Genomic DNA, 72,089 nt, shown 5'->3' with positions numbered 1-72,089 from the left:
TAAAAGGTTCCTGGAAAAGCACTGATTCAACTGAAAAAAATTAACAGTGAAATCTCCCTGTGAGAATCTCACAGTCCTCTTGCGTCTTCAGAACCTGAATGCTATCCAGATCATAGTATTTAAGAGAGAGGAAAAAAAACCATTTTAAAGTGCGACCGTTATAATGTGGGTCATTGTGGATATAATGCACTGAAGCTGAGATCCAAAACACCTCTTGTACACATACCAGTGCAGGAACATGTGAGTGCTGGTTTTGTTATCCAGCTCTTTCACACCTTCTATAGGACTAGATTCTTTCCCATTTGGTATGTAGGGGGCTGCCTTATAGCAAGTCAGACCATTAACTAATAAATAGGCTGACCATACGTCCTGTTTTGAACGGGACAGTCCCATTTTTTAACATTTCCAGACCATCCCGTCGTTTTAATATAAATGTCCATTTTGTCCTGTTTTCTTAAAAACCTTACTAAAAAATTTGAAAGTTCCCACGAAACTGTCAGAATGCAGTCTGACTTTGAATGGAAGGAGGGGGAGCTCAGCAGAAATGGCGGGAAAAAAGCTGCAGAGCTCAATCCAGCGGGAAACCTAAAAAGAAAAAAACAGGATCAGCTGATAGGCGGTGATCAAAGGATGAGCTGATTGGCTCCTGCCTTGAAATGGCAGGAAGAAAAGAATGTAAAAGCACAGCCAGAGGAGGAATGGCTTGTTGGGGACAACCATTCACTAGACTCTCCAGCCCAGCCTTGCCTCTCACAAATGAAGGTATCTGAAGATTCCCAGCCCGAGAAAACCGGAGAAGTTCCTGCCTGCCGATCCAGCCCATCACCCAGCCCTGCCCTGTTTTGCCATCTTAATGTCCTGTATTTAACCCCGTCTCATTTTGCCATCCCAATGTCCCATTTTTGTCTCAAGGAAATATGGTCAGCCTACTAATAGAGAATGATTAGCAGCTGCAGGAAGGCATTTTCTGGTCCTGCCTTGAGACTGATCCTGAATCTACTGCATGGCATGCCAGTGCTCTGTTACTGAGCTACAGATTTCCATGTGTTTTCCCAGTTTCTCCATTTCTTTTCCTCATCAGTGTATTGGCTTGGTTTGCATATTCCCCTCCCCACTTTTTTTTCTCACTCTCCTTCTGTCCTTATAATTGAAGTTATATCATTTAATTAACATCGTTGTAAGCAAAGATACTTTCCATTTGTTAATTATTGCAATGCAAAAAGTATTTTTTAAAAAACACAATTAGTAAATCTGAGTTCCTATTGCACATGACTTAGTAATCAAAATTGTAAGTTTATCATATCATCTAACTCTAAGTCAATTGCCATTTGGATTTCTGAAAACCAGAGTTTTTAAGTTTAACACTTCAGTGAATTTTGTATTTATTTGTTTAATTTGTACACCATCAGTTTCATCTGAATCATGTTGGTTTACAGTTAATGCCCACAATACAGTTAATGCTACAAACAATATCCACAATAAATATAGAATCCATATTACAGGATTACATGATAGATACTCCACATCCTGTGGATCACAATGACAATAACAGGAAGAGATTTTATTATTTATTTATTTATTATTCACATTTCCATTACCACCCATCTTCCCCCAAAGTGAAATATTTAACTCCTGAGGGCCTTTTGGAATTATTCTGTTTTTAATGCTTTCTGGATGAATGTCCCAAAGAAGGTTAATCTAATATCCAAAGGAACGTAGTTTCACAGTGCTGGTGCTGTAACTGAAAAACTGTCCTATAGCTTTCAGCTTCCTACCTCCCCGCAATGACTCATGGAAATGTGAGATTATCAGCAGCTTTTCCTGTGATATATGCACAGGATGAGTTGAGTCTTGCCAGAGAAGGTAGTCCTGAAGATACCTTAGTGCAAGCCCTTAGTCCTACCAAAGGACTTGATAGGTCAAAACCCAGCACTTTGAGTTGTACTCAGAAGCCTACTAGTAACATGTGCTGAGCCTTGATTACTGGTGTAATAGGCTTTTAGAGGTTAATCCCTGCCAGTATCTGAGCTGATGCACTCTATACCAGTTGTAGTTTCCAAAGTGGTCTTCAAAGGCCATTGCAATAGCCTATATGAAGTGATAATGGTATTACTGTTGCAAGATCTTTGTGCTTCAGGTAGGGGCACAACTGCTGCACCAGCTGAAGATAGGCAGTCACATGACCAGTAATAGATGGTATATCAATTTCATTAACAAAACTTTGGGGCCTAGTGTGCGATGCAAACACGCCTTTGCTGTCTACTGCTACTTGCATCTTTTTGCTGCTTTAATAAATTTTTGCATATTGTTTTGAGAAAAGGTTGTCCTGAAAGGCTGCACATTCATTCCTGTAATGTATTAATAAATACATCAGTCAATAAATGCATTCAACAACCACAAGATTGGTGAGGTTGAAAGATGGGTTCATACAATTGGATTAACCTATAATATGATTGGTTTTATTTTGGCTTAGCAGTTATTGCCATCCCAGTTATTATGGTTTGTAAGTTATGTTTTACAGCTTACTGTGTAGTGTTAACCTAGCTAGTTGTTGTTTATTCAAGAAACAATAGTTAAGAAAACATGCTTAGGGCAATGTGAGAACTTAGCCAATTACTGGCCCAAGATCATATATGGCCAAACAGGCACTCCAATGTTGAACTATGAGTTTCTCTGTGTGAAAGGTGAAAGGTCCCCTGTGCAAGCACCAAGTCATGTCTGACTCTTTGGGGGACGCTGCTTTCGCGAAGTTTTCTTGGCAGACTATAGTGGGGTGGTTTGCCATTGCCTTCCCCAGTTTCTCTACATTCCTCAAAATTAGTTTATCTTACAATAAACATTACTAATATCACTTTTACGTTCACCACTATCCCTGAATCCAATTTACAGTTCAACTGTTTTTACTGTTTTTGGATTTTGTAAGCCGTCCAGAGTCTGCTGGGGTGGGTGACTACAGCAAATTTAAATGAATAATAAACAATATTTCATTTAGGATGAAGCATTTCCATTTTCTGTAGTGGGAAATTGAACTAGATTCAGGGCACATCCAATGGTGTTGAGTAGATAATGTAGATAATAATGTCATTCATAATTTAATATGTAGCATTACAGAAGATAATTTTAATAAAAATAATGCTAATGCACTTGACCTCCATTAATGGTATATAAAAGAGATGTCTTACAACTTCAGTTTTACAATAATATTTAAAAGGACTAAAAATTAAAAGCAATATTATCAAATATTAACTTATTTCTTTTACAATAATTAATTGATAATCTAATACCTAAAACAGTATCTATTCTATAGTTTGTTTAAGAAAAACTATACTTTATATTTTCAAAATAAAATAAAATTTGTAAATCAAGCTTATTTTTATTGAAACCATAATAAAATGGTTACATCTTTCTTGCTCTATGACAGACCATAGATTAGGGGGCTGTCTTGACCCTTGCAGAACCCATTATGAGTTGCACAAGTGGGCCACAATACACATAGGCTGAATTCACACATAGCACTAAGCCCTGTCTGTTTTAACAATGGCTATTGATTAATTCATAATAGTCAAATTCACTTATTTTAGCCATAAACCAAGGTTTATAAACCACAATCTTTTCATGCATATAACTAAGCCAAAACCAAATAAATCATATTATGGCTTAGGGTGGTGTTTGAACGCAAACAATATAAAGTTAAATTGAAAATAGGGAAGGGGGATATTGTTGCATGCTTTTTTCAGAGCAGTACAAAGTTCATAGAACTTTCTGCCAGTTTGGGGGAAGGAGGGTTATAGCATTAATATAATTGGAGAATTAGATGATCCATTCAGTTATCTCTAAATGTAAGTCTCTGGTGGTGGTGGATTTTTTTCAACAATACTGTAGACTGATGAAGTATGGTAAGACTGTAGCTGCAAGTGAAAATACAGCTTTATCTTTACAGTAACCTTACTGTTCTTTCCCTGGCCTTCTTCCTGAAATTCACATTGAGTACTTGACATTTCAGGTTCTCTTTCATATACATGTGTTGAGCATGCAGATTGCTAACAGTACAAGTTTCAGCAAGATTGGGATCAGAATCAGGGTGGGGTTGTGAAGCATTTTCACTGGAGGTTGACTTTAGGGACAGGGTTACTTACACATTATGGGCTCTTCAGTGTAAAAGCACTAAAGTGTTTTTCTCCTAGAAAGCAACATTGTGTAAAACTCTTGCTGCCTCCTTCTCTGGAGGTGGAGGGCAGAAGAAGCAGATCTTCTATTGTCTACAGCAGTCTATAGCAGATCCATTGTCTTCCATTCCCTACACAGTCTACAGCAGATCTTCCATTGTCTACACTCTACCACAGTGTTTCTCAACCTTGGCAACTTGAAGATGTGTGGACTTTAACTCCCAGAATTCCCCAGCCAGCAAGGGGAACTCTCTCACTTCTCCTACTCTCTTCTCCTGCTTTAATAGACAGGAATGATGGCTTAAGGAGAGGTAAAAGGTAGGGGAAGCAGATCTTGGTGCCAGAGAACTGCCACCAGAAAGACTCACTTCTCCTCTTCTCTTCCCACTCCCTGCTTCTCTAATTTTGAATGGCAAGAGGAGCAGAGAGAAGAGCAGCTCCTTTGGTGTCAGTGCTTTCATCCAATGACATGATCTCTAGGTGGGACCAGAGAACAGACAGCTGAAGACCTTTCCTCCCCCCTCCCTCCTTTCCTCTAACAAAGCTGTCACTCTGTGTATGAGGATTAGGCCTGGCAACACCTAATCCACAGGTACAGGTGAATTTTGGACATTGTTCCAGCAGCCTTCCTCTTAAACTGACCAGTCACCTCTCCAATTTTTCCCTGGGTTAACTCCACGTCTCCCCCAATTCACTTACCGTCATCCCTGTTCTCTACCATGCAATAACAATGGGAACTACTGTTTTTCTTTCTTGTTTTAGCAGGAAGGTTTCACAATGAAGCAGCCACTGACCTGCAAGTGCCCATCTTTTACATACATCTTTTACTTCCTTAACTGCTCTTTTGATCCACTGGGATCCTAGAGATATTCTGGGGAATAAAGATTGCAGGGGACTAGAGGCTAATGTTTCACATGGAAGTCATTCTCAGCACTCCCTCTTGCCAAATTCATTTAAGTATAAAATAAATAACAGGCAAATAATAAATAAATAATAGGCAAAACACAGATAAATAGATACATTGATCATCAGACTTCTTTCTAGCAGCCACTGTATCTTTGACTACTGTTTGGCTTAAACATAAAGCCGCCTTCTAGCTGAGCTCAGCTCTTAGCAACTGGACACATTCACCTAGTTTGTTTTCCTGACAGCAGTACAGAAGTGCTTTACTAGAGCTATCTTCTCAAATGTTTTTTTTTTTTCTTACCAGTGTAGCCTACAGCCCTCGACTTCCCAAATGGCCTGTCATCCAAGTGTTAACCAGGGCCAAACCTGTTTAGCTTTCTGGATTGCCCAAGATCATCTAGGTGCTGCGTACCATGACTTAAAACAAAATTGAAGCCATCTGGCATCATTCCAAATAGTTTGAGGACTACAGATTTGTATTGTTAATCAGTTTGCTTTTTGTTTGTTGTAAGCACCATTTTAATAGTGTTAGGATGGAACTAAATAACCTGGGAAAACAGTCAGCAAAAGTGTCTCTAAAGAACCAGATTAAGTTAGAATTTGGCAAAATGTACATTTTAGTACCATTTTTTAAAAATAGAATTTCAGCAGCCAGAACAAGTTTGGAAGCTATATAGTTAATAGAATGCAACCTACACAACACAGAATTGACACAAGAAACCCCGCAAGTTTTCTGTTTTACCGAGTTGCTAGGCAACATCTATGTTTAGCTCTAATTAGGCCTTCATCCTGAGTGATCCCAAGGATACCAAAAGGCATAACATCCAGTGTGATTTTTGCTTCATCAGCAAATATCCAAAGATGCCTCACTTGGTGTCCAGCAGGCTCTCTACCTTACCTGGCTTTTAAAGATCATAGAAACTTTAAAATCATAGAAACAAGGGCATTGTGGGAGAGGGTCAAAAAAGGTGAGGTGGCAACAATAACTGGGCAATTAAATCAGCTATACAATAGCATTGTTTATATAGTGTTTTTCCCCCTGCAAATCAACCACAGCAGTTGTAAGATGCATGAAATTTAATGTTTTTCATGTCTGTTCCATTGGTGGCAAGGTAAGGTGACATAAAGCATCTGGGAGCAGCTGGACTCGTTTTGGCTGTTTCAGGATGATGCAGGGATGGCACTCCTGGCCAGTTCCCAGGCAGCCTCTCCTGCCCCCTTCTGTGTGTGCTGTCACCATAGTGGGGATACCGAACAGGTTGCAGTGGGAGTTTTTGCTTCCATGTTACTTTTCTGCTCTCTCTGAAAGGCTGATGTGGGATCACCACCATGTAAAGCAGACTTGTGCAGTTCCTTAAGAGGGCTATAGCTGTACTCACTTGCTTAACTGTGCCCCAGGTGCTGTTTCAGAGAGAGAGGAGATTTTGCACAAAGCTAAAATTACGGAACAATGAAATGACTAATGGTCCCCTTCCTGACTTTGAAACTAGAGGAAGTTGATGTTTATGTCTTTGCACATTTGTAGACCTGTGCATAAGCTTCAGCAACTTAGTTCCTATGTGATCATGGACACTGCCTAGTGCTTAGTCTTTACTGGTCAAGGAAAAGGAGATAAATTCTCAAAGATGTTAGACTTCAGATGTCAAACCCTGCCCCATTCCATATCACTGTCATCACTGCTAGATATTTTTCCACTCACTGGTGATGCTTAAGAGAGACAAAGGCAGTGGAGTCAGTGGGTTAAACCAATATTTTTGCTTAACACATCCTACTGATGCATAATCAGGCCAACACCATTTGATGATAAGCCTGAAGAGAGGCAAAAGAGACAAAGGTGAAAGCCTAACCATGTGTGTATTTATTCTACATAATTGTGTCATGTGAGGTCTGGACACTCAGTGTTCATCTTTTAAAATCATTTTCCATTTTATTTAATATTTCCCACTCTTTTTACAAGGTTTGCATAGGTGGTTTCCATGGCACTTCTCTTCTATACTCATAACAACCCTGAACTTCCAAGATTAAATTGAAAAGGTCATCTTCAAACACTGCACCCAAGCAGATGTTTGAACTATCCAGGAAGCTGTATCTGCATGTGCAGGCAACGCTTAATGAAAATAGAATAGAAGGCAGAGGGACTGCTAAGGAAGGTTCACTTGGCTACACCACACGGGAATGCAGTACTCTGCAAAACTCGGTAGTCTGCATAATCCATTCCACAAGTGTAGTAGAATAGAAAAGCTGCAGAATAAGAGTAATTATGCAAATTTTATGTTTTTTATTGGTCACACAGCCAATATTTTCTTTCTTATAAGAATTTTATTAATTTTCCAAATATAATTAAAATATAGAATATAGAACAGATAGAGTACAGGTCAAAAGAAAAAAGAAAAACTATAAGTGCAGAACGGAGAGAGGGAGAGCAGAAACAGAAAGTGACTTTCGACCTTCTCCAACACAGATATGAATACATTTACAAGTATAATCTCTTACCATTAGTTAAACCTTAGTAACATTATTTCTATCAAATCAAGCCATTTAATCATTAAAACACGGCCAATATTTTCCTGATAACTAATTGCAATATATAGGCTCAAAATTATGACTTTCTTGACATAGGATGAGCTGCACAAACACATAGTGCTCAGATTCTGGTTCCTTGATTGTTGGATGTTACAGTTATAGCCAAGGATAACCAAACAGCAAAAGCCAGGATGTTACCTGCACAAGTGCATATGATTAATGTCCACACTGACATTTGTGTTCTTGATATGCATGGCTTGAATTGTTGCCCTGTTCTCCTGGCGGAATATCTCAAATGAACCAAGGGCATTTTTTGAAGCACTTCACCGATAATAGTTACCTTGTGCCTTGCAATATAAAAATGAGATACACATATCTGGAATAAATCAAAAAACATTAAGCCCTCCATTCTGGAGAGTGTCCTAGTCATGTACTCATGCACCATTTATTTATTCTATGTAGAAATATATTTTAGATGACTGTTCCCCAGCTATGGAATTCTCTCTCTCCGGTAGTTCTCAGATAATCTAAAAACCTGTTTTCATCTCAGAAAATTATGTGAAGCAATAATAAGTAAGAACTGTAGCATATTTTACATTTTTTGGTTTATAACATAGTTGTAATATTTATATTGTTTTAGAATCATTGAATTAGGATCAGGGGAGACCCAAGTTCAAGTTCAGTTTCTCTCATGGTGGCTTACTGGGAGATTTGCAGTCAGTCACAACTTTTTACCAGACAGGGAGCTGTGCCCTCCATTACTAAAATAAATAAATGTGCTTTAACTGCACCCTCTAGTGTCCAGTTTCTTACCACAGTAAACAGATTTCCTGCTACTGCAGAAGATTGGATTTAGAATTTCTCTACAGCAGCCTTTCTCAACCTTTGACCCTAGAGGAACCCTTGAAATATTTTTCAGGCCTCAGGGAACCCCTGCACGTTCAGGCTCAAATATAGTCCAGAAGTTACAAAATTATATTCATTTCATGAGTAGGCCTGTATACATGCTTCAACTAAAAATAAAAAATGAAACCTCTTTAATGTGAAGTTGCCCAAATTTGAAATAATTTATGATCTCTTAGGGACCTCTCGCAGAACCCTGGTTGAGAAATCCTGCTCTACACTAATCCTAAATCTAATCTTCTGAGGTGGCAGAAAATCTTTTTTGGGTACGAAATCGAGTAGATTGGTCTGAAGTATTGATTCAGCACTGATGCCAGAAACACAGCACCCCATTTTAGTATAGCATGTAGAGTGAAGTTAGAGACATCCCCCCCAACATTAAACAAAACACCTTTGCACTAACATCACAAACCAAATATTTCACAACCAAAACTAGAGAAAAGAAAACCAAAGAAATAAGAAAATAGGGCACATTGTACTAAATATTTCTAGGAGTCTTGTAAATAAGATTGGAGTAGATTAGCAATAGGCAATCTTGTGATTAGCTGCTATATGTACTGATTTTGTGGGCTGCAGTAAGTAGAAAGATGATACAAAAGAGGGAAGGGTTATGAATTAGAAATGCCTTGGCAGGGAGGATTTTTCTCTTTTTTTGATCTATTAAATGTACTCTTGGTTTATACTTACAGTTTTCAAGTGCTTCCCATCTGAAAAAGGCAGGAAACCCAAGTTCCACAATACAGTATTCTGTAGCTGAAAAAAATGGGACAGGAAGAGAGTTTGGGGAAGTACCAGTCCAGAAGGCCACAAGTTGCTCATACCTGGACTAGATAACTTGCAAAATCTGATTTAGCAAGAAAAACATATGGGGATCACATTCCACATTTATGAACTAAGTTATCTGAGTGAACATTTGTGTATTTTGGGGAAGCTTCTTTCATCTGTTGCCTACATGTTAATTGAAGAAAAATACAGACATGTAGACTCATCCACAAAGATCTGCTCTGATCCTCAACATGGAAAAAAAGTATGTCATTTCCAAAAATAACCCACCCACCCCACGCCCAGCAATTTTCCTTTTACTGCCACACAGGACCCACCCACCCCACGCCCAGCAATTTTCCTTTTACTGCCACACAGGAATGAGACCAGCAGTGTCGTTCTCCCCCAGCAGCCTGTGGCTCAGTCAGGCACCGGGGCTTCACTGGACAGAGCCCCATAGGAGAATAAAAGAGGGTATCAGTCAAGGCAGTAAAGGATTACCACAGCAGATGACATGCAGAAGGAATAAGTGAAGGAGGGGACAGCAGCAGATGTAGTAGTGGTCATCTCTTTGCTATCACATTCATATAGTCATCCTCATCCTCAGAAATGCACTCTTGATCCCATTTAGTTTTGGCCCTATTGCTGGTTGTTGCCAGAATCAATTCCTCTCTCCTCTTTACTCCACCCACCCACAGCCTCAGTTGACAGCTTGCAGTGCCTGGGCAGCAGCATGTTCTTCAGCTGCCTACATTGTGAAAACTGCCTTAGTAGTCTGGGGAAGTTATCCAGAGAGGTAGCAGCAGTGCTGTTGTCTTGTGCGTTCTTAGTGTTGTTTTGCTGGCAAGGAGCTTACCAAAGGGAATATCAACCTCATGGCAGATTTTCTACATGGTCTAACATAAGGAAAATAGTTACCAGGTGAGCAACTGCCTCTCCAGGGGCCAATACAGAAATGGCTACAGAATCACAGAGCTCCACAGCCACATGAAATGATAAAATCCTGAAGAGGATTGCTCACTTTCCAAAAACTTCTCCTCCCCGCAACATAAAATGTATAGGATTACTTCTTCCATTTACCAATGGAAAGTACTAGTTTCCTGTCAGATCATCTGGATCTGGCTTCAGTTTGCCTCAGCAGCAGGCTAACAAAGAGAGAGGTGCTATTGTGACATGTCCTTAAAAAAACCATAGGCAGGCTGTCTCAGAGCCAAGAAAAGGAGGATAGGTGGATGCGCTCATAAAATAGAATGTTTTATTTATTTGTTTGTCTGTTTCTTTATTTAACTTCAACAGCTGGCAGCACTAGCTAATTTATTGTAGAGGGCAGAGGGAATGGCCATAAAGGACAGGAGGAAGAGCAGCTACCAAGGCAACAATCAGATGAAAGAGGCCTGAGCCTGGGCTTGAGAAAACATCTCAGACCACACAAAGATAAAGCGATGGAGGGGGAATTTTACAATAAAAATAGTACTGACTTACATAGCAGGTCTACTTTAGTCTGGTCCACCCTGTAGGGCTAACACCTATTCTGAGTCTGGAAGTTAAGTAAGGTACAACGTGGTTAATACTTAGATGGGAAATTAACTGGAAATATAAATACTGGAGGCTAGACCAGGAGGTCAAAAACTAGGACAGCAGCAAACCATTTTGATATTGTTGAGAAGAAAACAATATAAAGTGTCCATGAAGTTACCAGGTATTGAGCTCAACTCAAAGGAGACAACCATTTTTTTTCAATTTATGAGAAAACTGAATGTTCCTCTGTAGCAACTGGAGAAACAATTTAGGATATTACAGCCAGTACTACTGTAGACATTTTTGAACCAGATCACTACATGTGCTATGTGACAATAAAAAAAAGAACATAAACAGAATATAGTGATCATACTTGAGATTTATGTAAGGCATCCTAGATAAGAAGCTAAGTAAGTTCATTTGAATAAGGTTTGATTAAAAGTTTTCATGAAGTCACCAGGGACTGAGTTTACTCAGAGAAGATATTACCTTTGCCCTTTGATTAAGAAAATGGACCAAAAAGCAGAATTTTCAAGTTGCACTGAGGCTGTGAATAGTTTTACTGGAAAGTATAGGCAGCCCCCACCCCCACTCCATGCTGGCTGGGAATGGAATTGAAATTCCACATACCTGTAAAGCATTAGGTGAGAAAGAGTGCTGTAAAGATATATACTTTAGGCACTGGAGATGGAGCCCCCACTAGGAATATCTATTTCATTGTTGTAACTTTTATTGCAAGGTCAAAGTATCTCACAGACATAAAATGAGGCACCACATGGGAAATGTTATACTCTTTGTTTACTTCTACAGAAACTCAGTTTTATTGGTCAGAAGCTGAGTTTGCATATCATATTGAAGAAGTTAATTAGGTGCCATTTAATTCAACCCAGCTTTGAAGACAATATGGATAAATGCCCACCATCTTGACCCTACTGACAATTTCCAGCTCTTCCATAAACTTGCCAGTGATAAGCATAATTCTGTCCATCTATGTTTTCTCTTTTTTTCTATTTCTCTCAATTTGTTTTTTTCTAGTCCATCATTCATTCACATCATATACCAAAATATGTGACTTCTGATCATGGCCTTAAGGGAACAGTCATTTTTTATTTCTTCCATGACTGATTGACTGGATTTTCTTGCAGTCTATGGTAATCCTATTAATCCTAGGATTTAGATAATCTCCAAACCCATAATTCAAAGGCATCTATCTTTTCTCTTACTCTTTCTCAATGTGCAGCTTTTCCAGCCTTATCTTACCACTAGGAACATGATTGCCTTAACTGTTCTGAGTGTTATTGTCATAGAAATATCCTTTATGATCTCATCTAAATATGTTATTGTCTTCTTCCCTAAAATTATTCTCCTCTTACTTCTCCAGCATGCTTCATTAAGTCCAAGAAAACAAAAACAAAACAACCTACTACAACTTTCAGTTCTTTGCTGTCAGCTCTAAATTCACTAAGCATGTTGGGTGACACTACCTTTGTCTTTTTAATATTAAAAATTACACCAGATATTTCACTTTCCATTTTTACTCTTCTACTAAAGTGGTGTTGTCAGTATATCTCAAACTGTTAGGTTTTAATTCCAGCTGTTGTCTCTTCCCATTCTTATATTTGCTGCCCAAGAGTAAATAGGTATGGGTATATGCATTGTGCTGTCACTTCTTAGCAGGAGTTCACAATCCCCCTGCCACTGTTCAGGATCACTGGAGCTACTGAGTTCTCCCACTGCATCAAGATGTTAATCTCTGGGAGAAATACACATCCACCTGTTTAGCTTCAATTATGATTTATTGAATTAATTCAGTTTTCTCAGTCTGTACAATGCCTTGAACCGTATGCATAGGTGGAGTTCACATGACACAGTCTAAAATATGTTGGTTTGTATTGAAACTGTACAAGCATCATGAATATGTATTTCCTTCAACACTGGATCATGATGGCAATGTTTTCAAAATCAGATAACTGGGCACATGGACAATGTTAATTAAATGGTTCCTTCTGAATTTTTGCAGAGGAGAGAGGTTCAAGTTTGTTTCGTTCCTTCAGAGACAAGTCCCAGGGTATGCCCTTGAAAGAAAGCAGAAGTTTCATGATGTTTCATCAGAAGTTTGAATTTGAGGAAGCTGGACGGAAAGAATATCGACACTTTTCAACTATAGTGTTGCAAAAGGCTTCTGAGAAGACCATAGACAGCTAAGAAAATAAATGGATCATTGAACAAATCAATTCAGCATTCTCACTTGAGGCACAAATGATCATGTTCAAATCACCCTGCTTCAGACACGTTATGCAAAGACCTAGCTCCCTAGAGAAGGCTGTAACGCTGGGAAAGGTGGAAGGAAAGAGAAGAGGAGCAGCAGCAGCAGCAGGGATGGGTGATGGGTGCATTGTTGGAAGACTTGAAGGGACAGATTAGGGACAGATTATCATAGAGAAAATCTATCCATGTGGTAGGTACTGTCAAACTGACTTGATGGCACATAATCAATAAAAGTTTCCAGGTGACTTATATGTGCATAACTATGGAGTTTTCTCACCATGAATCAAAAGTGATTTGTCACTGCCTGATTTCAGAGACTTTTTCAACTTCCCAATTTCTTGGTAGCCTCTCACCAAGTATTAACCAGGTGCAGCCGTTTTAGCTCTGTAAATCAGTCAAGATCGTTTCGGTGCTGCTAAATAGATTACAATTACTTAAAAGTATCCCACACGGTCAGTCTGCTGCCGCCGCCGCCGCCATCCACTGCAGACGAATAGTTGTCCATCTCGTGAAGCTGTTTATTAAAACTCAGCCACAGCTTGTCTTCTGGAAAAAAAAACATGCAGCCATAACTTCTTATTCCCCGTGAAAGGCCGCCCTAGATGGAGCTGAAACACAGTACATCCTATGAACGTCACTTTCCTCTTATTTCTTTGCGATTCGGAAGCATCTCTATCATTCACTAAGTCTATGACCATTCTATTTGGGCTCTTCTAAGGGAATAGGAAAAGAGCTCATGTGATGGGGTAGACCCGGATATTGTTACTTTGGTTACAGCTCCGCGGAAAGGAGGCTGTGCCACGCGTAGCGGTCTCCTGGAAGGGCCCCATTTGGGAGGGAGCGAGCAGGACGATAGAGTTGCGACTTGATGCCCAACTTCCGTCCACTCAGTTCCGATCGCTGCCGGAGTTGTGGGCGAGACAGGGAAAGGGCGGAGGCGACCGGCCTAAGAGGAGTTTTATCAAGCTTTCTGTTGCGCTCCCGGCGGAGTAGCAGGAAGGAAGTGGGTGAACGACGGTGAGAGCGGGTGGAGGCTGGCCGGTCAGCGGCGGTCTCTGCTCTTCGCTGGGGATAGTTGCTGGGAAAAAGCGGGGGACCGGGAGGCAGTGGGGCGGCGTGTGTTCCGCCGGAGCCGCCGCTATGAAGTTTTTCCGTGTCCTCGCCGCTCGTGGAGGCGGCTCAAGGCTTGCGGTCAAGGGGTGATGTGGTTTGGGAGTGGTTTTTATGCTCTTCCTCGAGCAGGACTCCGATCTTATTAGCTGTAAGATTCCCGAAAGTAACTGCTCATCATGGGCAGCTTTTTTTTTCGCGTGAAGACGCACTGAAGGAAAAGCATTGGTTCATTTTACAAACAGTTGCGTTTCACTTTAAAAAGAACAAAACCGGGAACTTTGCCAGGGAAAGAGGCAATCCTGCTGTACATCCGGATTCATAATTTACCTTGAAGCAGGTGGGGCAGTATTGATGGAGAAATAGCAGGAAGTTTTTGGAAAAGTAATATTTTGTTCCACCAAAGTTTTTTGGGGATCATTTTCAGGTGAAGCCTATAACTAATTATTGGATCAAATTTGAAGTTTGAATAATTATGTAGTTACAGCATTAAAAGTGAAGCTTCAGTAAGGTAGTATGTCTTTGCATTCTCATTACCATTCTCATTCTGATTACCATTGGGGATGTGTGTGCTGTAGTCATCTAAGTTGTTATAGGATAGTTGGCAGTAGCTTTTGTTGTAAAGCACAAAAAGTGGCAATTGCTTAGGAACAGAATATGCTGTAATCTTGCACCCAGTCAGATTTGTTTAATTTTGAATATATATTGTGTTATAGTGTATTAGCACCATGTGGAAAGTAGAAAGCACCTAAGTCATATTCTTGGGTAGTTTAATTACAGTTTCACAATATGTCTGAATAGGGTTCTAGCTTTGAAATGTGCATTCTCTCTCTCTTTTGCAGCATAGTAATACCATGATTTAACAGACCTTTTGTGGGAGGGGGTCTCTGTTAGATCCAAAATCAGTTAAATCTGAATTCATATCACTTAAGTTAATCTGTCATCTGGATAATTATGTGAAGGCATTATTTGAAATAAAAATCTCAATTTAACATTAAATGGGGGTGAACTCCAAATGATAAATTTCCCCATTGTGTCCAGAGCCTGCTAAACTAAGGTCAATTAAAGTAAGGATTTAACATACTTAAGTATTTTTAAAAGAATCTTGCATCAGTAGCAGCTTGGATATTTAAGTCTGACATTGTTTTTGAAATATATGTTATATGCTTATATGCTTATTAGACTTAGAACTAAGTTTATTTGAATCTTAATAAAGCTTAACTTCTGAATGGGCATGCATAAAACTACAGCCTCATTTGTATAAGGGAAGATGTATGTCACCTTCTCTAAAAAAAAATTGTAATATGCCTTATATTCCCATAAAGGTATAAGGAAAAACTGAGGCAAACTACTGTAAAGAGAAAGTAGGTATATGTCACATAGCTTTTTTGCAAAAATTACTAAGTCTTTGAGGAGGTGGGACTGTTGTATGTTTCATGTTACATATAAGATAAGTAAAAAGGAGATCCAAAACTTTTGTAAGATAGATAGTCTAGTTGGATTTATATCCACTGAGATGCTCTAAGTATTGCAGTATATCTTGTGGCAAGGAAACAGCATGAGAACATCCTAGAGAAAGTAATGCTAGGCAAGTGGTTTAATTCAAAAAGTCCCATCAACATTTCTGAATGAAATTGCATAAAACTGTAATTTCATTAGGGTGATGGTGCTTCTTTAATGCCTTAAACTGATATAGTATGGCTGTAACATTACACAGTGTGTGTGCTTTGAATGGAGACTTAAAATGACTTCTTGATCTGCTGAACAAGACAGCATGGCCCAGCTGATACAACACAAAATCTATGTATCGACTATAATGTTTTATTTACCTATAGACACTGATTGCTACATTCTGTTATAAGATGCAGGTTGATCACAGTTTCAAAAAGGCATGTATACATTGCTTATCCTGTGTACACACATATCCTATGTACAGAATGCACTTATCCTGTGTATACCTATATACCCACATTCACTGTTTTTCATTCAATTAAAAAACTTATAGTAGTTTACTATTAAATACTAGAACAGTCGATAAAAAAGAGTATCCTCAATAATTATTAGCGATGGCTGGTTGAGAAGTGTTCCAGGGGCATGTTGAGACACATAAATAAGGCTTTAACTGTCAGTAGATACAACACTAATCTTAGGAGAAGACAGTATACAGTACCAGATGCATCTCTATCATAGAACAATATATTGCTGGTTTTCAGTGTTTGTTATATGACTTACTGTTAATCATTTCTATGAATCTTAGCATGCAAAGAATTATAAAAAAAACCCACGAATAAATTTCCTAGGTTGTAACATTAACACAGCTTTGCTTAACATCCTGTTTTAAAATGTAGAGAATTTATTTATACTTACCCATTAATTTGACTCTTATTGCCATTTTTCCTATTGTAATGAGAACATGCTGACTTGATTCACACTATGCAGAGCCAGATTTTTTTTTTTTAAAAAAACTGTGTTAAGTGCACCAGTGGCCTTGTTTAAATGTCGTAAGTGACTGTATTGTTATGGTCCTTCACCAACCAAAATAAAAAAATGTATGGCATCAACAGAGCATAGATGTCAGATAGATAGACCAGACTAAAAAACAGACACCATGCAGATTTAAACTACTTTTATTAGTACAGCTGTAGTAATAGAATCTTGCAAGTCTGAATGTGCTACCTTTCTTCCCTCTTTTATCTTCATGAAAATTTGGAAGAGGGAGACTGAGCCATTTTCACAGATTATAGTACTTTTTTGGCCTGGGTTCAGATTTCATTTATCTGATTGTTGTCTTGGTAGCAGATCTTCCTTTTGTCCTTCAAGACCATCCTTTTTATCCATTACAACAAAAGACCAAAAATAAAATGTTAAGCAGTTTTAAACTAAACTGATAAATATACAGCTAGCATTCTTTTAATGACCACTGATGAACTTATAGATCAATTGTATAGAGCCTGGTGACAGTCAGAAACCACATCTTATTGATAAAATAGAAATAAACATCTTGTGTTTACTTGCCTTCATCTGCCCTGTTTCACACTTAATAGCTGCAATGGTCAATATAAGACAGTAATGCAAAAACTGCAACCCACAGGCCTCATATAGCTCATCCGTTCCCTTTTGCAGTCTGCCAAATGAGTAGGGCTAAAAAGTCTGTGTATAACACCTATTTCACCTCCTAAAAACCTATTCCATCCCTCCCAGCTTAGTCCCACTATGGATCCTGATTCTGCCCACTCTTGAAATATGGACCTTGACTTGCTACTAAAGGCTATAGCTCTCATTCATTTTCACTGGAAGCCAAAAAAAAATTAAGTTATGGTCTAGCATTGTATGTGAATGAAGCCAGGTGTTACTTTCTATGAAAGTAGAGGGTTTGTTTAATATTGGGTTATTAATTAACTTTGGGAATATTTTTTTATATGCAATAACTCCTGTAGCAAAGGTGTTAGAAATACCGATCTTGTACAAATGTAATACATGTGGCTGAGTGGTAAATTATCTTTAAAACAACCCCATAGAGTTTACTGATAGTAAAATAAAAGGCAAGGAGAAATGTGTGCATGTTATATTCTGCTCTCCCAAGAAGAGGTAAATATGAAGGATATGCACACACAGTTTTCTATAGAAATTAGAGTATAAAACATCTCTCTTTGAACCACTGGAAGGAGATTGACTAGATAATGTGATGTTTCTTGAAATTTCCTCTTTTTTTAAAATGGGCTGCTAATATTAACCTCCTTTTTGGTGGACAGGTTTATAAATAAGGTAGCAAAATATAATTCAGTTCACCATTTTTTATGTATGGCATGATATCTTGCATTCTTGATAACATGCACTGTGATGGAAATACTCTCAAATATAAATAAAAGTAAATTATATTCTATAAATAATATAAATAAATCCTAATTTACTTGAAGCGCTTACAGTATTACTCTTCTTCTATACACCTGTAAGAATCCAAAACAGTTTGGCTTTCTGTTTTTTACTTCTGTGCTATAAAAGTGTTTTGAAGTCATGGTATTTAATTTAAATTTTCCGGTAAATATGTGTTGAATAGTTCAACAAATGCAATCTTCCATCTTCTGCATTTCAGCTTGTAGGAATTGGTTAAGTAGAAATAACAGTTACAGAGAAGTTTCAGCTAGGAAAGAGTGATGTTCCTCTGCTAAATTTTGTGACTATAGATCCTAGTTTTCACTTCATCCAAAGAGGTAAAAAGGATTGCTTAAAGTTTGTAGTTTTTTACTCTGAAAGGTGTCATGAGTAAGGATGGCGAGCAGGGGGTTCCCATCCAGGCTGTAAAGCGCATGCGTAGTACTGAGGAATTAGGTAGCCATTCAAAGAGACACAGATCAGGCCCGCCTTAGCCTTTCGGGTTTATCTGTCTGGGTTTTTCCCACGCTTCTTCAGTTTGTTAGGATTTTCTGTTATGTAGCAGTAAATAAACACTAGAGACCTATTCCTTGTCTCAGCATGGTTCCTGACTGTTAGGACATCAATCCTAACCTACTCCCATCGAAAGAGGGAGGAACAAAGAATTTAAAGGGGAGACATTTGGAAATGTCTTCAGAAAACCAAGAAATTCGGCTCGCCATCCAACAATTGGTAGCAGCCCTGCAACAACACCAACAACAGGTAGATCTACAGGTCAACACATTACAAGCTGCCATGCTACAGCAGTTACAACAACCAGCTCCGATTAACCCACAACCGGCGCCAGCAGCAGCAGCTCCGCCAGTAGTCTTGAGATCCCAGGGCAGTCTACCAGAGAAGTTTGGAGGAGAAGCAGGACAGTTGAGAACCTTTCTCACACAGTGCACAATGTTTTTCGACAGCAGACCGGCAGAGTTCCCCACAGACAGAACCAGAGTCACCTTCATCCTAAGTCTGCTAAAGGGACCAGCAGCCAAATGGGCTATTCCCATGGTGGAGAACAACAACCCGATTCTCAACGACTACCAGAACTTTTTGGCAGGGTTCCGAGCACACTTTGACGACCCGATCAGAGAGGTCACTGCCAGCCGGGAAATTCGAAAGCTCAAGCAAGGTAACAAGAGGGTGGGAATCTACATTGCTGATTTCAAGTTGTTAGCAGGAGATCTGGACTGGAATGAGAGTGCATTAAAAGACCAATTCAAACGGGCTGGATGAAGAAATTAAGAATGAATTAGTGCGCCAGGGAACACCAGCTAACCTAGAAGCCTTATATCAGTTGTCTGTGGTCATAGATGCCAGGCTAGAAGAGCTCAGACAGATGCAGCCGGGGAGAAACAGGGCCCTCAGAGTGCTTCCAGGATTTCCAGCTCTCTCTCCGTAGCATCCACTCACTCAGGACCAGAGAAGCTGATGCAGATCGGGGCGAGCAGGAGACTGATTTCCGAGGCAGAGAAGGAGAGAGAGAGCCCTGTGTTTTTACTGCGGAGCCCAGGGGCACATGGTGAGAGCTTGCCCAGCGAGAAGCCAAGCAACTTCAGTAAGACCCCCAGGGCAAGCAGCTGAAACAAGAGCCATCTCCGCCTCTGCTTCCAACCAGGGAAACTCCGTCGGTCTCCCTCCACAGAGCTCAGCAGGGAGACCATCAATCAATTAAGGAGGGCTCATTCCGAGGATTCCAGGCAATCCTTTTACTACTTACCAGTAATAATGCATGTCAACCCAGAGCACCAGGTCAAGCTAGAGGCCCTCGTGGATTCTGGAGCTTCAACCAATTTTATTGATGTGCGGACCGTACAAGACTTCAACATCCCGACCATAGAATTGCCATGTCCCATAGAAGTGGAGACCATTGACGGCCAGCCCCTCAGGGCAGGGCCAATTAGAAGGTTCACAGAACCGGTGCAACTGACAATGGGAGACCACACTGAGTGGATCCAGCTTTATGTTACTGCATCGCTTAATGTGCCTGTAATCCTAGGCATGCCTTGGCTGAGGATCCACAACCCATTGCTGAACTAGACTACGGGAGCAATCTCCTTCCCAGCTAAGGAATGCCAGCACCACAAGATTCAAGCCGCTCTCCTCTCTCCAGCACCCAACGCAGTCACAGAAGCAGGGGGAGTCCAGTTGCCAGCCAAGTATGCAGATTTCGCAGACGTTTTCAGTGAACAAGAGGCCACAGCACTACCCCCCCAAAGGGACTGTGATTGCACCATTGAGTTGATACCAGGAGCCAGGATTCCAGCAAGGAAACAATATCCCATGTCTCCCAAGGAACTAGCCACCTTAAAGGATTACTTGGACTCTAATCTCCAAAAGGGGTTCATCCGACCATCTCCTTCCCCAGCATCTGCTCCTACCTTCTTCGTACCAAAGAAGCCTGACCCGTTGGCACCTGAAAACCGGGAGACACCCATGAGAGTGGTCCACAATTTCAGTTTTTTAAATAAACTCACAAAAAAAGAAACTTACCCACTGCCTCTAATCTCTGATCTGCTGGATCGCTTACAGAAGGCACACATTTTTACCAGGTTGGATCTCAGGAATGCGTATAATCTGATCCGGATGAAAGAGGGGCACGAATATCTAACTGCCTTCAACACCAGGTTTGGTAAATTTGAGTACCTTGTTTTGCCCTTTGGCTTGTCTAATGCAGGAGCCATATTTTCCAGATTTATGAATCAAATTTTCTCTGATTTACTAGATAAGTATCTGGTCATTTATCTAGATGACATATTAATTTTCTCTGAGGATGCTACAACTCATGTAACCCATGTACGTAATGTCTTGCAAAGACTGAGAGAGAACAAGCTATTCACCAAGCTAGAGAAGTGTGCCTTTGATTTAACTGAATTACATTTCCTGGGCTATAAGGTATCAACAGAAGGCATATCCATGGATCCTTCTAAGGTCCAGGCAATTCTCTCTTGGCCACCTCCCCAAAATGTTAAAGAAGTACAAAGATATCTAGGATTTTGCAATTTCTACAGGCGGTTCATAAAAAACTTTAGTGACAGGGCTAGACCCCTCACACAGCTTTTGAAGAAAGGATCAAAATTCATTTGGGGGGAGAGACAGCAAGCAGCCTTCCAAGAATTTAAGCAACGCTTTGCATCCCAGCCGCTGTTAAGACACCCTGATCCCACGAAGCAATTCATAATGCATTCAGATGCTTCCGATATTGCCATTGGGGCAGTGTTACTGCAATATACAAACAAAACCGAGAATACATTGCTTCCGTGTGCCTTTTTTTCACGCATGCTCTCACCAGCAGAGAAAACCTATGATGTTTTTAACAAGGAGTTGCTGGCAATTAAAGCAGCATTCCAAGAGTGGAGGCACTGGCTAGAAGGTGCAACCTTTCCTGTGAAAGTTTGCACTGATCACAAGAATTTACAGCTTCTACAAAACACCAGATCCCTCACCCCACGCCAAATCAGATGGAGCCAGTTTTTCTCCCATTTCAATTTTGTTATTTCTTATGTGCCTGGGGCGCAAAACCGCTTGGCAGACGCCCTGTCTCAATCCATTCAGGCAACCCCCGCCACTCACCAGGAGGTACAGGCTACTATATTACAACCTCACAACTTTGATCATCTATGAGGGGGAACCAAACAGAGATTTTACCAGCAGGCAGACAAGCAGAGGACCTATTTACAAGAGTCAGAGCTCAGCAGCAACAGGACCTGTATGCCAGGGCCAGGATGGATGACCTCCAGAGGGGCCCGCAAGACACTGCCCCCCCATTCAATGTGGAGGCAGGAATCCTCTGGCATAGTGGGCGATTATATATTGCCCCTTCATTGAGGGAAGAAGTACTGAGACTTTGCCATGACCATCAAACGGCAGGCCACGGAGGTGTTTTCAAAACTCTCCATAGAGCTCTGAGACACTACTGGTGGCCTAAGATGACTGTAGACATAAAGGGTTACGTTGCTTCTTGTCACACCTGCAGACAAGCAAGCCTCTCCCAGGGAAGCCCACAGGACTCTTGCAACCCCTACCCACCCCCAGTAGGCCTTGGGATACAATCTCCATGTATTTCATCACTGATTTACCCCCGGTCCAGGGCCTGACTTCCATACTAGTGGTGGTGGACCTTTTCACAAAAATGGCGCATTTTATTCCTTGCAAGGGCCTCCCATCTGCACAAGCCACAGCGCAGTTGTTCATGGACCATGTTTTTAGGTATAGAGGCATGGTGAATCACTTGGTGAGTGACAGAGGCCCACAGTTCACTTCCAGGTTCTGGAGGGCCCTTTTCCAGTCATTAGGGGTCCAGATCCACCTGTCATCAGCGCATCATCCTGCCAGTAATGGGCAAGCCGAGAAAATTAACCAGTGGTTACAGCAGTATCTCAGGTGTTACACCACTTATCGGCAAGACAATTGGCCAGCCCTACTGCCCATGGCAGAATTTACATATAATAATTCTGTACAGTCCTCTACCAAGATGTCCCCCTTCCAGGCACTCTACGGGGTTAACCCTCAGGTGTTGCCCACCTCCTCCCAGCAGGGAACTGTTCCAGCCGCGGCTGATTTTCTTAAAGAGCAACAAGCCGCACAGGAGTTGTTAAAGGAGCAGCTGAACAGGGCAAAGAGTGCTTACAAGAGAGCTGCAGATGCTCACAGACAAGAGGGGCCAGCGATTGCAGTAGGAGACAGAGTGTGGCTCTCTACCAAGTTTTTGAACTCTACCAGACCCTCCAAGAAATTGGACTCTAAGTTTGTGGGCCCTTTCACTGTGGTACAGCAGATAAATCCAGTGGTTTATCGTTTACAGCTACCAGCATCCATGAAAGTCCATCCAGTGTTTCACAGATCATTGCTAGCCAAAGACCCTCCCCCAAGTGCCTTACGATCGCAACTGCCCCCCCCACATCCAGTAATTGTGGAGGGGGAGGAGGAATACGAAGTCGAAATTCTGGACTCTAGGAGGAGGGGAAGGGGCATCCAATATTTCATACACTGGAAAGGGTACCCTGAGGAAGAGCGCACGTGGGAGAATGCCAGAGATGTACATGCTCCAGCACTGGTTCATCGATTCCATCAGCTTTTCCCTCACAAACCCAAGCCTCGCACTCTACCAGAGATTCCTCACTTGGATGAGCAGGCAGAGGAATTCGTAAGTTTGCACCTTCCACCCCCGCCTGTAGCCTTGACTCCAGTTACAGAGGAGGGGGGCCCCACAGCCCTCCACCTCAAGCGTGCATTTCCCAGGGGGGAGGGGGGACGACTCTTCTAATTATCTAGCTATTTTCCAGCAACGGCCACCTGGGCCAGAAGCGTTATCAGACCTGGAGAGAAGCACTGATTCGTCCTTGGAGGAGTTTTCCTTTGAAGACTTTCCATCGTTGCCCAGTTCCCATGGGAGCTTAGAAGGAGACGTCGAATCTTATCCAGCCTCCGGAAGGGAGGGGGCTGAAATGGAATGTGAATCTGGGGGGGAGGGTGATGTCATGAGTAACGATGGCGAGCAGGGGGCTCCCATCCAGGCTGTAAAGCGCATGCGTAGTACTGAGGAATTAGGTGGCCATTCAAAGAGACACAGATCGGGCCCGCCTTAGCCTTTGGTGTTTATATGTCTGGGTTTTTCCCACACTTCTTCAGTTTGTTAGGATTTTCTGTTATGTAGCAGTAAATAAACACTAGAGACCTATTCCTTGTCTCAGCGTGGTTCCTGGCTGTTAGGACAAAAGGTTATTGTAAAGATGGTGAATTAATATAGTTGAATCTATATTAGTATAAATGGGTATTTTAAGGATAGATATAAAGATTGTTGTTGTTTATTTGTTTAGTCGCTTCCGACTCTTTGTGACTTCATGGATCAGCCCACGCCAGAGCTGCCTGTCGGTCATCACCACCCCCAGCTCCCCCAAGGACGAGTCCATCACCTCTAGAATATCATCGATCCACCTTGCCCTTGGTCGGCCCCTTTTCCTTTTGCCTTCCACTTTCCCTAGCATCAGCATCTTCTCCAGAGTGTCCTGTCTTCTCATTATGTGGCCAAAGTATTTCAGTTTCGCCTTTAATATCACTCCCTCAAGTGAGCAGTCTGGCTTTACTTCCTGGAGTATGGACTGGTTTGACCTTCTTGCAGTCCAAGGCACTCTCAGAATTTTCCTCCAACACCACAGTTCCAAAGCATCGATCTTCCTTCTCTCAGCCTTCCTTATGGTCCAGCTCTCGCAGACATACGTTACTACAGGGAACACCATTGCTTTGACTATGCGGACCTTTGTTGTCAGTGTGATGTCTCTGCTCTTAACTATTTTATCAAGATTTGTCATTGCTCTTCTCCAAAGGATTAAATGACTTCTGATTTCCTGTATTCAGTCAGCATCTGCAGTAATCTTTGTGCCTAGAAATATAAAGTCTTTCACTGCCTCCACGTTTTCTCCCTCTATTTGCCAGTTATCAATCAAGCTGGTTGCCATAATCTTGTTTTTTTGAGGTTTAGCTGCAAGCCAGCTTTTGCACTTAGATATAAAGATGTTAACATAAAACATTTTTATATGATCTCAAGTGCATTCAGTATAATAAAAGTATTGGCTAATACCTTATACTGTTATAGAGTCTCTTAACTCAGTTCCTGAATACTGTTTTTCAGTTGTCAATTTAATTTTTAAAAAGTGCTAGAAGCAGGTCCTGAAATATACTTTTAAATTAGGACAGAAGAGTTTGTGACCCTTTCAAATATTTGTTCTAGCTTATCCAGCCTAAAATAGAGCCTTGTAGTGGTGCTCAGGAAATATATAAGAGGGAGTTCTATGAGAGGAGGAAGAATGTACTATTTTTTTTCTTTCCTATTCTTTTGAAACATTCTCTTCTAATACAGCAAATTAATTAAAGCCATTTGTAGGCCTACATACAACTGAAAGACTTTAATTAATTAACTAATTAAATTAATTAAGTTGCTAAATATCAGCATAAGTACAGTTTGGGGATTTTCTGAAACTTTTCTGTATTGTGTAGAGAAAAATGTAAACTTAGCATGTCTTGATCTAAATTCTCTCTCCAATTTATCCCAGTGGTAAGATAGTGTAAATCAGTAGTCCACAATCTGTCTTACGTTGGAGGTAGAGTTTGGGAACTCACAGACAGAGGGGCACATAAAAAATAGTTCTTAAGTCACCTAGGAATCAAAAGCCAATCTACTCCATATCCTAGGCAAAGTTCCAGAGGAAAAGATGAGAAATGTCAGAGTCCCAATCACTGGAGAGTTAATATATCAGTGTGATGCATCAGGCAACCAGGGTTCATTGTTTAGATAGCTAATTACACAGGCTCATAAGCAACTGATCCTGATCTTGGCACTGAGTTTTATAATAGAACTTGAAATTACCCTGTATTATTTGATAGACTCATCAGGCCTACTCTGAGCATAAGGTCATTTAGACATGGAGCTACTTTTGACTAGATTTTAATTTCCAAGTTGCTGTCTCTTACAAGTCAGCTCTGTGGCAGCTCCCTTTCAGAATTCTCTCAGCACCTCTCACATGGGTCAGGTGTTTGCACAGGTGAGTCTAAATCAGAGTCTTCCAGATCTAGTGTGGAGTGATCCTGGCTCAGGTCAGGGTTTGGGCCTTGCTCTGCTGCTCAGGAGGATTGTCTGAGGAATCATCTTCAGATGATACCATGATAGAACTATCAACAAGGCAAGGCCATCTGCAGACCACTGGGAGTTGCAGTCAAACACCCCTGGAGAGTGCCCAGTTCTAGACTACAAGCTTTTACGACTTTTGGATAATTTCTTTTTGCAACTGGCACTACTATGGTTGGACTATTACTCCCAAAATTACCTTTTTGGGTTTCATTTATTGTTTATAATTTATAGCTGAATGAACTTTAGCTGTAGAAGTGGAGCGATATATGCTTTTGAGGGGCAGTATACATTGCTGTGTGCAGCACATAAAGTTGAATGTATAGCATGCATTATTTTGCAAGGAATGCTTAAACAGGATTTTTAGAATTAACATAGAGCAGAAATTATAAATATATAGCAATAATGGAAAAAGTCATGAAATACTAGAGTATCTGAAGCAGAACATTTCCAGTTCTTTTTACAATCTTGTATTTTTGTATTTGTTTAGTCATTTTGATATACAAATAGAACTTGCATTTTTTTTGGCTTTTTTCCCAGTCAAATCAAACACCATGGGACTGCCGTGAACAACTTTCTTTACTTCCTTCTCCCCCTCCCTTGACTGCTATAGATTAGGGTTTAAATGAAGTAGGGACAATATCTGAAAATATTTCCTCTGTCCAGTTTGCAAATATTCTCCTTCCTCTTCAGTCCCCTCAGCCATAACCCATCCAAGAGCTGTTAATTGATGGAATGTATAATGGAATTATTATTATTAGATTTTTATCCTGCCTTTTTTATATACAACTCAAGGCGGCGAACATACCAAATACTTCCTCCTCCTCCTATTTTCCCCACAACAACAACCCTGTGAGGTGGGTTGGGCTGAGAGAGAGTGACTGGCCCAAGGTCACCCAGCCAGCTTTCATGCCTAAGGCAGGACTAGGTTTCTAGGACAGCACCTTAACCACTACACCAAACTGGCTCTCTTATATTAAAATTATAATTATAATTATATTTACATGTATATTATAAAGGAAGATATAAGCTCTTGAAGAGCTTCATTAGTATACATTTACTGTAGTTACCTTTTTAAAAAAAATAATGCAAGCTCAACTTGTTTCATTTTCAGGTATGTCAGAACACAGCAAGAGTTCCACAATGGTTGATGAACCTCACCAGGCTCCAGAAGAAATCCAGTCTGATTCTGAGGTGATTGGGTGATACATGTAGTGATAGCTATTAGGAAATCAACCAATCCATTAACAGGCTCAGACTGGAAACACAAATTGGAATCAACCTCTATTTTTATTAGATGGATAGCAATACAAAAAAAATTACCTGAAAATATTCCTTGATTTTGCAGTGTCCTGTTAAACAGGACATGTTGTCAGAGCACAGTAATGAGGTTTTTAGAACTATTTCAGACAGTGTTTCTTATCCTACATTAGAGGGAGGCAGTGTTGGTGTTACCTAGCAGGTTTGCAGAATGGGTGCATATTGATCCAGATTGTTTCAGTACTTACCAGTGAACTTACTTAGGTAAACCTGTTCACTCTCCCACTTCGACAGGATTTGGGTGCTAGATACTTGGAAAAATGTATACTATGTAGTATATGGCTGGACTGCGGGCTGGACTGGGTGCATGCTCATGAGGTAGATGTTTGGCTCTTCTCATCCCATATTTGAGGAACAGTTTTTGTTTCTGTAGAAGGGTCAGCTTCCCTTATTTTGAAGAATAGCTCATCTGCTCCCTGCATAGCTTCTTGCAAAGTAACCTACTGAGATGCACAGAAAAGACTAAATTCAGCTACAGTATTAAAGACAGTTCTAAACATCACTCAGATCAAGTGACAAAAAATACGTCAAGTTAGACAACACTGTTGCCATATCAGTTGTGCTTGTTGTGTCTAAATGTAAGGATAGGGTCTCTTTGATTGTGGCATTATGGAAAGCTTTTGTAGTTGGTCTATCTAGACTGAAATGTATAGCATTTGGAAAATTCTGGGATTCTCCTTTAAACATTATTTGAAAAACTTGTTTAAAAAGTCTTCAGGCTGAATCAGACTTCTGTATTATTTGGTGGTGTAACTGACCTTTTTGAGTTTGAGAAAGCAAGAAATATGGTTTTTAATAAACAAGGTTAATACTGAAAACCATGGCTGTTTAAATTGGGACTGGTTAATATGAACTGGCTGTTTTTGTTGTTTCTGGTATTACAGTTGTGATTCTGTACATTTGCTGTGCATTTTGTAGTATAGTAAATGCTTATTTGAACTCAAGTGTCATAATACATTAGAGGACATAGAGATTGTGTTATGTACTACAAACTTCTATTGAATTATTTTGATATGGAACTGGATCCCCCAGCCCCAAATTGGTATTCTAGGAATATGACTGTGCTGCAGTCATTATTCTTAGTGCCTGCTAGACTCCATCTGCTGCCTAAATTTTAAAACATATTTAAATTAAAAATTAGAATTTGCTAAGAAGTAAATCATCCATCACTATGGGATGAGGTATCATCAATATGCTGATGATACTCAATTGTATATCTCCATCCTGGGTAAGTGATGCTGTGTCTGCCCTCTCTCGGTGCCTGGGGGCTCTAGGGGCCTGGATGGGGAACAAGGGGCTTCAGCTGAACCCTGGTAAGACGGAGTGGCTGTGGGTTAACTGCTCTTCCGTATCTGGGACTTTGTCATCTTTGGCTCTGTATGGGGTTGCACTGCCCCAGACGGACCTGGTGTGTAATCTGGGGATCCTCCTGGACTCACGGCATCTGCTCGAAGAGCAGGTGGCAGCCGTGTCCAGGAGGGCCTTTGTGTAGCTTCATGTTGTGAACCAGTTATGCCCCTTCCTGGACTGGGAAGCCCTTTGAATGGTCACTCATGCCCTTGTTATCTTCCATATAGACTATTGCAATACGCTCTACATGGGGCTACCCTTGAAAAGTATCCAGAAGCTACAGCTGGTCCAGAATGCAGCCGCACGGGTGATCTTTGGTGCCCCTAGAAGGGCACATGTAACACCTTTGCTGTGCAAGCTGCATTGGGTACCAGTTTGCTTCCCGGTCCAATTCCAGGTGTTGGTTATCATCTTTAAAGCTCTACATGGCATGGGGCTCGGATACCTGAGGGACCACCTCTTCCCCATTATGTCAACCTGTCCCACCTGATCATACAGAGAGGGCATGTTGCGGACCCCGTTGGTAAGAGAATTCTGTCTGGCGGGGTCCAGGAGGCAGGCCTTCTCTGCAGTAGCTCCCACCCTCTGGTTAGCCCCATTGCTCCTGGCCTTCTGGAAGAATTTGAAGACCTGGCTCTGCCACCTGGTTTGGGGAGGGGAGTCATCATGTTTGGGGATGGCTAGTGCCCTAGAGTGCTTGGCGCATACAAGGACTGAGTTGTCATCTGCCATTTGGACTCTATTTTTATCTATAATTATTATTTACCTTTAACTGTATTTTTAGATACTGTATTTTAGATACTGTATTTTATTGTATTTTTATTTATTATTGTTGTAAACTGCGCAGTCCCTCTGGTGGGAGGAGATGGGCGGTGACAAATTTTAATAAATAAATAAGTAAATATCAACTTCCAGCAAAATCTTAATTTCCAAAAACTGCTTATGAAGCCAAGTGTAAGGGTTTTTTAGAGAAATAAAATGATGGGCAGCTACAATCCAGTGCTTTGTTTGCAAATTATGTGTACCTGCTTGGTAGAAGAACAAAAATTATGAAGTTAATAGGAGCATCCTGCACAAGTGATTGCTAGAAGGAGTGACAGGCAGTATTCTGATAAATTGACATGTTACAATTGTTGGGTCCCCTGTGAGAGCCATCTTGTGAGTGAATAAGCTGCATCAGACCCCCCAAAAGTTTGAGATCCTTGAATTAAAATACATAATAAAAATTTTAATTGCACCATAAAAATTAACATTTACAAACAGTGATACAATAATATATGGTATTCTGTTGGACCCAATGCCAGTGGAAGGTGGCCCTGACTGAGATGGGGAGTAAGTAAGAGGAGATAGAAATACATACAGTGGTGCTTAAAGGTTTGGGAACCCTTTTGAATTTAATATTTCTTCATAAATATGACCTAAAACGCGATCTATTCTCTACACACAAGTCCCACAACTAGATAAAGAGAATCCAACTAAACAAATGAATCAAAAACATTACACTTGTTCATTTATTTATTGAGGAAAATGATCCAAAGCTACATATTTGTGGCTTAGATTCTACAGAGCTATCCCCACATGGGCATAAACACTGCTGAAGAGGAATGTTTTTATACCATGGAGGGCAGTGCATCCAACCTGGCCAAGGTGAAGGCCCAACAAAATTTCAGAATTAAAATTGAGATATATGATGATGGCACTTGCCCATTTGAGGAAAGTCTATGAACTGTGGGCTTAGATACTAGGCTTAGACTGGTTTGGAAATCAATATTCCAGATACACTGCTTAAGATGACCCCTGACATTTTCAAACCCTAATGGACAGATGCTGGTTTCTCTTCAGATTGTATAATATTTCACCTAACCAACTAGTCCACTAGTCTCCCACCAGGTGGCTTTCAGAGGGAGTCACACTGTGATCAAGGCTAATAGCCGTTAATCCCCAAGACTTCCATGAATTGGTCCAACCCTTTTTTGAAGCCAGCCAAGCAAATTCCAAAATTTAATTATTCCAGGGTTTCTCAACCAGGGTTCTGTGGAACCCCAGGTTCCGCGAGAGGTCACTAGGGGTTCCCTGGAAAATCATGATATATTTTAAAAACTATTTCAAATTCAGGCACTTCACATTAAAGAGGTAAGTTTCATTCTTTAGTTTAAGAACACTCTTAATGCATATATACAGGCCTACACATGAAATAAATAGAATAATTTTGTAACTTCTGGCCTATATTTGAGCCTGAATGTGCACGGGTTCCCCCAAGCCTGAAAAATATTTCAAGGGTTCCTCCAGGGTCAGAGGCTGAGAAAGGCTGCCCTACACTATTTTTAGGAAGACCATGAAGATTATTCTGTTTCACCAAGCATTTGCTGTTCGGGTAAGAGTTAATTGGCTGCCTTACAGTGGTTTTGGTTTTATTTCTTAATTTCTAATTTAATTTTTATATTTGTTTTAATCTGTATACTCTTCAAGATCTTGGGGCTTGGAGGTTTATGTACTGTTTTATTTGTTTCATTGATTGTGAACTGTCCAAAGTGTTGTGGTTGGGGTGGGTATAAATATTATAATAAATTAATTATAAAACATGTTTCCACTATTGTGGAAATAATGTTCCACATGTCCCACAACATTATTTCCATCATAAAGTTTAACTGTGGGAAACAATATATAACTTTTTCCTAAAAAGTAAAGCCTTTGGGCACATGAGCACTTGTTTGAAAAAAATGCCTGACCACATTCCATCCAACATTATGGTGGTAATATGGAATAACTGGATGGGTGGAAAAAGCCACCAAAGGAGTAACTTTAATGCACAGTCTTGTAATGTTTAGAAGCTTTTAATTGGTTGGCAGTTCCAAATTCCTTCTCTTGGGAATTGCCATAAACTCAGAGATCCATCTTGCTGTTAATTTTAGTGTGAGTAGACAGCCTAGAATGTCTACAACAGCAAGAAGATGTATTACAAAGTAATACTTTGAGGAATTCTGAAGCCATGGCAGGTTATGGCCTTCAAGTTCTGTCTAAGGAAGAGATACACACACTGAAGCTGAAAGGGAAAATGCAGTTCTCTACAAAGACTTGAGTGTGGCCCAGAAGTTTTACCTAATTACAATATGTAATGTGATAGAAGAGGAAAATTTATTTATTTATTTATTAATCAAATGTATACACTGCCCATCTCACTATATGAGTGACTCTGAGTGGCTTAGAATAAAGGAATTGTATTATTAAATAATCCATATGATTCCACTAAGTTGTTTGAATACAGATTCTGATATGCTTCTCAGCCTGAAAAAAATTAGCTTTGCTTTGGGTCTTACAGTTCTATCCCATGAATTGTTCATTCTGTTTCTGTTGGAACACTACAACTATATATTTAAATAAAAATGCTGCGTGTTCAAGCGCTTCCACATGAGGGCACTCTGGGACCATATAAATTGTTTTCAGTTGAATGTTCATATGAGTGTTAGCTGGTTTCAGCCCATTATATATAACATATGGTATTGTTTGTGTTACATAAATTGTACACCAATCTAGAAACTGCTTTCTTGGAGAATAGCCTAGACATTGAAAGAGAAAGAAGCATGAATAGTAGTAGTAGTAATAATAATTGCAAATATGAACTGCAAAACTGTTATTTTAAAATTTTAAATAAGTAGCTTCATTTCATTAATAAAATCAAGGGCATCTTCAGTTATTATAGGGGGTTACAATTCAATATTTCTGAGTTGGAGAGAGAGAGAGGTTAAACACGCACAACCTTTGTCATTAGCTGCTTTTCTAGAACAAATAATTTCTCATGGCCAAGTAGTTTGCCAGACTATTTATGCAAACTGTCCTGTGATACATTATATTTATCACTAGAAAACTTTTCTTTTACAAACAGGTTGGACAAACACATCGTTTTTAATGTGCAGTTTTTTGCTCAGGCATATTTCCCCTATAATCCTAGTCTGGCATTGAACTATTGCAAAAGATATTTGTGGGGAATTCTAACAAAACAGGAGGAAAGTATTCTGTACTTCCATAATATATTCAACAGCATTGTATTTAGAACCACTGGTTCTAAAATATATCTTTTAATATATTTAAATGGAGCATCTGTGTTTTTTAAAAGAAAAGGTCTAGAAAGTTGGAGCCCAGAGCTTCACCTGCATAAAAGGGGTGGCAAGATATCCCTTCATGTTAGCTCCAAAATTCTACAGGTACTGCACAATAAATAAATAATGCTGAATAGAGTGGGCTCAAAAGATAGTGACTGTTACCTAAAGCTGCTTACAATAAGGGATTTCATCCCATTCTTGAAGATCTTTGTCCTTACGTGGCACTTTTAGGTTCAGGAGCAGGGGGTTGTAAACTCCCACAAACTTCATTAGCATTTATAAGTAGTCGTCTCAAATCTATAGTAGCTGCATTTGAATTGAATTATCCAACCCATGGCGATTCCAGAAGCCAGCTTTCTCCATGATTTCTGATCTTGTACAGCTTCTTTCAGTTGCTTTATATTTTGGCCTGTATTAGGGATTATCAGTATTTCAGAGGGAAAAAATAACAATTTGATCCTGCAGGTTTTAAAAACTCCAAGTTAAGGCATGGAATATATATAAAGTTCTGGTAACAGCTAAAACAAGCTGGGAATTCTGGGAGTTACAAACCAAATATATCTGAAAATCATAGGTTCATGAAGTTGGATGGTACCACCAGCATCAGCTAACCCAACCCCCTGCAATATGTACAAAAACCAGTTACAGGCAGTCCTTCTTTAGCAACCACAATTGGGACCGGCAATTCAGTCATTATGTGAAGTGGTCACTAAGTGAAAAATCATGTGACCATGACTGTGCTTACGATTTTACCTGAGCTTTCCTTTGCTTTACAGTGTCAGAAGGATATGACCCAAACAGCCAAATGAGCCCAAACGATGGGGAAGGTTTCTGGAACTTGACTCATAAGGAAGCTGGGTAAAAGGGCAAATCTTATAGCCCTTTTTCCCCACTCAACTGCCCTTTGGAATGTTCACCCCAGCACTGAGATAATTAGCAAAAAGGGAATTGATGTTTGCATTTAGAGTGGATATAAAAAGTCTACACACCCCTGTTAAAATGCCAGGTTTTTGAGATGTAAAAAAATCAGACCAAAATCACTTCAGACTTTTTTCCACCTTTAATATAACATACAAGCTGTACAATTCAATTGAAAAACAACCTGAAATCTTTTAGGGCGAAAAAATAAAAATAAAAAACTAGAATAACGTGGTTGCATAAGTGTGCACACCCTTACACTAATACTTTGTTGAAGCACCTTTTGATTTTATGACAGCGTTCAGTCTTTTGGGGTAGGAGTCTCTCAGCATGGCACATCTTGCCTTGGGAATCTCTGCCCACTCTTCCGTGCAGAAGCGCTCCAAACCTGTCAGATTGTAAGGGCATCTCCTGTGCACAGCCCTCTTCAGGTCACCCCACATATTTTCAACTGGATTCCGGTCTGGGCTCTGGCTGGGCCATTCCAAAACTTTGATCTTCTTCTGGTGAAGCCATTCTTTTGTTGATTTGGAGGTATGCTTTGGGTTGTTGTCGTGTTGACAGGTGAAATTCCTCTTCATCTTCAGCATTTTATCAGAGGCCTGCCTGAAGGTTTTGTGCCAAAATTGACTGATATTTGGGCCTGTTCATAATTCCCCCCACCTTGACTAAAGCCCCAGTTCCAGCTGAAGAAAAGCAGTCCCAAAGCATAATGCAGCCACCACCAGGCTTCCCTGTGGGCATGGTGTACTTTTGGTGATGCGCAGTGTTGTTTTTGCGCCAAACATACTTTCTGGAATTATGGCCAGAAAGTTCAACCTTGGTCTCATTAGACCATGACACATTTTCCCACATGTTTTTGTCAGACTTGATGTAGGTTTTTGCAAAATGTAGCCGGGCTTGGATGTTTTTCTTTGAACTTTTTGGCCATAATTAGGAGTGGTTTACCACTGCTTCTCCCATTGAGTATCCAATGATGTTGCTGCCTGGTATAGGTGCCTGCTGTGTACCTAGGATAACCTTTTTGCCTTGGGTGATCCTGCTGGAAGTATATACTCTTGGTGTATACTCCCAGCATTCTTCACTCATCCCAGTGAACACCCTCACAAACAGAGTGAGGTAACATTTGTAGTAAACGTTATTTGTTCAGAACTGGGAGGCTGTAGCCCTCCTGATGTTTCTAATACATATCTTTTAGCAGCACCAGTCAGAATAGCTAACGTTGATGGATGCTGGTAGTTGTGGTTCATTATAAGCATCCTAAGGCTTACATGGGATACAAGAGAACTATAGTGATTGTCTTGTAGTCTTATGTAGGTTTCAAGGAAGAAATTGGGCAATACAGTTTCATGTGCCATTGAGACTATCTATTTTGCATGATCATATATGCTTATTGGCATTAATACTTATAACATGGTGTGATTCACTTACATTCTTTCAACATTTATTCATAACTACTATGCTAGAACTGTAATTTTATATTGTGGTTATATGACAGAAGTCATTCTATATATGCTAGCAGTTACTTTAGACTGTATACTGTTGTGGTGGGGAAGCTTGACAATGGATGCATACTTGTCTGTTTGGATTCCAGATGCATACTTGTCTGTTTGGATTCCAGTAACATAGTAACAGAACCAGTGGTTATGGCACCTGGCTAGAAACTGGGAGACCGTGAGTTCTAGTCCCTCCTTAGGCAAGAAGCCAGCTGGGTGACCTTGGCCCAGACACTCTTTCTCAGCCCTAGGAAGAATCAATGGCAAATCACTTTTGAAAAACCAGCAAGGACTAATCCAGGTAGTCACCAGGAGTCAACACTGACTCGAAGTTACCAAAAACCAACAAACAAACCGTTAGTAATAACACATGTTTCATAAAACCATTACATAAGAGTCTGAAGATACCCCTAGGACATAGCAAAATTTCTTCCATGTCTGCCCCAGCTGCCAGGAAAAAAGCTTATGTCCAAAAGCTGAATGTTGATTGTGTTTGGGGAAGCTAATGCACTTTTTTCATGTTGTAGGAGTGCTCAATGGCTCAGGAGTCCCCCAAAACTTCAGCAGCAGAGATTTCTGTGACAAGCAATGGAGAACTGGAAGATACACATGAGCACAACTGTAACAGGGTATGAATTTATAAATATCCCCTGAATTGCTTGGCAGTAATCTGGTTTTACTAATGCTCAAGCAACCCAAGATATGGAGAACTTGTATCAGTTAGGTTAGCCCAGATTTTGCTGATGAGAGAAGCCTTATTAATTAAGAATGAATATTTTATTTCTAGACCTACAGATAAGATTAACAGCAGAATGGAATGAAGTAAAACTGGATGATCTTTGATAATTTTTTTATCATTCCTATTTGTTCTGTTTTGAAAGTGAAAAGGGCTTAAAAAGGAGCCTCGCTCTAGCAGAGTGAGTGGAATAAAATTGATGAAGATAAAATTGAAGTGAGGAAAATGCTGGAAAGAGTATTTTAGAGATTTGCATTCGTGATATGTAAAAGATTTGCTGAAATGAATGCTATTAAATGTTAATGTCCGAGAAAAAAAAATGATGAAAAGGAAGTAATAAATGCTGTGAGAATGTTGAAAAATGATAATGTTGCAAGTTAGATGATGTAACTGGAACAGTATTAAAATATGGATATGGCTTGTTTATCGGGTGTTTATGGGCTGTGCAGCTTATTTAACATGCACGTGAAGACTCTGTGCCTGATGTTTGGAAAAATGTTGTTTCCTATGCAAAGGGAAATATAGCAAGACTAAGTGCAAAAACTACAAAAAGATTAGTTTGTTAAGTGTGCCTGAGAACACATTTAGCAAAAGCAAGACTAAAATTTTCAATTCTGCATCCCCAACGTGGCCCTCAGTAGCTAGATTTATACAGAGAGTGCGGCCCAGGCTGAAAAGTGGTCCTGGAGGAACAAAGAAATCATTTTATGCTTTACTTTCATGTACAAACCAGGCCACTAATAATTAATGTTGTGTTGCAACTAAGTGATGCAGCAGATGTCCTGCTAGTATTTATTTGTGTTAAAGAAGAGGTAAGAAGAGAGAGGTATATGAAGAATTAAGAGAAAGTACAGCTTCAGCAATATATACGAAGTTTGAAAATTGTCAGCTCTGCGCTTTGAAAAGTGGCCATTTAATTAGTTTAAAATGGAATAAATATAAGACTGTCAAGTGTACCATGCCAACCAGAGCTTGAGAAAAAAATAGTGAAACTATATATCTGTTCTAATTTTTGGAAGCAGTCAAAGGCAGACTTCTGGCATACATTCATGCCTATTATGGTCATTAACATTATGGCTTTGAAACTAAAGCTGACAGCCTTTCTCAATAAAGACTGAAACTTGTAAGTGCTTAGAGCTTAATCCCTGATTATTGTTCATTACTGTAAAACTTTGGCACTTTGTACAAAATAAGAAAATGTTTTGTAATTGCTAGAACATGGCTGTGGAAAGGGTTGAGAGAGAATCTGGGATATGTGTTTATAGAAATCCCCCAAACAGCACAGGGTATTAGCTTAAATTAAAGTAATACAAAGATCCAGGAAAGTAAAAAGGTGCATTGTTGTGTCCAAACTCTAAAAAAAAATCTAACACTGGCCACATCTGTATCAGTGGTGTAGATATGGGGCAGAGACTTCAGTTAAAAATAAAAATCCTCTTCATTCATAGGGGAAAGCACCATCCTCCATATCTGAGAAACAGGGAAATCTAGGGAAATTCTTTGGTTACCATGCAGGTCAACGTAGCAAGTACTTTAGTCAATTGAACCAAAGTAACATAACGGATAAAAATAGAAAAATCCTTGTTTCATTGATTCATTTATAAATTAGTGTTAGGGTTTATTTTAAAGACACCTTTTCACTATGCAACAATGCTTAGTGGCAGGAACTGGTTTCTTCTTGCTGTGCAATTAAACAGAATGCTGCCTTTACAATATTCCTGTTCTGTAAATTTTTGTGGATTTCTCTGTAGTTTAAACATGTTTTAAATTTTGTTAATGTGCATACAGCTGTTCCATATAAATAATAATTTCTTGACTATGTAATTACACCTGCATATGCTATTTGTCCATAACTATTTAGGTTTTTGAAGAAATTTCAAGAGATGTCTGCGCATGCCAGATATTATTATATACATCTTTGTTCTTTAATGTTCCTATCTGCAGCCTCAGTGGAATGCTGTAATATGGCAAGATTTCAGTTATTTATCCAAGCAAGTAGATTATCAAAGCCTGGTTTTACAAACCTACTTCAAACCTATATGTCATATTCTGCTTACCTGCCAATTGCAGATGATTAAGTATTATGGCTCACACAAATATAAAGTTCATTGTGTGCATTGCATTTTATATTAAGTAAACAAATGTAGAATTGCTTTAGTCTTTACTCCTTCCTCTTATATATGGAGATTTCCTATTTTTGATCCTTCTTTGTCTCTTACTTATCCTTTTCTCCAAATCTATGGTTTGATCTTTATCTGCTGGCAATTGCATCCATTCAATATTTGACTGAATGGATGAAATTGTAAATTATGGCTTGCAGCAAATAAGGCATGAATACAGAAAATTAGAAGCATGAAATGGAAGAAACTTGAAACCGTAAGCTTCCTAAGAGGTTAATCGCAATCTGTGGCATGAAACAGATTAGATTAGATTAGATTAGATTAGATTAGATTAGATTAGATTAGATTAGATTAGATTAGATTAGATTAGATTAGATTAGCTGGCCAAGTATGATTAGACATACAAGGAATTTGACTTAGGTGGAAGAGCTCTCAATATATTTACATAACATCAAAAGTAAACAATAGTAAAGTAATAATGTTATTTACTAAAACTATACAGTCAGGAAAGAAAAAAATTGAAGGAAAATAATACTACAGCTATTAACTAACAATCATATTTAAAGGGAGAATTAAGGGACAATATACTGCATCTGTTGTCTAACATATGTTTACATTTAACAGAGCATTACCAGTCACATCTTAGCAGTCATGTCTTACCATACATAAATCTCTCTACAATCATGTGTATATGTTACTATAGAGATGTTTAATATTTATTTGTCAGTTTGCCAGAACAGGGTAAGTTTGGGTGAAATTGAAAAGGCAACTTTCTGGCTTATTTTTGAATTATGTCCAAATAGGAACTTTAGACTAGCACATTGAAACAGAGTAGAATTCAGTGTTGCATGAAAAAAGTCTGCTCACGCAATTAAATGTTTTGCATTTCTCTCCTTTTAGCACCTCCTTGCCAATAATACTCTGAACAGTTCTCAGGGCAGATTCTGTAGGCTTTATGATAAAGAGGGATGAGGAAAAGTTGCCCCCCTGCCACTTTTGCTGATGGAGAAGGTTCATCAACAGAAGCAAAGTGCTAGATTTTGTATAAAGATGCCCAGTTTACTACTCAAATACTACTTATTTTCAGAACAGCTGAAAGAAAAGGACTGTTAAAAATTGACTCTCAGTATATTTTAAATGGTGTAAGAAAACATTTGTAAAAAAATCAGATTTCTGTATCAGCAATCAACATAAGTCTGTATTGAGTTTTTGATCCAAAGATTTATTCTAAAAGCTTAACATTTCTATCTAAGCTCCCACAATTGTTTGATTAAACCATTGGATAATAGAAGTTTGATCCACAAATATAAGGACATCTGTGATATAGTGTCAGGATTCAGACAACAGATCTCAGCTCTTCAGACAGTTAACCCTGTATCAGGAACTTGCTTCCTAGCAGAAGGCTTAGTGATATGGGATAGCTAGATTAGTTCCTTTACTGGAGGTGCAAATGAAGTCACACATTCACAGAAGATCTGCTTACTGCACTACATAGCACTCAAAGCCTCAGTCTTGAAAAATGCATTCTACAGTTTGGAATCAATCAGTGCTCTAGGGTTTAAGCTCTAGAATTTTTCCTCCTGCTGTTCCAAGTGGATGCTTGGCTGTTCTCTTCAAGGTCATGAGAGGTATCTAGGCTATATAAACATAATGGGTCTCTCAAACTTGGAAACTGTTGTAATGGAGCATTGTGTTGTCATCAAAATAGAATGTCATGACACAATAAAATAGATTCCAAACTGTAGAACACATTTTTCAAGATGACCTTGAAAGACTGCTGTTATGCCTAAATGTTCCCTTATTTGGGATTTTTACATGGATATTCCTTTTTATTCAAATATTTCTAAGGAGTTGAAGCGTTCTCTGCCAGCTGGACTTGGCTTGTCAGAAACCCAGATCACATCTCATGGCTTTGACAGTACCAAGGAGGGGACTATTGAAGTTGGACCTTTTCAAGGTAAGAGAATTCAATGTTTATTATTGGCAAAAAATATGTATAGGATAGAATAGGAAGCATTCCGTATCCTTCATTTTAAAACAATTATTTCAGCAGTAGAACGTACATGCTAGCAATCGTTGGTGACAAACAGTGGGAGAATCCAACCGATACACAAAATGGCTCCCTTTGTGATGCAGTCACCATATGGAGGATATAATAGATTGCCTTTTGTCTAAAGCAGTCCTAAATTCAAACTCTGATTCACTTCAAGATTTGCATTTCACCAATATTTTCACCAATATTTTGTGCATTAAAAATACATTGATTACACGAACTAAATGTTCATGGTATATGTCCCATTTCCAGGTTCCTCATCATTACCCATGTCACCTGTTATATCGCCTAGCAGTGCAGCAGCTAGCAGACTGGCTGGACAAGGGGGTGATTTAGTTATTCCCAAAGGTATTCAGAGGTCTAAGCAGTTACTGACTTTGCTGACACAGTACTAACTCCCACCTTTGCCTACACTTACCTGACTTGTGATTTATTGCTATGGCTGAGTATAATGCTGCCTTTTCATGCTGCTTTGGCTCGGCAAATAATTACATTTTCCTTTCTGCATACTATCTTCCTTCAATATTAAGCATGCTCACATAGGCATTCAGTAAAATGAACTGTGAGAAGTGTTAATTAGAATAAAATTGTGTTAAATTTTGTCATAAAATTACTAAATCTCAACTGATTATGTTGAGAAATTCACTGTAATAAAAATATAATTTACAAATCTATGACCTATATGAGAATTTGTGCAGGTGTTTGTATCTTTATTTTTTTTTTAAGTCATTTCTTTGGTTGCCCTGTATTCATTTTTACACTTCAAGTATGATGAAATTCCTCATATGTACTTGTGATCAGCACTGCAAAGGAATGTCTGAAGATACTTTATTTAAATTTAAAGGTCTTAAATTTTATCAGCTTAAAAGTTAGAGTTGAATGGTGAACACCTATTTATTTATTATTTAAATAGAGCTTAAATGTTAATTGCAATTTATATTGTCTTCCAAAATGTTAGTTTTATTTTTTAAACCAAACATTGCTTGGGATCAAATCAGTTTAGAAATGTTTCCTTCAACCTTCATTTAAAACCTTCATTTATTTACTATACTTAGATATTAATTAGTAACAGAATGTTTCTGGGTATTTTACGAAGATCATACTAAAAATATTAAAAATGCTTTATTAGATGGAATAAAATAGATTCTAAAAGATAGTAAAACTCCTGGAAGAGTTACCATCTGTATACTTTAAAAATACTGAAGTTTGAAAAGGCTAGGAAAATAAAATGAATTTCCTGGGTGTGTGCAAACCATTTCAAATTCAACACATTCAAATTTTAATCAGTTATTTTGAGTTTTAAACTGTCATTTTGGAGTTGAATCAAAGTTGACTGGGTGGAAGCATTACAAGCTCAAAACAATGATGTTTTGAATTCAAAACTACTTGAACCGCTTGCAGAAATGGTCAAAATAGCCAGCTTTCCATTCAGAGCAACCTTTTCAAATTCAGATGGAGTTGTTTGGCGTTCAAACTGATTTGTACTTCACTAATACTAATACTTGTGTGGCTCAGAGTGGTTGTTGTTGTTGTTGTTTATTCGTTTAGTCACTTCCGACTCTTCGTGACTTCATGGACCAGCCCACGCCAGAGCTGCCTGTCGGTCGTCAACACCCCCAGCTCCCCCAGGGACGAGTCCGTCACCTCTAGAATATCATCCATCCATCTTGCCCTTGGTCGGCCCCTCTTCCTTTTGCCTTCCACTCTCCCTAGCATCAGCATCTTCTCCAGGGTGTCCTGTCTTCTCATTATGTGGCCAAAGTATTTCAGTTTTGCCTTTAATATCATTCCCTCAAGTGAGTAGTCTGGCTTTATTTCCTGGAGGATGGACTGGTTTGATCTTCTTGCAGTCCAAGGCACTCTCAGAATTTTCCTCCAACACCACAGTTCAAAAGCATCGATCTTCCTTCGCTCAGCCTTCCTTATGGTCCAGCTCTCGCAGCCATATGTTACTACAGGGAACACCATTGCTTTAACTATGCGGGCCTTTGTTGTCAGTGTGATGTCTCTGCTCTTAACTATTTTATCGAGATTTGTCATTGCTCTTCTTCCAAGGATTAAGCGTCTTCTGATTTCCTGACTGCAGTCAGCATCTGCAGTAATCTTTGCACCTAGGAATACAAAGTCTTTCACTGCTTCTACATTTTCTCCCTCTATTTGCCAGTTATCAATCAAGCTGGTTGCCATAATCTTGGTTTTTTTGAGGTTTAGCTGCAAACCAGCTTTTGCACTTTCTTCTTTCACCTTCATCATAAGGCTCCTCAGTTCCTCTTCACTTTCAGCCATCAAAGTGGTATCATCTTCATATCTGAGATTGTTAATGTTTCTTCCAGAGATTTTAACTCCAGCCTTGGATTCCTCAAGGCCAGCTTGTCACATGATGTGTTCTGCATACAAGTTGAATAGGTAGGGTGAGAGTATACAGCCCTGCCGTACTCCTTTCCCAATCTTAAACCAGTCCGTTGTTCCGTGGTCTGTTCTTACAGTTGCTACTTGGTCGTTATACAGATTCTTCAGGAGGCAGACAAGATGACTTGGTATCCCCATACCACTAAGAACTTGCCACAATTTGTATTGCAACCGATACTCTCTCCACGACCCGAGTTCAATCCCAGCGGAAGCTGGATTCTCGGGTATCCGGCTCAGGTCGACTCAGCCTTCCATCCTTCTGAGGTCGGTAAAATGAGTGCCCAGCTTGCTGGGGAAGGTGACGACTGGGGAAGGCAATGGCAAGACACCCTGCTATTGTCTGCCAAGAAAAGGTTGCGAAAGTGGCATCCTCCCAAAGGGTCAGACATGACTCAGTGCTTGCACAGGGGACCTTTCACCAATACTATTTTGGTGTTGAAAAAATTATAATGTAGGTGCCAAGCAAGCTTTTCTGGAATGTTCTGGGACCCAAATGCCAAGACCAATGAAACTCTGTATTGTAGGCACAAGCTTGACTTTATTTGATAAGCATATTTGGAAAAAATCTTACAGGTTTTAAATGAAGGTTGAAGGAAACATTTCTAAACTGATTTGATCCCAAGCAAAAAATAAAACTAACATTTTAAATTGGATCTGGAAGGGGACTAGAAACCAATGCCAATGGGAAAGCAATGATGTATTATAATCACATTGGCAGGTGTCAAGTTAAAACTAATGAGGTTGTGAGTACAATAGTTAGGTTATCTCTATCCATATATCTGTCATGAGTAAGGATGGCGAGCAGGGGGCTCCCATCCAGGCTGTTAAGCGCATGCGTAGCACTGAGGAATTGGGCAGCCATTCAAAGAGACACAGATCGGGACCGCCTTAACCTTTGGGGTTTATATGTCTGGGTTTTTCCCATGCTTCTTCAGTTTGTTAGGATTCCTGTTATGTACAAGCAATAAAACATTAGAGACCAGTTCCTTGTCTCAGCGTGGTTCCTGGCTGTTAGGACAATATCAGTCTAAACCAGTGATTCTCAACCTTGTCAGCTTTAAGATGTGTGGACTTCAACTCCCAGAATTCCTGAGCCAGCATTGAAACACTAGTCTAAACAAATCAAAAGGCCTGCCAAGGTAACCTGTGCTTGATGTGGCTGCTGGATCTAACAGTGTCTCCAGATGTCCCTGAATTAGAATCCTCCATATGTTCTGGACTTGTGTTTTTAAAAAGACCTAGCCATTATAGTAAATAGTGCTGATCATGGAAGTTATAGTCCAAAACATCCAGAGGTCACCAATTTGGGAAATGCCACTTTAGATGGAATTCAGGCACCTGCAAAACAGGTTATGTATCAGTTACCTGAACAGATGAACCATCTATTGACAATCTGGATTATCAGTTTTTTTATGTCCATCCCCATGCCTAAACACATTTTCAGAGCACCCAGCGTCTTTCTAATTAGATGAAAAAGGAAGGCGGCTGTGTTCCCTTCACTTATTGAGGACATTTCAGCCAGCAGTTTTATGTAGATGTTAAATAACCCTGAGGATCAAAATATGCTATTTTGGAATGCACAACATATTTATTTTATTTATTTTTCAAATTTCTATCACCGCCCATCTCTCCTGAAAAGGGGACTCTGGGCGGTTAAAAGTATATTGCCAAAAATAGAGCAATAATACCTTAGCAATACATTGGAATCGGTCATTCTGTACTAAAATACTCAAATCTCATTTCGCTGTTTGAAGCTTTTTCTGTAAATTTGTAATGATACTGAATTCTAAACCAAAGAAATTTCCTCTACCTGCAGTTTGCTATCATTGTTTGAATTAAATATAATGTTCCCAATCTTACCTGCACTTTTTCACTGACTTCTGTGAATAGCTGGGTTACACTGCTGTCTTCTGATTTTGAGGATGATGGAAACAATTAAGGGGTATTAAGCTGTAAAAGAGTATTGACCTGGTACAGTGGAACACTATGTGGAAAAGTTAATTACTCTGATGTCTAATTATGCTTTTAATGTTTCCTAATAGAATAAATCATAGCATAGATTTTCTCTCTTGTGTAAGTAACTGTCTTTGTAGCAACCACTGGAGTCACTTGAGAACGGGGATGGGAAATCTCTGGTTTACTGCAATTCACCTTCTCAATTCCCACCTGAAAGAGTTGAGCTTTAAAAAGAGGCCTTTCTTTTCTAAAGGCTGTTAAAGGGATAAATCGCTGTTTAGATAAATATCAGGGGAGACTGCAGTTGAGGAAAGACCTGTTAATCTGCAGTCCCACCTAAAAATTGCACCGCATTGGCATCCGTGGAAGACTTGAGTGGGTGAAAGCATGTCTATGTGTTGGGAGGGAGTAGGGTTGCTGTAGCCACCTGTAGGTTGGCTTTTGCTTCTTTGCTAAAGGTGGGCACACCTGCCATGCAACTCTTGGGTTGAAAACAGTTTCCCACCCATGTGTACGTCACATATTTCTTATTGAACATAAAAACACTGATAGGGAATAAGTGCATCATCTGCACAAATACGATAAGCCACACTTGCAAATCTGAGCTGAAGTCAAGTGCTAGTTCCCAGCATGCATTCCAGAATGTTTTGATAAAAAATACGTTTTCATAAATGATTACTTCACATGTTGTTGGATTTATACATTATGCTCAACCATTGCTTGTTTTAACCATGCTCTTTTGAAATGGTCAGTTGGTAGTTGGATTCATACCACACAAAGGCATAAACCATGCTTTACAGACCACTATGACTAAATTCACACGATACAATAAGTCATATTCAAACTAGCCACATTATGGTCTAACATATGGTGTGAACCGAAGAAATAACTGTACAGTTAGGTGTGCTTATTGGATTGAAAAACATCTATAAATGATGAACTTTCTTAATTCCTCTTGAAATTGTGAACTGATACTACAGGAGGAGGATGGGATTGGAGGTGAGGTGTCTCTTTCATTGAGAGAGTGAAGCAGTAATCAAGTACAAGCTGCATTTAATTAAATATCAGGCAAAGCTATTCCTTACCTTTGCTGTGCTGTACTAATGAATAAAATCGGTTCTCCCTTCTGATATTTTTTTGTGGGAAGATATTAAGTACACATGGTTAGAACGCACCCAGAATACTTAGTGTCAACCTTAGAACTCTGAAACAAGTCCCCATGAATTGAGTGGGATTGCTCCTAATTTAATGAACATAGCTCTGGATTCATAGTTGCTGTTTACAGATCTGAAAGGGATTGGCCTGTCAGTCCCGGTGAAACATGAGCATGTGATGAAAATAGAGATGATGTGCATTTTCCCCACATTTCTAGAAGAGTTATTTATATTTAATTTATATTTATGGTTTAATTGTTTTAGTGAAAAACTATCCCATAATGCAAATTGTGAGAATCTTGCAGAATATTTTAAAGTTGCTTAATTCTAAATTACTGGTAGCTGTGGTTTAAATGCAAGCAATCTTATTTTTCAAATTTTACCATAATCAGATTACTGTGCTATTTTCTTTAGTATGATGCTGAAAATAAAGTTGGAATCTTGCACCTAGGCCATTTCAGCTATCTCTTTAATACATTTACCTGAGCTCTAAATATGCTTTGATACACTTACTTGTGGTTTCTAAATAGGCAATCCAAGACTGCAGCAGAAAAGTGGGCCAGTTGTTCTAGCAGAGGAAGTCAGGAATCCGGCGATGGAAAAACTGGAGCTTGTAAGAAGATGGAGCTTAAACACGTACAAGGTTTGTATTGGGTTCATTGTAGTAGTCAAATGATTCAGGTATTTCATATGCCAAGAAATGTTGCATTTTATCAGAACTTGAAGGCTACGAGACTGATATGTGTAATCTCCCTCTGCAACAGTACTCCCTCTCAGTATTTACTGAGAAGAGATTTTTGGAGCAGTGGTATTTAATAAGGAACATAATTTGTTTTCTTTAGTTTATTTTTCTAAGATTATTTTTAAACCTGTGTAATTTCCTTGGATTCAAATGAGACATTGAGATATTAAAAAAAACTATTGCACTGAGCAGCCATAGATAAATGAGTTAAAGCAAGACACAAAGTCATTCAAAATATTCACCTGACAGTCCCTGAATTGCTGAAACTTGTATTATTGCTCATACTTTAACATATTCACTATAACACAGCAAGTTTCATTGCTGTGTAACTGGTATTATAGTGTGTAGAAACCAAATTACAAAGGACAAGGCAATTGGTGTTTCCATGTTGCTGCCTAATAATTAGGGTGGAGAATTCCTTATGTCACCATGCAGAAGGTTTCCAATGAGGTCCGTTGCCATTACTTTGATTTGGAAGAAATAGTTCTTTATGACAACTCTTCTCAACCTTAAGGTACACTTGTATCTACAATCAAAATGGGTGAAAAGCATTTTATTTCCTCCAGATTATAGTCTTTTTATCTAGCATAATTGTCATCTAAATCCTTAATGCTATGGAAATATTCTTCCCCACCTGGAAATATTCTGTGGGATTATTAAACCTTTCATTTTAGGAAGATGTAGTATAAGCAGCCACAAGTGGTGTTTTGTTTTGTTTTGCTTTGCTTTGTTTGTTTTGTTTCTGTGTATTTGGAGGGGTATTATGATATCTAGTTCACTTTAATATTTTTTTCTTGGCAAAAAGTCACAACATCCCATGTTTATGTACTCATGTGAAAAAAACTTAAGGAATATGTTTGTATCATTTATGAATGAGTGCATACCGAACATATTACTGAGCAGATTCCATTCACTTTATCCTCATTCATATGTTCTAGGTTTAATTCACTGTTTAAAAATGAAATCATAATGTCAAAACTGAAGTTGCATAGTTTAAATAGATTGAGATAGTTTGTATCTTATATAAATGATGTGAGTGTGTCCTTTCTTGTTTTCTTAAAAGTTTTTTTACTTGTTTTACTTTTGGGAAGGGGTATCTTTTTTCTTTTTTCTTTTCTCTTCCTAAGTAGTTCAATCTAGAGTTCTTTCCTTCTTTCCTTTTTTTTTTTCTCACCAGAAAGCTGTTTTTTATGTATAACAGATTAGGTTCCTTTTTAAAAGTATGTTGTCTTTTATTCAATAGTAATAGAGTTCATGTAGTTATTTTGTAATAAAATTTATATTTAACAACAGAGATTTTAAAAATATAACAATTAACATTTTAACAGAGAAGTACAATTCAGTTTTTAAAAAATCCACATGGACCTTTCCTCTACACATTAGCATGTTATGGAGGACGATCTGAATGATTTATTTATATCCGTGCAGGATTGGTATAATTTTGTTGCCCATTTTCAATAAGAAATGGGGTGGTGAAAAACCATAGTCAGTCACTCAGGTGAGAATATTTATTTGTAACCTGTCTGTCCATTACTTGAGATATGCTTTAATCACTAAACACAAAATTATAGGATTTCTGCTTTTCAAAAAGCGAATTGCAAATGGTCAGTACATTCATTGTACTTCACAACTTGGATTACTGTTCAATTAGTCAACTCGGTTATAGATTTTTTTACCTAAATCCACCCAGAAAAGAAACTTAACACTAAAGTCATCTAAGTTCCATTTTAAAGGATGAGATAATATTTTAATGAGTATTTTCTATCATAAAAATCTCCTCCATAAATAAACCTCATACAGGATTCTTCCTGTCTGTTTGTCCATCCATCCTATCTATATTTCTTTTTGTTCAAGACCTTTCATACAAGAGCTTGATCACACAAAAAAGTGTACTTTATCTTCATGTCCTGTCCCTTAGCCTATCTCTGCCTTTGGGAAAGCATGTAGAATCACCATGTTAAAAAAATCTTGGAAAATTAATTCAGTATCCCCTTCTTTCTATAGTATCTGATGTCTAGTTTCTTTGCTCTAGTGTTGTCATGCAGATTATTTTCTTTCTCAAGTTTTCTCAGATAAATAATTACTTTATTAGTGAATACTTAAAATCCTAACTTATTTGCATTTTTAAAATCAGTCATGGATTTATTTACTTACTTTATTTTTTACTGCAGCTAGAGTTGGCAAATGAGAACAGTTTTCTAGGGAAGTGAATCTATGTGAACCATATACCTACAGCCTTAGTAGGGGAGGACCAATAAAAAAGGGTGATAGACTTCTTCCCTTTGCAGAAAGTTACTAAAATGAGAGCAACAATCGAAAGCCTTGAAATGCTTGTTGCAGAAGAATGAAATGCAAGCACAGGTCCTCCATCAATGTTAAAAGAAGATAAAATTCAGGCATGATCGCACTTTTTAATGAAGTTAATTCTTTCCCTGGCTCCCTTGCACAGAAAGATGCCTCATTAATTTGTGACTTAAAAAGGCAGGGGAGAGGCTTCAGATTATATGCCCTGCACTGTATAGTTTGATAGCCTAGTTTTTCATCTTATCTCATTAATAAATTAAAGGCTTTACTTTAGAAGGACTCTTTTCTACACTTCTTAATCCTTTAAAATACTCTAAACAGAATTAAAAAAGCCATAATACATCTGTGTTTATTCATTACTTGAAGGTTTTATCAATATACTGTTCAGCTGATTTTCAGTACAGCTCTTTTTTCCGATAGTAGATTAATTTACTGTTTAGAATAGTTAGAATTCAGGAAGGTATATGGGAATTTTAAAAAGAAAATGTAATATTTTCAGAATAATTTTGTAATAACTCTGTGACATGAATGATGTTAGTTTAAATGATGCATGTAAACTGTATGGATGAGAATATTAAAAACTTCATTTAAGCTTCTCTGAATTTTAAATTTAAATTTTACAGTGTACTCGTCAAATAATCTCAGAAAAGCTGGGCCGTGGATCACGAACTGTAGACCTTGAATTAGAAGCTCAAATAGAAATATTGAGAGATAACAAGAAGAAGTATGAGAATGTTCTGAAACTGGCACAAACTCTGTCAACTCAACTTTTCCAGATGGTGCACACTCAAAGACAGCTCGGAGATGCTTTTGCAGACTTAAGTTTGAAATCATTAGAACTCCATGTAAGATTTCATTTGTGATAACTATCTTCATTCTCTGCTGAAAATGCCTACAAATCCAACTTGTAAAGCCATTGGCTAATAACTGATACCTTAATTGAAATAAATCCAGTACTACATGCCTTCCATGTTGAGTACTAATGCTACCTAATACTGCTAATTTCAATTTTTGCATAATACAGTTGAAGATGGTTATTTTAAGAAGTTGACTTCACCATTTTGTAAAGGTAGTCTCTACTTCATGAATTTTATATCCAGAAAAAAACAAGCCATTTATGCTGTATTTAAATCAAGAAGCATGTGCTATGCTGTCCCAAAAGTACTGGGAGAATGAAGGACATAGTTGCAATGAGAGAAACTTACTGCAGATTAGTAAAACAACTGGATTGGTTGTTTTCAGATTGAGGATTAAAATATCTTGATTGCTGTTATAATGCCAGAACAATTTAATGAAGAAGAATTAAGTGTTCAAAAATTATATATTAACAGGAGGAATTTGGATATAATGCGGATACTCAGAAGCTTCTTGCTAAAAATGGTGAAACTCTGCTTGGTGCAGTTAATTTTTTTATAGCTAGTGTGAACACTTTGGTAAACAAAACTATTGAGGATACCTTACTGACGGTGAAGCAGTATGAAAGTGCCAGGTAATGGTTTATATATTACTAGCTATTTTAGTTTACGCAGTTTTTTAAATTGAATATTGAATTTAGTTCCTATTGCAACATAGTGTTGGATCCGAGCTTAGACATACTCTAAAGTAGTCCTGTTAAAATCATTAGAAATTTAGTAACTCATGAACAATATAGGTAGAGCTGATTTCAAAAGTTTTCAATTTATTTGTTTGCTGTTTTAATCACAAAGTGACTGTAGGGAGCTTACACAATAGGATCAAAACATTAAGTAAAAAGTACTAAAAATAAAATGTTGAACAAGGTAGTGACAGCCTTGCAACAGTGTAGTCCGTGGTCACTACAAGCTTTTATACCCATGATATAAAGCTTGGTTTGTTTGCTTATTAGATTTATGGCCCACCTTTTTCAACAAAAGTTCAAAGCAACATACATAGTACTGCCGCCTCCTATTATTCCTCACAACCACCCTGTAGGGTAGGCTGGGCAGTGAGAATGTGTGGTCCACAGTCACCCAGTAAGCTGCCATGGGTGAGGGTGGACTAGATTGTGTCTCCCCACTTCTAGCCCAACGCCTTAACCACTATTCCATATTAGCTCTTTAATTAAATGTTGCAGTTCTGTGAATATATGTGCAGATCATGTTAATTCTTTTATTCTCAGGATTGAATATGATGCTTACCGTACAGATCTAGAAGAACTGAATCTTGGCCCTCGTGATGCTAATACTTTGCCAAAGATAGAGCAATCCCAACAACTCTTCCAAGTACATAAAGAGAAATATGACAAAATGCGCAATGATGTATCAGTTAAATTGAAATTTTTGGAGGAAAATAAGGTAAGAAACTGCTTTAAAGAGGCAGAGGTCAAAGGTCTGTGGAAATAAGAGAGCCTGTTTTTCTTACCTTATGCTTGCCTCAAGAGATTTTCTTCCTTCAAAGAAGCAAAAAAGGCACGTACAGTATGTCCTGTTTTGGCTGCAAATCTACAGGAAATGCTATTTGTGTGTTAAGCTTTGGTGATGCAGGAAAGGAAGTCTATCCACATTCATACCTTTCCCAGATGTCTTGCTTTGATTTGTTATAAGGGCTCATTAGCAGCCTGTGTGTGTATAAGACACTAATACGGAAACTTTGATTCACCTGCTGAAGGAACTCAGTTTCTTCCCTCACAATCATAAAGGTTATTTCCTTGCCCAGATCTGTACTTCATTTCATTTCATTATTATATTATCTTGCATTAATTATACTATGGGTAAATTGGTGGCAACTACTACCATAGATTAATAAAGGATGCTTCAGAATAGTCTATCTGACAGCTTAGTATGCTCTTCAATGTCTAGATTGACTTCTTTAGAATATTAGCATTAGAAAATTATACAATTTTGACTCATGAATTAAATGCTAAATTTGGAAGTCTTGATTATTCATCTTGGGCTATGCATGTACCAAATTTCAGTTTCCTTGATGGTTTGAATCCCTTTTGCATGTTTTTGAGAGCACTTTGGAAAAAATTATATAAATATCCACTTTTTAGATGTTGTCAGGCATCACAGGCAGGAATGGACCACTTAGACAAGCTCACAAGAAATCTAATTCAGCTAGGCAATAATGTAAGCCATAACTGAAGAATTCCAGCACCTACTCTGTTTCAAGAATAAGGCCTTTAGGCCTTTGTAGACCTTTATTCAAAACTTCTTGCATATTTTTCTCCTTCCTGCCCTATACAGCAAACTACTTGGCCTCTCTTTTGGGCTAGTTAGCATGTTTCTATCTGTTTCTGCAGCTATCAGATTTATTATCAAGCTGTTCTTCACTGTCAGAAATGTAAATCATGGACACCTACTGCAATGATTGTTACATTTCTTAAAGGGAAAGAGTTGGTTAATGTGATCCAGTAAGTAAATACAAATATTGATGCTTTATCTTTGAAAGTGTCTATAAAATGTTACAGTGCTGTCATGCAGTGTGTGTAAAAATGAGCTTCACCCTAAAATATTCCACCTGCTAGCTCACATCCAGTTCCAAGGTGCATATTTTTATATAATTGCAGTGCTCAACCAGCTCTCTTAGTCAGGAGGCATTGCCAGTCCTGTGATTGGAATACCACTATCAGCTGCAGCATATTGTTTCCTGTGCCTTGTTTGTTCCAGAAATGCCACTTGGATGACTGCTTTCAAGGGAATGCTGAATAACCAGTGATAAAACTGAGTTGGGCCCTGAAAGCCTTTCTAATCAAGCAATTGAATTAGAAACCTAAAACTAGCCATGTAAATATGTTTTGTTATATAAATGATTGAGTGTAATGCTTTTTAAAATACGTTGAATCTATGTTTAATGATTGCTGGAAAAGGACACTACGGATGTTATAGGACCTCCCTGATTCAGTTGAAAAGTGAGAGAAAAATCAGTAAAAAGTTACTTCTAATTCTTCATCTAGTTTGGAATGGAACCTAATACTTTCTGCAAGCAAAGTATTCACTTCGGTATTCTACCTGTAACAGTTTCTGAACTATAACCAACTATAAGTTGGGCCTTTAGGGGACAGAAGGTGTTTCAAAAAGGCCAGCAGATTTTCAAATTAAGTCACACATTAGCCTCAGCTGTAACTCCTGATAACACTGTCCATACTGCTGATTCCATGAACTTTCATATACCTCAAGTGGCTGGATAGGATACTTTACCATATATTGGGGAAGCACCTAACATTCTAAGATGGTTAGGATTTGGGGAAGGGTGTTGATGTATTTGATATAGCATTGTCCTGGGTAATTAGAAAACAGAATCCACTTCTCAAGTTGAATAAATGAGTTTTGACTATGTAATTTCTTGTAGTATTAAATAAGAAAGGTTGAGGAATACAGTAATTTACCTATGAACAAGTTGAAAATAAAAGTCTTGAGTGGAAGAAAACATTTTTCCATTGTGAAGCAAGGTCATAAAACATGAAGTTATGCTATGAAAATTCAGATTTGAATTTTGGAGGAAAAGGGATTGTATATAAAAAAGAAGAACCAACATAGGGGAAAAAAAGATTAAGCAAAAATCTTTCCACTAAATGTAATAGCCAGAGAAGATTTTCTTTTGTAGTAGTATTCAAGCTTATGGTTTTCTCACGCAAAGGTATGCACACATGCGCACACACATATACACACAATCTTTTGTTTGAGTTACTTAGTAGTAGTAATAAGAGGGACAATGTAAGAGGGACCTTATGAATGCATCAACTACCTGAAATAGTTAAATAGAATAGGAAACTTTCATTGACAGCAGATTGGATGTCATGAAAATTATTTCAGCTAAAATTTGAAGCAAAAGGAAAAAATGTTGGAACAAGTTGAATTGATTCAATTTTGTGCTGTACTATTATTTTATGTCCTGTTTATCTAGATTGTTAATAGTTCATCTTTCATCACCAATTAGCCAATATTGTGGAAGCACCAGTTGTTTAACTGCCTGGAATGTAACTTTATCAAGTTCCTGTGAGCTTTTTGCATGTGCTTTTTTATCCATGATGTTTTGCAGGTATGTAGAATTATTGCCAGCACTATTATGGGATGTGTCTTAATTGCATAATGCATTATAACTGCATGCATATGTCTAAAACTGGATTTTAAAATCCTGTTCAGTCAGTAAAACGTAGTGGTGTCTAGGTTTGCTGTCTGATTATTGTAATTGCAAATTACTTTAAGTATGGCCATCCCACGTATTTCACACACAAATCTGCTTTCTCAGTATGTAGTTATAAGCATCTAACAGACAAGGAATAGCAAAAATTGTGGAAGAAGTAGTTATGGGTTATAAGCATTTTTTAATGTATTTGATTCATGACCACCTCACTCCAGAAGCTCTTTTCCACATTTAGTCTTACTGTGATGTGTTGCAACATTTCTGTAATAACTCTGGCTGACACAGTTGAAGGTACGCTGACTAAAATCTTGTAACCTAAGCTATTGCAAAGATTTAGGATGAGTAGCCATATTGTAACATTTTAACTTGATCATGAGGTTGGCTAGAGATGATAGAACAATCTCCAGCTTGTCCATCAGAACAGGGAACACTGAAACATTCCAGTGGAATGTCCTAAAGAAGCGTATTTGTTTCAGACTCAGCTCAAAGGCAATTGCTGTTTTTAAGGTTTCAAACAAAGACTGCAAAGTACTCAAAAGTCCAGGGATGTGTTGAGAGTGGGTTTAAAAAAGGTTCAGCTAAACAGTTGAAAGAGGATTTTCTAAGAGGTTTGATCTTAGTTTTGAAAACAGATTTGACACAATAAAAATGTTAATCATTGTTTTTTGATCTGTGAGGAAGTTGGCAATGTGTCTGGATTAAGCTAGATTGGCTGACATGAAGGTTTCTCTTATGTTATGCTAGCAGGGTGGAGGCTTACACAGGCATTTTCAGGTACTTGCATTTCTCTGGGAAATTCTTTTCAGTCTGGTTTATTAGAGGATGCACATACTCTTCTTTAGCTCAGTCAACTACAAAAATATAACAATATTACCACCTTTTGATTTCATGGTTACATAAGCTTCCTTTTTTTCAATAAGAGAAATGGAACTTTTTGACCCAAGATGCTTAGGTAATGATTATGTGAAAAATACCAAAATGCATATGAATGGAGGATTAGCATGAATTACGTCTGTATCAGGGTGTCATGAGCACCGTTGAGCTGAATGCATCAGCACAACGGCACACATAACAATACCACAGAAACAAGAGCAAGGGACTAAAAGATAAGCAAAGCGACGCACAACAACAGACACAGACCCCGAGGAGAAGGGAACGACCCCGGCCGGAAAAACCAGTCAAGAGAACACAAAGGGGGAAGAAAGAGTGACAAAGACAGGGCGGATCACGAGGCACGCCTGAAGCTGTCAGCAGGAACGCAAAGGATATCGCCCAGCTGAAAGCAATCACCGGCCGGAGGAAGAAAACGATTATGAGAGAAGCCCGGGGCACCAGCAGGGGCCCCGCGACCCCTCACCTACCAGCAACGAAGCATACAGGACTTGGGGGGATGACACAACCCAAGGTGGGGGGGGGGCGCTGACCGGCGCAGGCTATTTAAACCCCGTACCAGCGCGCTCCCTTCACTCTCAGCTTTTTCTAGCTATGCACTATGCTGAAATAAACCAGAACCTGATCTTCCCTGAATTAGTGTCTGTGTTTTACTCAGTAGTAGGCAGCGCATGACATAAAGCTGAGAGTCACAACCTCAGCCTCGCCAAGCCCCACCGGACAACAACGAGCCGCGGGAGGAACAGACGGCGAGAAGAACACGAGCGGAGAGCGATGGAGCCGATGCGTCGCAGCCAGGACGGGCGAGCCGCACAGCGAGAGGCGGAGGAGAACCGACAGAGGCCAGAGGCAACGCGGACCCCAGGAGCCACGGACACCCTCCCGGCCCATCCCGAGCCTCAGCCCCACCCCCGGAGGGAGGCGGAGGCGACCTGACCACGGGAGGGAGCAACATACCTCCCGAGACCCGCGGAGACCTCCCCGCCCCACATCGCACCCCAGCCACAGGCGTGGAGCTTCAGCCCAACCGCAAGAAATGTGGTGGAGGACGGAGGGACGAACCAGCCGATTCGCTCCCAAGTCGAGGGAGCTGACCAGCGGACGGAAACGCCTGACCCCCACCGGTGGCCCAACTACGCAGAGACACCGACCGGTCCGATCACAGCTGTGGCGCGGACCTTGGACCGAGAAACGCAAGCCAGACTCACGGCCATGGAAGCCCAACTAAGGGACCTCGGGACCATGCTGCAGTCGCTGATGTCCTCCATGCCTCACATGAACATACCCATGCAGGTACACACCCCTATTCAAACCCCGAGCGGGTCTTGGCACCCCAATAGGCCAAATGCTAACAGGCAAGCTTCCCCGGCAGAAGAAGCCATGGGACGGGACGCGAGGAGAGGGGATCCACCGAACACCAGGGCCCCAAAGGACTTCCCCATTTTCTTCGACAGGAACCCCGCGAAGCTGTCGTTTTTCGTCACGAACGCCAGGGAGTTCATGGGGCGGCACGGACACTCCTTTGACTCCGAAGCGGACAAAATCGCAGCCGTGGCGATCAAGTTGCAAGACAGGGCGGCGGACTGGTATGTCCAAATGTACGAGTCCAATTCCCCAGCCCTCTCTGACTTCCACGCCTTCATCACTGAGATGAAGCACTATTGTGAGAACCCGCTAGCCAAGGATAGGGTTAAAAGTGCGCTTCAAGCCCTCAAACAGGGCGCACAAACTGTCGCGGACTACGCCCTCGAATTTAAAGCCCTTGCAGGGAAGATTAACGACTGGTCCGAGACTACCCTGATAGAGATGTTCAAAAGGGGCCTCAGCCGCGAGATACTCCAATGGGCACTCTACCGGGATGACCCAGAGACACTGCAAGGCTGGATCTACCTAGCGGGGAGAGCGGAACACGCTCATCGCACTTTCTTAATGACGACGGCAGAGGACAAAACAAGCACCAGCCCAAAGGTACCCGCGCCACACTTGGGGCCGGCCGGTCCCACGTACCAAAAGAAGAAGTTTGCTCGCGGACCCTGCGCGAAGTGCGGGAAAATGGGGCACAAAGCGGCAGACTGCTTCTCCAACAGAACACTAACTAGCGCTCCCAAACCCGCACCGAAAACGACGTTCAAACCAACTAACCCACCGCCGCCCCCCCACCGCCGGATGACCGGAGCCACAGCGACACCGGACGAAGACTTGGACACTTACTTGACGGGGGAGGATGCCGAAGTCCCAGACCGGCTGGCGGGAAACGCTCCCCACCTGCCTTAAAACGCGCCGCGAGGCAGGCGGTGGGACAGGGGCGCGAAACACATAGACAGAGCGACGAAAGCTCCGTGATAATGGGGTCAATCGGGCTTTCCTTCGGCAACAGAGCCACCACAGCTGCGGCGCTAGTGGACTCGGGGTGCTCCAAGAACCTGATCCACCCCGACATGGTCGCCAAGCTCGACCTGCCTTGCCTCCCCCTCCCCACACCGCTGGCTTTCCACCAACTGGACGGCTCAACAGCGGGAGGGAAACCAGCCACGACGCAGACCGAGCCTGTCACTCTGCAAATGGGCACCCACACCAAGCGAACATCTTTTGTGGTAACCCACATAGGGCGACCCATCATAGTACTAGGAATACCATGGCTCGCGACCAACAACCCGCGCATTAACTGGAAGACCCGCACCTTCCAATTCGACGACGGCGCGTACCGGGCGCCAGTTCTGGCGGGCAGGATCAACCCCACAGTGGGACGGGCAGAGGCAGCAGCCCAGGACAACACAGCAACCCCAGAAGACCTACCTGAACAATATGCTGATTTCTCAGAGGTCTTCGGGGAAGAGGAGGCAGACCAACTACCCCCCCACCGCAAGACGGACTGTAGAATTGAGCTGCTTCCCGATGTCCCCTTACCCAGGCCGAAGATTTACTCGATGACCCCGAAGGAGATGACAACCCTCCGGGAGTTCATCGATAAAAACCTGGCTAGGGGTTTCATAGAGCCAGCATGCTCACCGGTCGGAGCGCCCGTCCTATTCTGAGAGAAAAAAGACAGCACCTTACGGCTCTGCACCGACTACTGGGGCCTCAATGCAGCGTCCCAATCCAATAAATACCCCCTACCCCTCGTGAAAGACATGCTCTCCCACCTGTCCACGGGAAGAGTATTCTCCAAACTGGACCTCCGCGAGGCTTATTACAGGATCCGAATCAGGGAGGGGGATGAATGGAAAACAGCGTTCAACTGCCCCCTAGGCGCCTTTCAGTACAAGGTACTGCCATTCGGACTAGCGGGGGCCCCGGGAGTGTTCATGCAGCTCATCAATGAGGTACTGCATGAACACCTGTTCAAAGGGGTACTAGTTTACATAGATGACGTCCTCATCTACACCCAGACGCACGAAGAACACGTAACCCTAGTCAGGCAAGTCCTCGAAAAGCTAAGAAGGGCGAAGCTCTATGCCAAACCATCTAAGTGCGAATTCCATAAAGCACGCCTAGACTACCTGGGGTACCGAATCTCCGGCGAAGGCATAGAAATGGACCCCGCAAAAGTCGAGGCGGTGGTGAATTGGGAATGCCCACATAACAGGCGCCAACTTCAAAGCTTCCTCGGCTTCGCGAACTTCTACAGGTCATTCGCGTGGGGGTTCGCGGAGATAGCCCTCCCCCTAACAGACCTCCTCAAAACTAAAGGAGTTGGGGACACACGGCAAGCCAAGAACCCAGGGACAGTACTAAATTGGACTCCCGCGTGTCAGACAGCGTTCAACAGACTGAAAGCGCTGTTCACAACGGAGCCAATCCTCACACATCCGGACCCAGAACAGCCGTTCATGGTCCAAGCCGACGCCTCAGACTTCTCCCTGGGGGCCATACTGCTCCAAAAGGACCCTGCAGGAATCCTGAAACCATGTGCCTACCTGTCAAGGAAATTCTCGGAGACGGAAAGGCGCTGGCACGTATGGGAGAAGGAGGCGTTCGCGGTAAAATCGGCGCTAGAAACATGGAGGCATCTACTGGAAGGAGCCACCCAACCATTCGAGGTCTGGACAGACCACCGGAACCTCGAGGCCCTCCGGACACCCAGACGCCTCAGCCCGAAACAGGTCAGATGGGCCCAATTCTTCAGCCACTTTAACTTTCAACTGAAGTTCATACCGGGCAAAAAGAACTTCCTGGCTGACGCCCTCTCCCGACTGCCCCAAGACGAAGAGCCCGTCCCAGATATGATTGGGACAGTCCTATCCACCTCCCAGCTGGGAATGGCAGTGACCACCTGAAGCAGCGCTCAGAAACAGCTCAACCCCACGTCTCAACCGATGGCAAGCCAACCAGCGACCAGACGGCGCCACCCGCGACTGCCAGGAGGGATACGCGCGGACCTCACCGCCGCCCTCAAAACCGACCCCTGGCTACTAGCAAACCCCGACAAGGTGACAATGGAACAGGACTTAGCATGGGGGGAAGGCAGAATATATGTCCCGGACTCGCAGCGCCAGGCAATCCTGCGCAGATCACACGACAGCAAACAAGTGGGACACTTCGGGTTTCTAAAGACCCTACACCTAACACGGCGACAATTCTGGTGGCCCGCATTGAGACGGGACGTTAAGGCCTACGTAGCATCCTGCCCGATATGCGCTATGGCCAAGCGGGCACCGGGTAAGCCCCCGGGACTACTACAAATGGTGGCGGAGCCCTCCCGACCATGGGAGGAAATCTCCATGGATTTTATAGTAGATCTACCACCCAGCCAGAAGAAAACAACCATTTGGGTGGTGAAAGACTACTTTTCTAAACAGGCACACTTCATCCCCTGCTCATCAGTCCCGTCCGCCCAGCAGCTGGCTAAACTTTTCCTCGTACACGTGTACAGGTTACACGGATGTCCCGTACGCGTGGTGACCGACGGGCACACAATTCACCTCGAAATTCTGGCGGGCTTTTCTAAAACTGATTGGGACCCAACAAGCCCTATCCACAGCCTGGCATCCCCAGACGGACGGAGCCACAGAGATCCTCAATGCCACACTAGAACAATTCCTACGCTCATATACCAATTACCACCAAGACGACTGGGTCGACCTGCTTCCGTTTGCAGAAGTCGCCTACAATAACACCATTCACACGAGTACAGGGAAAACCCCGTTCGAAGTAGTCTCCGGGTGCGAGTTCGTACCCATATCGGAGCTACTGCAACCCCCGGGACCCCAAGTGGGTGCTAGTGACTGGGGACGGAAGATAGCGGAATCATGGCCAATAATCACGGCAGCGCTAAAGGAAGCACAGTCCGCCTACAAAGAACAGGCCGACAAGCACCGGCGCCAGCAACCGACATTCCAGGTAGGGGATATGGTCTACCTATCCACCAAATTCATGAAATCACCTCAACCCTCGAAGAAACTGGGGCCTAAGTATATCGGGCCACTTCGAGTAACACAGATAGTGAACCCGGTGGCAGTACGCCTGGACCTGCCGCACAATCTAAGGAGACTCCACCCGGTATTCCACACCAGCCTCCTGAAACCAGCAACCACCTCCCGATGGCACCCAAGCACGCCTCTGCCCTCCCCAGTGATGATCGACGGCCAACAACATTTCGAGGTAAAAGAAATACTTGATTCCCGCCGTCAACGGGGCGCACTATACTATTTAGTAAAATGGAAACCCTTGCCCCACCCAGAATGGGTGGCGACTCAACACGTTAAGGCACCGGACCTGACCCGAGCATTCCACACGACGTACCCCGACAAACCAAAGGGGCGCCCAGCCGAACCGGCCCCTAGGACACACTTTCCCCCTCGGGCCTCCCCCCCCACCCGCGTCGCCCCCAGGGGAAGGGACCCCCCCAAGCCTGCGACTTGAGTAGACCTCCTCCCCCCTGAGACTCACCCTCCCCCCACCCTCTCCGGGCCCATTGGGGAGGGAAGATTGGTCATAGGTGCATCGCCAGAGGGCAAATGGCCAGGATGCACACATGACAACACGACGAACATCAAAACAAAACAAAAAGATAAGGATCCTACCTGGAGTTGAAACAGCACCCGACCAGCCACGCCTCCTCTCACGACGAACTGAGCAAGAACGAGCAGGGTGTGGTCGAGGCATGCGCACTCAGGGTGTGGTCGAGGCATGCGCACTCGGAACACACCCAAAAGATGGAAACGAGGTAGAGGGCGGAGCAAGGGGAGGGGTGAAAGCACTCCAGCGGGAAATACAAAAAAAAATAAAAAAAATTGACAGCTGTCCCGGAAAAACCGGAATGCCGGGGGGGGGCTACAATTCGAAAGGGGGGCAGTATGTCATGAGCACCGTTGAGCTGAATGCATCAGCACAACGGCACACATAACAATACCACAGAAACAAGAGCAAGGGACTAAAAGATAAGCAAAGCGACGCACAACAACAGACACAGACCCCGAGGAGAAGGGAACGACCCCGGCTGGAAAAACCAGTCAAGAGAACACAAAGGGGGAAGAAAGAGCGACAAAGACAGGGCGGATCACGAGGCACGCCTGAAGCTGTCAGCAGGAACGCAAAGGATATCGCCCAGCTGAAAGCAATCACCGGCCGGAGGAAGAAAACGATTATGAGAGAAGCCCGGGGCACCAGCAGGGGCCCCGCGACCCCTCACCTACCAGCAACGAAGCATACAGGACTTGGGGGGATGACACAACCCAAGGTGGGGGGGCGCTGACCGGCACGGGCTATTTAAACCCCGTACCGGCGCACTCCCTTCACTCTCAGCTTTTTCTAGCTATGCACTATGCTGAAATAAACCAGAACCTGATCTTCCCTGAATTAGTGTCTGTGTTTTACTCAGTAGTAGGCAGTGCATGACACAGGGTCTGTCTCTAAAGAGGACAGATCTAATACCACACATGTAAGAGCACAGTATCATTTATTCTTCATCATTTTATTTTCCTCTAAAAGACAGTTACAAAATGAGATCTTCAAATAGTATGGCATAAGATTAAACTGTAGTTAGCGTAGTAAGTGTAGTTAATACAGTACATGCTGACCTGGCATGTATTATTGAAACCTGGCTGGGGTGAGCAGGGCAGGTCCCCTTTCTGCGATGTGCCCAGATGGCTTTCAGGTGTGGCATCAGCCAAGATCCCAGGGTAAGGGTGGTGGAGTGGCAGTAGTCGTCCAAGATACTTGGAAGGCATCCAGGGGCACTGCCCGACAGATACAGATTGCTGGGTATGAGACCCAATTTGTTAAGTTGGGCTCTAGGGATCAGTAGGCACTGTTGCTATTGTACCAGCCCCCTTGCTGATCCCTGCCTGATCTGCTTGACTCCGTGGCTGGGTTGGCGGTGGAGTTCCCCAGGCTTATAGTCTTGGGGTACTTCAACTTCTCTGAGGCAGGGTCTGAGGTAGCTAAGGAGTTCATGGCCACTGTGAAAGCCATGGGCCTGTCCCAGGACATCCAGGGTCTGATGTATAATAGTGGTCATACACCTGACCTAGTTTTTCTGTCAGAGCAGTGGCAAGGTGTTCTGCATTTGGGGGAGATTTTGGTTTCTTCCCTGTCATGGTCAGATCACTCCCTGGTGAGCCTCCAGTTCTCCACTATAGGGAGGCTGGACCTATTCAATCAGTCCACCCCAGGTGACTAATGGACCCAGCTGGGTTCCAGATGGTGCGTGGGGTTGTTCCAGAAGATCTGCTGCACGATCTGAATGAAGCCTTGGTGGCTGTCTGGAATGGGAAGGCAGCTGAGGCTTTGGATTGGATCATGCCTGAGCAGCCTCTCCGTACCCATAGATCCCAGAACTCTCCCAAGGAAGAGCTGAGGGAGATGAAGCAGGTGACGAAATGCCTAGAGTGGCACTGGCAGACAATGAGCAAACCTGATCCAACGTGAGCCGCTATTAGAGCCAGAGGTTGTGTAGCAACCTCCCTTCCTGAGCTCCTTGACTCTGTTGCTGGGTTGGTGGTGGAGTTCCCCAGGCTTATGGTCTTGGAGGATTTCAACCTACCTTCCTTGGGGGTGGGGGCAGAGGTAGCTCAGGAGTTCACGGTTACCATGACAGCCATGGGCCTGTCCCAAGTAATCCAGGGCCCAACACATAATGGTGGTCATTCGCCTGACTTCATTTTTCTGTCAGAGCAGTGGCAGAGTGTTCTGAAATTGGGGGAGGTTTTGGTTTCTCCCCTGTCATGGTCATCCCACTTCCTGGTGAGCCTCCAGTTGTCTGGCACCACCCCCTTTTCAGGGAAGCAGGGCCTGTTAGATAGGCCCACCCCAAGCAACTGATTGACCCAGTAGGGTTTCAGAAGGACCTCAGAGTTGTTTTGGGAAGTCTGCTGCACGGTCCGACTGAGGCCTTGGTGGCCGCATGGAATGTGGGAGCAGCCATGGCCTTGGATCAGATCGCGCCTGAGCGGCCTCTCCATGCCCATGGTTCCTGAGGCTCCCAGTGGTTTACTGAGGACCTGAGGAAGCTTAAGAGGGCCAAGAGTCGCCTGGAACGCAGCTGGCAGAAGATGGGGAGCGAAGATGATCAAGCATGAGCTAGAGCCTGCTATTAGAGCCTGCCTTGTGGCAGTAAGGGTGGTGAAACGTTCTTTCTCCACTCTTATTGCATCTGCAGATTGCTGCCTGGCTATTTCAGGTGACCCAGTCCCTTGGAGGGAGTAATACCAGGTTTCACCTGCAGGTTTGCTGTGAGGAATATTCTGCGCATCTGGCGGATAAAGTCACTTGCATTCGCTCTATGTTGGACTGCAGCTTTAAGGCAGTGCCAATGGAGACTATGGGGGCTAAGTCTGGCATGGTTATCTGGGGGGTGTTCGATCTGGTTGCACCTGAGGAAGTGGACAGGGCCCTTGCAGCTGCTAGTTCAGCCACCTCTGTATTAGATCCGTACCCCTCCTGGTTGGTCAAGGCTGCCCATGAGGAGGCACTTGATTGGGTCTGGGTGGTAGGTAGTAATTCCTTAAGAGAGGGGGTGGTGCTGTCGGCTTTTAAGGAGGCGGTGGGGTGTTATCTCCTCAAGTGGGCCATTGCTCGACCCAACCAGCCTGGATAGTTTTCATCCAGTCTCCAACCTCCCCTTACTAGGAAGGTTGTGGAGACAGTGGTCTCATGGCAGCTGCACAGGACCCTGGATGAAGCAGATTATCTGGACCTTTTTCAGTCAGGGTTCAATGCTGGGACTGAAACAGCATTGATCACACTCTTAGATGACTTCTGGCAGGAGCAGGATGGGGGCAGTATGACCATTCTTGCTCTTCTTGACCTCTCAGCAGCCTTCGATACCATCAATCATGGTATCCTTCTGGACTGGCTTCAGGAGTTGGAAGTGGGCGGCACAGTATTGTGCTGGTTCTCCTCCTTCCTCCAGGGTCGGTTCCAGTTGGTGTTGATGGGGGGCAGAGTTCCAGTCCATGGCCCCTACTTTGTGGGGTGCTGCAGGGCTTGGTCCTTTCTCTCCTCCTGTTTAACATCTACATGAGGCTGCTGGGTAAGGTCATCTGACAGTTTGGGGTGAGGTATCACCAATATGCGAATGATACCCAGCTTTATATCTACCCCTGGTCACCTGAGTGATACCGTGGATGTCCTACCCCAGTGTCTGGAGGCTGTGGGGGTCTGTATTGGGTACAACAGGCTTTGGCTCAACCCAAACAACACTGAATGGCTTTGGGTGTTTGGACCTTCTGGTGCCAGGAACCTTCCATTGGCTGGCACTGCCTCAGACAGACACAGTGCGTAATCTGGGAGTCCTCCTGGATTCCCATCTCCTGCTTGAAGGAGTCAACTAGGCCTGTATTTTAAGGGAGAAAGAGTTTTGATGGTAACGTTGCAATGCCCATTGATGATCTTGTAATGGACTTTTCAGAGCTGGGGAAAGAGGATTGTGGTTTAGAAAACATTTAAAGTTTTGTACTTATCTGCAAAATATTAAAAGTTGAGTAGATTTCTCCTACATCACAAAAAACAGATAGACACTTCCCTATTGCCTCAAAAGGGAATTAGCAAGAGGATCAAGGCAACAAAATGTGTGCAAGCAAACAACCAACTCAGAGAACACCTAGGACTCCACAAAATGTTTATTTTTCTCTTTATTTTCTGTTGGCTGAATTGAAACTTGTTCAGAATGTAATAGCAACCAATGTTCAAGTAATTGGTACAAGTTCATTATTTACAAATTATCCTTACATATCTCTATCCAGCTGATAAGCTTAAGCCAATATTTTCTTTGATTGATGGTTGCTAACAATTAAATACAATTAAATACAATAATATCCTTATCAGAAAACAAAATAGAGAAACAGTTGCAACTGGTGAAAACAGACACCTGATCAGTGTATCTGTTACATAAAATAACCACCTCCCTAAACAGTCTTTTTGACATGTTGATGAGCAACCCTAACTCTTGGAGCAAAGAGCAAACAAAACAACGGGCGTATTTGTGTACAGTGGTAAGATGTAACATGGATAAATAAATGAGCAAGATTGCACCTATAGTTTCTTCTGCAAGCCAGTATTCCTAACTGAACAGCCCTGTATGATACTTATTTAGAACAGTGTTTGTCAACCTTGTCAACTTTAAGATGTGTGGACTTCAACTCCCAGAATTCCCCAGCCAGCATGGGGGGGGGGGGATTCTGAGAGTTGTCCACACATCTTAAAGTTGACAAGGTTGACAAACACTGGTTTAAAGTACCACATAAAGGTCTCCTCCTTTGAGGAGGGAAATGCCAAAAAAGTCTTGATGACAGCAATGCAGTCCAAGCCCTGCCCCTTTTTTATGTGAGTTGTGATGCACATAAAAAGGGGTCAGGCTTTAATTGTGCAATCACAGCTACCGTCTTGAGTTTTGTAGAAGGAAATGCTGGTTGCTTTAGGGCTTCTCTGTCCTATTCCTCTCGGAACAAGCCAGAATTCTTGTTTCACATGGCCCTCCAAATAAAGCTATGATCTTTGTCATCCGTAGTTGATTGGGTGCACCCACTCACAGGAAGAGCCTGTGGGCAGGGTTCTGCTCATCTGTCACTCAGCCAAATTATGCTTAGCAGGTCATGTGAGTACAGTCAGGTGCAGCAATGCAGGTAGGGCTCTATTTATCATACAGAACCTCTTCATGTAATTTGGTTGATGGTATTAATGGTAGTTGACGTTTGCTTCTGTTGGTGAAACTGATTTTTGTTTTAAATCTAATCTTTTCACTTTAGAGAATGTTTGTCAAAAACTATACATTACCCCTTGGGTGTCAACTTGCAGTATTCTGTTACATGTATTTTCATCTTCAACTTGATCTTTCTCCACAGGTGAAAGTACTGCACAATCAGCTTGTTCTGTTCCACAATGCCGTTGCAGCCTATTTTGCAGGGAATCAAAAACAGCTTGAACAGACCCTAAAACTATTCCATATCAAATTGAAAACACCTGGAGTGGATGCTCCTTCCTGGCTTGAAGATCAGTAATCGAACCAAGAACAGGGATCCATTGTTCAGCCCAGGATCATCTATATCTAGGGAAAATCAAGAAGCTTTTCTATAAGAACTGTTTGTAGTGATACTTGCACAAGCAGCTTTAATTCCTCACCCACCCACCAATAATGAATACTATAGTAATTTGGCAGGGCAGATGGATGTAACCAAATTAATTTATCATTTCAGAATCAAAATGTTTTGTATTTAAGGGTGGATGGTTTTCTGTAGTAGGGAAATAGAGATTTGCACTGACAAAAATATTTGTGATCTTTGGTAACTGTGGCAAGTAGGTGAGAAATTTTCCAAAGGAGATGCTCATGATTTGTATCAATATCTGATATTTTATATAAATGTATTAAACCTCTACAGATTCTTTTTCATGTAACTGTGTTCAAAAAGTATTTTTTTTTAAAATTAAGGCCTTCAAACAGTTTCATCCACAAAATCAGTGACTCGCTGGTAATGTGGAATTGCAACAAATTATCATTTTTTTACACTTGGATCTTTCCATTGTATGCTTAAAAAACACTAGATGTGGAATTTCCATTTTGACCCAAATACATTTTTATCATTATAAAGGAACCACCTTAAGGAAAGAGTCTTAGTTGTACTACTATGTTTAACTTCCTATGAAATCATACCTTTACTTGTCTTAAATTCAAAAGTGCCTTTTGAAACACTGTTTCTACTCTTCTACATAAAGTATAATACCTTTACAAAACCCTTTCTGGATTTATGACTTCGTAAAGAGACTAAGGCCAGTCTAGGTTGTGTGCTTCTGTTTGACTCGCAGACCATGTCACTTGACTATGACAGAATCTGTTTTTTAATCAGTAGCTGTTAAAAGTGTAAGTTAGTTACCTTATCATAGCAGTTCAAAATCAATTTAGAGCATCACTGTTTGCACACTTTCTACTGCTTTTTCTGTTTATATAAATGAAGTACTTAAAGTAACTTATCTCAGCTTAAATGAATTGTATAATTATGTATTATATGTAGAAACAGATTCAGTTGCATCTTTAAATGGTTTTGTTTCAGTCTTAAAGTAAAATGTTTATCAAATATACCTTAAATCATTCCTGATTTAATTCTTGTCCATGTTTTTGTTGCTGGGTTCTCTCTTGAAGTAAAGGTGGTTGCTGTTCCCCAGAGTGTATTTTATTAGTAGTACATATTCATACTAACAGAATAAGCCCAATACGTATATACCTAGAAGTAGTGTCCATCTAGGGTCTTGCCTAAAATAAACAAAAATAGCGTTGCAGTCTTTTCCATTTACTTCATTGGAGTTTGCATTTAAAATCTGTTTCTTGTGACTAGCGATTAAATGCTTTTATTTTCATTAACCCTAAGGAACAAGGTGTCTTGTGCTCTTTCTGTGGTTCTAGTAACTATAATAAAAGAAGCAAACCTCACCTCACTTATTGTCCAAGTATAAGGCAAACTTAAACATTTCCATCAATGCACTGAATTCCATCACTTTTCTGGTGCAAGCTTCCTGATTCTGTTAAAGGTATTCTGGTCAACCACACGCTTTAGCTAAGGAAACTTTGTGACTATATCAAAGTCAGAGTAGATCAGACCCACACAATAAAATAGATCATGCAAAGGTGGTTAAGGCCTTTGATTTTAATTCTCTCTCTTTTTAAAACAAACTCTTGAATCTTGTAACTTCACTGTAGTAGCTATATGTCTTAAAAATCTAGAGTCAGGATGGTTTATAAGGCTACTTTTAATTTTGTTAGAAACATTTGCTTATATATAGAAAATAAATACTGTGATCTCACTTTTAAAAAACTTACCATTGTGACCTAAAGAGCTGCACAACAAAATGGCCTAACATAAATACATCCTCATAATTAATTGTTACAAGGATCAATATCCTGGAAGAAGGCAAACCATTTCTGTATTTTCATCAGGACAATTACCTGGACATTTCTAAGTAGCCATAAGGAGTCAAGCTAGTTCTAAGGAGGCTATATTGCTTTTATGAAATTCTGTGCTACTTTCATATCTTCATCTAGACTCAGTTGTACCAATTAATGCAATTTTTAAATTCCTGAAAAACTGGTCAGATTTGTAAGAGCTTGATTGCCCTGAATTGCCAAGGAAACATTTTGAGATAGGTTCTCAAGTCATCCCACATGCTCTATGCCTTGTTGCATTTGAATAATATTATGATATGTCAAATGTAGGTAATTGTATTAAAATACATCCCAAAGAAAGAGAAAACCAAGCAGGCAAAGTGGCTGTCTGCTGAGACACTAGAAGTAGCCCAAGAAAGAAGGAAAGCAAAAGGCAACAGTGATACGGGGAGATATGCCCAATTAAATGCAAAATTCCAGAGGTTAGCCAGAAGAGACAAGGAATTATTTTTAAACAAGCAATGCGCGGAAGTGGAAGAAGACAATAGAATAGGAAGGACAAGAGACCTATTCCAGAAAATTAGAAACATCAGAGGTAAATTCCAGGCCAAAATGGGTATAATCAAAAACAAAGATGGCAAGGACCTAACAGAAGAAGAAGAGATCAAGACAAGGTGGCAAGAATATAAGGAAGACCTGTATAGGGAGGATAACAATATCAGGGATAGCTTTAACGGTGTGGTCAGTGAACTAGAGCCAGCATCCTGAAGAGTGATGTTGAATGGGCCTTAAGAAGCATTGCTAATAACAAGGCAGCAGGAGACGACGGCATTCCAGCTGAACTGTTCAAAATCTTGCAAGATGATGCTGTCAGGGTAATGCATGCCATATGCCAGCAAATTTGGAAAACACAAGAATGGCCATCAGATCGGAAAAAATCAACTTATATCCCCATAGCAAAAAAGGGAAACACTAAAGAGTGTTCAAACTATCGAACAGTGGTACTCATTTCACATGCCAGTAAGGCAATGCTCAAGATCCTGCAAGGTAGACTTCAGCCATTCACGGAGCGAGAATTGCCAGATGTACAAGCTGGATTTAGAAAAGGCAGAGGAACTAGGGACCAAATTGCCAATATCCAATGGATAATGGAAAAAGCCAGGGAGTTTCAGAAACACATCTATTTCTGTTTTATTGACTATTCTAAAGCCTTTGACTGTGTGGACCATAACAAATTGTGGCAAGTTCTTAGTGATATGGATATACCAAGTCATCTTGTCTGCCTCCTGAAGAATCTGTATAACGACCAAGTAGCAACAGTAAGAACAGACCATGGAACAACGGACTGGTTTAAGATTGGGAAAGGAGTACAGCAGGGCTGTATCCTCTCACCCTACCTATTCAACTTGTACGCAGAATACATCATGCGACATGCTGGGCTTGAGGAATCCAAGGCTGGAGTTAAAATCTCTGGAAGAAACATTTACAATCTCAGATATGCAGATGATACCCCTTTGATGGCTGAAAGTGAAGAGGAACTGAGGAGCCTTATGATGAAGGTGAAAGAAGAAAGTGCAAAAGCTGGCTTGCAGCTAAACCTCAAAAAAACCAAGATTATGGCAACCAGCTTGATTGATAACTGGCAAATAGAGGGAGAAAATGTAGAAGCAGTGAAGGTGTCCTATCAGCCAGGAACCACGCTGAGACAAGGAATAGGTCTCTAGTGTTTATTTACTGCTACATAACAGAGAATCCTAACAAACTGAAGAAGCATGGGAAAACCCAGACATATAAACCCCAAAGACTAAGGTGGGCCCGATCTGTGTCTCTTTGAATGGCCACCTAATTCCTCAGTACTAGGCATGCGCTTCACAGCCTGGATGGGAGCCCCCTGCTCACCATCCTCACTCATGACAGAAAGACTTTGTATTTCTAGGTGCGAAGATTACTGCAGATGCTGACTGCAGTCAGGAAATCAGAAGACGCTTAATCCTTGGAAGAAGAGCAATGACAAATCTCGAAAAAATAGTTAAGAGCAGAGACATCACACTGACAACAAAGGTCCGCATAGTTAAAGCAATGGTGTTCCCCGTAGTAACATATGGCTGCGAGAGCTGGACCATAAGGAAGGCTGAGCGAAGGAAGATCGATGCTTTGGAACTGTGGTGTTGGAGGAAAATTCTGGAGTGCCTTGGACTGCAAGAAGATCAAACCAGTCCATCCTCCAGGAAATAAAGCCAGACTGCTCACTTGAGGGAATGATATTAAAGGCAAAACTGAAATACTTTGGCCACATAATGAGAAGACAGGACACCCTGGAGAAGATGCTGATGCTAGGGAGAGTGGAGGGCAAAAGGAAGAGGGGCCGACCAAGGGCAAGGTGGATGGATGGTATTCTAGAGGTGACGGACTCGTCCCTGGGAAGCTTGGGGGTGTTGACTGACAGGAAGCTCTGGCGTGGGCTGGTCCATGAAGTCACGAAGAGTCGGAAGCGACTAAACGAATAAACAACAACAAGGTAATTGTATTACATAGGCATGAATCTTTGATTTATATTCAAAGCAATTTAGGTCCTGGCTGTAGATTACAAATAATAGTGCAGGATTCTTCGTTCATTACAAAGTTTTCATGTATTTTGTATTGTGTTTATGATTAGTGTTCCATACCAAAGAACAGAGGTACTTTAATTGAATCTGTTTTACTAAAAACATTCCTTGCTCCTTTGACTTTATCTTTGTAAGGTAGCTTGAAATTGCTGTGTTTTTTGGGGGGGAGATATAGTAAAACCACCTACAGTAAGACTATAATACTTTGTAATTGCTTTCAATTCTGATATCACAGAAATAAAATGTATGAGCCAAACCAATTACTTGGCAACTCCAAGTATTAAAGCATATGATTAATGTGAAATGCTATTGTTTATGTGAAACATAATAGCTATGTAGGAATTAAGCATATATCACATGATTTCTTGGAGTAACCTATTATGTAGGTAAGCAGATGGTAAACTTCTGAAAGTATACCTTCAGAAACAATGAACAACTTTAAGGACTAGCTGAACTAAGTTCCATATTATGGCCAAAATGATGTAAAACCTTCAATTACCCATAGATCATCCATGGCAGTGACATGCTTTGTGTTTTGTTTTGTTTTGTTTTGTTTTGTTTTGTTTTGTTTTGTTTTGTTTTGTTTTGTGTTTTGTTTTGTTTTGTTTTGTTTTGTTTTGTTTTGTTTTGTTTTGTTTTGTTTCTACTGATGTTAATGGGAGTTTGGTATTAGTCCAAAGAAAATAAGCATGGTTTTTTGTTGTTGTTGTTGTTGTTTTAAGAGTTTGGATGTTGTTTAGAAGCTAAGTTGTTCCAAATGGACAGAAAGAGAATAATGTAGCTAAACATGTATCTTCCACATTCTGAAATAGAATAAAATCTCAAAGCAGCTATAAATGTTAAAAGTTTACTCTGGATTTGTTTCTTGGTTTGTTTTTCTGAATTAAACCTATAGCAATGTGAATATTTGTACTTACAGTAAATACTTTCGCTTCTGACAAAAGATTTGCAGTATGTTAAAAGAAACTAATTTCTTAATGACCTCAACTCAGATATTCCTTATAATGTCTGTTTCATGTGTCTCTGGCTATACAGTGTTTGGTTTCATGCAGATTCCTATAGATGGACTACTTGCTGAACTGTGTTCTATGAATTTTAGAATTTAGTTGTGTTGCATGCACATTCTATAGCAATGGTAAGTGTATGTTTAAACTTTTGATTTCAGTGAAAGATATTTCAACACCTAACTTTCTGAAATACAGATATTTATTTAATTTTGGGTTTTATCTCATATAGTACTCATTCACATATCAGGAACAATTTTTCTTTAGAAAGAATTATAAAATGTTACTGAGGACAAATTATTTCATCTTCCATACATTTGGAATAGTAAAAATGTATTGGCTCATTGTAACTATGATAGAATTCCAGTGAAGCATCCTGCATGTTCTGGCTTCTGCAATCCCACATGGCTTGCCCATGGCTATTGTCTTGTTTGGAGATTATTTTATAGCAATAACTTCTGCCTGCCTTTTACCGGATAAACAAATATAATTGTTGCTTTAATTAGCTGGGATGGAAGTCACTGTGACATCAAAACCTAAGCAACAGAGTGCCTGGGAGCTTCAGTGTACAGCCAGACTGCCTCCCTTGGGGCTTCTTGCCCCAATTGACTTTTTACAAAGATTATTTTGATTAAAAATAATAAGCTGGAATGTTGCAAAACAAAATACTAGCCTCTAGCATCATATGCATGTCCAGAAATTCCTTTGAGCCATGGAACAATATAGGTGAGGTAGCATATAGGACAGTTTAATGATGTCACAGATAAAATTCTAAAATAAAGGAAAAATAGGAAGGATACCCTGGAGAGGATGCTGATGC

General features: G+C 40.8%; 1 protein-coding gene across 5 annotated transcripts; it reads left to right on the top strand.

Moving 5' to 3' along the window:
* Window positions 1–13,861: 13,861 nt before the first annotated feature.
* Window positions 13,862–67,146, top strand: ARFIP1 (ADP ribosylation factor interacting protein 1). 5 transcript variants are annotated; one of them, XM_063309822.1, is made up of 10 exons: window positions 13,862–14,053; window positions 26,810–26,889; window positions 35,407–35,508; window positions 39,584–39,692; window positions 40,041–40,136; window positions 45,838–45,950; window positions 48,977–49,198; window positions 49,685–49,842; window positions 50,491–50,665; window positions 65,630–67,146. In XM_063309822.1, exons 1-10 carry the CDS (start codon window positions 13,915–13,917, stop codon window positions 65,783–65,785), a joined length of 1,350 nt encoding a protein of 449 aa, XP_063165892.1. In that variant the 5' UTR covers window positions 13,862–13,914; the 3' UTR covers window positions 65,786–67,146. The 5 variants fall into 5 exon arrangements, with proteins under 5 accessions (XP_063165892.1, XP_063165893.1, XP_063165894.1 ...); XM_063309824.1 differs by having other exon boundaries at window positions 13,933–14,063; XM_063309823.1 differs by lacking the exon at window positions 40,041–40,136 and having other exon boundaries at window positions 13,867–14,053.
* The last annotated feature ends 4,943 nt before the right edge of the window (window positions 67,147–72,089 follow it).

The sequence above is a fragment of the Candoia aspera genome, chromosome 8 (assembly GCF_035149785.1).
Source record: "Candoia aspera isolate rCanAsp1 chromosome 8, rCanAsp1.hap2, whole genome shotgun sequence".
NCBI classification, from domain to species: Eukaryota; Metazoa; Chordata; class Lepidosauria; order Squamata; family Boidae; genus Candoia; species Candoia aspera.
This window is presented reverse-complemented; position numbering and strand designations above follow the sequence as displayed.

Excerpts from the sequence above, each read along its gene's own strand:
- ARFIP1 (XM_063309822.1), top strand. The coding sequence starts at position 13,915 with ATGCCCAACTTCCGTCCACTCAGTTCCGATCGCTGCCGGAGTTGTGGG. Across the intron at positions 35,509-39,583 it reads ATGAGCACAACTGTAACAGG|GAGTTGAAGCGTTCTCTGCC; the intron begins GTATGAATTTAT and ends AATATTTCTAAG. Across the intron at positions 39,693-40,040 it reads TGAAGTTGGACCTTTTCAAG|GTTCCTCATCATTACCCATG; the intron begins GTAAGAGAATTC and ends TCCCATTTCCAG.